We start from the raw sequence: 69,363 nt of genomic DNA on the forward strand, positions 1-69,363 counted from the left end.
CTACACACTGGACCTTTAAATCATAAAGTGTATTGTAGAAAAACTGGCCTGAATGCATGATAATGCAAAACATCAGCAGAAGTAAAGTAGAGGCAGTAGAACTGCACTGTCATGAAAAAAAAATATTTTTTAGTAATATTGGCCAATATATAATCATCCAAAGTTTTAAAACTTTAAAATATCAATATTGTCCACCATAAACTCAGCATCGTCACAGTAAAAGTCATCTTGAGGTCATATTTCACATTGTTATCCATTCTGTGTCTGACAGATTATCTAATGGTTTGGAATAAATAAATATACTTTCCCAGGGACAACTAATCCTGACTGGTAAATTCTGCCCTAATCCAGTTTTTATTTATTATATATTATTATTTTTTATTGTCATTTATGTTCCGTGTCATTTGTATTATTTGGTCCTAATTGGATAAATGTTTTATATACGTCACTACCCGAGTTTCAGAAATGATACCAAAATGCACTTTTTTTTCTGAATGATTAGCAAATCGTGCTGAGCTGTCGACTATTGAATTCAGCAATAACAAATGAAAAGTACCCAAAATAATGGTGAATAACCTTCTAGCTTTATTTGAGCAATGAGCATTAATCTAATGCATATAAATGTGAAGACAAACACAGTAAAACACACTCCCTGTTGCTACGTTGCAGAGAGAAATGCCGACTATGACACAAATGATATGTGTTGCTCCATGAAAACAGAACCCTCTCCCCTACGCGTTCGGGTTTCCATGCAGGTGTCAGGAGTTTGTAATGTGCAAAATATGGGGTTCATGCATCCTACGCAGCTGATTTCCTCCTGCCTTCTACTCGATCTCATTGGAGGTTTCCACGGTGGCCTTGATCTTCATTTCTGCAGGGGAATCACAAAGAAATCAGGAAGCTGGGCATTTCTTTTTCTTGGATGTTTAATCTCTTGGGGTTTGGGGGTCGTTTACCTGGGCAAGGTCCACCTTCCAGCATAATATCATCAATGGCGATGTCACTCCTTACAGATGAACCCCTGGTCGCTTTGAACACAATCTGTAAACATACTTTCTCAATCAGGGTAATCATGGGCAGGTTTGAGATGATTGGTGGGAAAGGAAACAAGAAAAAACAAAGTTCTTCTTCTATTTTGGACTTTTCTATAAACGTTTACTTTTGGGAAATGTGAAAAGTGGCCAAAACTAGACGCTTAGTTCTTTTAAATGGACGAAAAGGTCAACAATGCATTGTACTGTATTTTATAAGCCTTATCATTTAAAACCCTGATTATTGAAAGTCACGACTAGCTATCTCTGCCAGATAAATGCAATGATTTATAAAATACAATATTGGAGTAGAGGTAGTAAGTAGCATAAAATCAATTAATTAATTAAACAAAATGTGCAGTACAAGTACAGTACTTGAGAAAATATGACTTGACTACTGTCTATAAGGTCTGACATAACAGGTTATGGAATAGAAATACAGTTTATGTGTGAATTAATCAGCTACATTTTTGATAATTTATTATTCATCAAGTAATTAAAAAATATAGAACCATCTCTGTTTCCAGCTTCTTAAATGTAAGGATCTGCTTTTTTGTATTTCTACATAATATTAAATTGAATATATTTGTCCTTTTTGCTCTGGGAATACAATGGAATTTTCTTCACTATTTTCTAAATGCTGCTATTTTATAAACCAAATAAAATTTAAATAACGTTCATCGACCAATCATCAGTGAAAAGTTGCACCAGCCGAGAAGTTATTCTTTAAAATAGATCATCTTTCTGTCATCTCACTCACGTCCAGCACACAGGTTTTAAAGATACACCAGGCAGGAGAGGTTTTCGTTGAGCACTTGCCTGATGCTGGCTGTCACTCCGGTACTCCACTGTGGCCCTCAGCCAGGCGATGCTCTGCTCGCCGCTCAGTTGCCACAGCAACGTGTCCTCTCCGTTCTTGTGGAGGTGAATGCTCAGCTGACCCGTCCCGGAGCCGTACATGTGGTAGTAGAAGTGCAGACACTGTGGCCCTCTGGAGCCCCTCAGAGGTCGGGACAGCAACCGGACACTCTGCCCGGGCAACATGGGCGACGCCTCCATGTGCAGGTAGTATCCTGTTAACCAAAAGACAACGGGTTTGACTGATTGACAGCCTACAGTGGAAAAATCAGACCTTTTCTAACTCTTTTTCTGCATGCCAGTGTACTGCATGCATTATAAGCAGAGGATTCTGGACTTGGAAGCAGGGGACCCTCACCGAGTCCCGTGGTGTGGTCTCCTCTTGGGCCCGTGTACGAGGTCGGGGTGGGGCCTCTCCTCCACTCCCAGTCTCCACCATCGCTCTGCTTGTCCTGACTGTAACCGCACAGACCCGCCTCAAAGTCGCAGTGTCCCGGCAGAGACAACAAACCTGCAACCAGGGACACTTTGTGTCATGTAACACGTGAGTTCGACAGTCAACAGTTTGCTATTGCAAGGAACTTTTACTTTGGACCCCCACTGACCCAAAGACTACTAACTTTAAAGGTACAATTATCATGTCCAAAAGTATTATAAATCAAAATAGTTGTAGTTGATACTCTACTTTAGTGGCACAAATTCCCAAACAAATTAGCAGATGCTCAAATTGTTTCCCTTTGACTCTCAGACTGGATCTAATTTTCCTCCAGAAATCAAGGCTGCTGTCAGTTAAACAGCATGATTGTCTATTGTTGTTTGTGTGTGTGTGTGTGTGTGTGTGTGTGTGTGTGTGTGTGTGTGTGTGTGTGTGTGTGTGTGTGTGTGTGTGTGTGTGTGTGTGTGTGTGTGTTGTTGCAAATCAAACATTTGAAACAAATATCACATTAAGATGAGCGTTGAGATCCATGAGGTCTTCTTGTGCTGTAGATTTTACCTGCTGTCAGCTCACAGTCTCCGAGGCTCACGCTGATGTCGTCCAACGCCACGGAGCCACAGTCCCAGAAGCTCTTGCAGGTGCTGACAAAGACCATCTGAACAGCAAAGACAGTAAACAGTGATTTGAACAGGCTCAGAATGTAACAGGAGGAACAAAGGGCCAGTGTGTGGAAGGAAGGATGAATTAATTATCGTGCACATGAACACATGATGGGAATGCGAGTTTAAGGTGCTTCTGCATTTGCTTCACTTTTCAGTACTTGAGGTTGCTGCTTGGTCCAGACTGTAATATCTCAACAATTATTTGGATGGATTGCTATTTGTTTAGACATTCATGGTCCCCAGAGGATGAATCATTATGACTTTGTTGATCTCTGATTTCCCCTCTAGCACCAACATGAGGTCAATATTTTAGTTTGTTTTTGTTAAATGTAACTGGAGACCCCTTAGATTTCATCATCAGGTCACTCACTCCTCTTTCCTTCCCTCCTTCCTTCTTGTATTCATCGTTTACTGTTATCCTGACTGATATGAGATACGTCCACTTCCTGTCCTCTGACCTTGGCAGGCTGTGATGTCTGGAAGGTGACGTCCGTGGTGATCCAGAGTCCTCTGGACATCTCCCCCTGAGTCCAGATCTTCTCCTGGCTGCTGCTCTGCTGCTGCTGCAGATACACGGCCAGAGCCTGTTCCGGTTGGTTGAAACCTGCAGTTTCCAAAGTTATTCATGTTTGGTGAGTCACTCAAAAGAATCATCAGCACATGATTCACACATCGACTCCAACACCAATCACTAAATGAGTCTTGGCAAATACCCTTCCATCCAGAGAGTTTGCAGGTGCCACTCACCCCTCAGGGAGTAGTAGAATCTCAGGCAGTACTTCGTGTTCCCAGGCAGAGTCGGACCAATCAGGCGGCTAATGTAACCAGAGCTGGGGCTTAGCCGGGAGTGAGCCAACAGGAAATATCCTAGAAGGAGAAGACAGCCTTCATTTTCTTGCGAAACTGTCCCTTCCTGTAAATCTGCTTGCCATGAATGTTCCCATCACTACTCACACCCGTTATTGATCTCAATTTCAACAGTTTTCAACTGTTTTTCAGGCTTAAATCCAGCTTTGTTTTCCCACAGTATCATCCTGCTCCATCGCTGCTTTTCAATCTATGTAAATTGATTCATGGATACAAAGCCACCTCCAAATCTCTGGCTTATTCTGCTTATTCTTAGCAATATGAAATATAAAAGCACTAGTTTCTGGGGGAAACATTTACTGAACCAGAGAATAAATGTACAACAATAAGCTAAACGCTCTGTAGAGCTGTAGAATCAAATAATCTTCTGTGATTTGGGCTTTACAAGAATCCCCAGAGGCATTTGACCAGTGATGAGAGAAAGTGGTCAAAAGATTTGTTCACTTCTTCAGCTCCAACTGACGCTGACTCACTACCCCTTTCATGCAGGTTTAAATACTAGAGACTAGAATCCATTCTGATTTCTTTTAGCCCACCTGCCCCCGTGGTGTGGTCTCCGTTCCTAAATATGTTGGGCTTCACAGACACTCTCCTCCACGACGACAGCATTGCCTGGTCCTGGATGTAGTTGCAGAAACCCGACTCAAAGTCACAGCTGGCGATGGAGGGGTCAAAGGTCGGCTCTGTGGAACAGATGTATGAGGTCAGCGTGCTGATGTTGGATGTTGGTTGTGGTTATAGCCCAGAGGATGAATCCTACATGTAAGTCCTGACTTTTCCTTTTGTGCCACAAAATCAGATTTGAAATTTTCACTTTGAACAGCACAGAGAAAACTATACTCAATGACCACCTTTAGGGCTAACTAATGTGAACCTCCAACGTTTTATCTGTAAGATATTTGATCTTTTTGGTCCTAAAGTGTCATCTTTTCCACCCAGAAACCATCACAAATAGGATACAGTGCAAGGTGACATTGTTAAACCGGCTCATTTAATAATGAGGCAGTTTAAAACTGTGGCTGCAGCTCACCAGTGTCTGTGCTGCAAAACTCTGGAGAAAAGGAAATGTCATCAACTGCAACGCGTCCTCCTCTCGGGCTGTTAAAGGATACTTCAAAGACTACCTGGCGAGGCAGACAGTCACATGGAGACAGGCACTCATAAACACAGATACACGTCATCGTGTGCAGGCAGATGCTTACCCTCACACAGGAGGGAACAAACAACTGTGCAACAATTCTTCATTCATGCACCAGCTAAAGGTTCAAAAGCACAGCTTGGCCGCTCACAGTAGACCTGTGTTTCTGCCCGCAATGCCAGAAAGAAAATATACTCCATTCATATATTTTATTTATAGTTTAAACATTTCTGCAGTATATGAAATAGTGAGATGAAGTTATGTAAAAGTCATCATATAGAGGTTTAATATGTCTACAAAGCTCATACCGACCTGTACAGAGTACGGTGCCTTCAGGTCCACCTGCACAGGTATCCATTCTTCGAGCGTCCCGCTCCAGTTGCTCTGGTTGTCTGTCTCTGCCCTCCACAGCTCCTGGTACTGACCCAGCCGGTCTCTGGTGAACACAGAGAACAGATTCCCTCTCTCCTCGCTTCGCTGGTACTGAAAACTCAAGCAGCCGGACATCGGCACCGTTGTCATGGGAGACACTAGTTTGGCCACTTCTTTGAAAGTCTTTGCGTAGATGGAGTCCACGTACATCAGGTGACCTGAGTGGGAGTTTAAACATGAGCTATCTTGTTCTTATGTTTCTTCTTGACAATAATCCTGCTGTTTTAACAGATAATGTTGAGAAGTCAGAAAATATTGAGAGAAGAACTAATGGATTGTTAGTTTTGGTCTCTTCATGGGATTTGTTGATTATGAACAACATAGAGTAACGCCAGGCTTATCTTTTAAGGTGTGGGAGTACGTGTTATCATAACTGATATTATGGCCAAAGCAAAATGAATCTAATATTCCTTAAATATAATTTACTTGCTAATTTTTTACAAAATGAAAACTTGCAGGGATCCAAGCTATTATATGAAAATACCTTTGTATGAATAATGCTCACCTGTCCTGTTGTTGTATGTGTGGTCGTTTGGTATGTTGTTGTGAAGTAGCTGGCCCCCGCCTCCTCCCACATACCAGTTTACATTGGCGTTCCACTGGTTACTGTATCCACACAGGTGAGACTCCTCAAAATTACACTCTGGACGCAGAAAAATGCAAAACAGGCCCGCTTTTATGGGTGTGGGTGCAAAATACTTTTAATTTGTACCAAAATGTTGGCGTGTGTGAGTTGTGGGGAATGGAGCACAGCTGGTCTGCATCCGTAGTCACATGCATATGTGGATTATTGTGTGATTACTGTGTTTTAAGAACGACGTGTGAGTGATGTTTGTGTGAAGTCACCGACCCAGGCAGTATCCAGGGCTGATGTGGATCTCAAAGATGGCCACGCTGCTCCCAGCACTCCACCCAGGTTTACCTTCGATGACAACCTAATCGACAACACATGTTCAGTGATACCCTGCAATCACGATATGGAGTGACACGGGAATGACATCATAGAAGGCGAGTGGACGTATGGAAGGTCAGAGAGAGTGCACACATGAAACCCACAGGAAGTTAATTTACTTTTAAATCTCTGGTGAGCAGCAGGTTTCCTGTAAAATGACTTCCAGAGGGAGAAACGACTCTGAGGTCATGGGGTCCGGGCTTGTACATGTGAGTGTATGTAAGAGGTAATTTGTATTGAATACATATAGAATGAATAAATAGCATACACAGCACACACAGAACATCATTAGAATTTGTTTAAATTTGTGATTTTGTCCACCTTGATTGCTTTTGTCTTTCAGCTCTGTTTTGGTCTCCACCAACTCTGTTCGTTGCTTTGTAACTTTGTCACATTGTTTGGTGCTGGACAGGTAAAGTACAAAAAGTTTATCAGAGCTTGTTTGCTAAAAACAGCAGCTCCCTGTCGCTGCTGGAAACCAGCACTGAGACGAATCTATGCAGTAAATGTGTAGTAAAAAAAAAGGGACTATAAATGTGTTAATAATTTCCATCCAACTCTTGGAAAGGAAGCAAAAGCCTATTTCCGAAATGCTGACGTATTCCTTTGATGGGAAAAATGAAGCGATTAAAGCCGTTTCAAACTAGCAGCATAAGGTCATTTATCTGACAGTCATTTTTGAAAATAGAGCTGTCACTTTTGTTGGAAGTTAGAGCCATGAGAATACCTCGGTGGGTTTGTGTTCAGGGAAAAGTTAATTCTATCAGTCGGCATGAAGTTTAAACCTGACATTTTAATTTTTTCGCCTTGGTCTACTCCGGACTGAAATATGTTCATGCTTAGGGGCCTGCACATAGCACAGACCCCCCTCAGCATTGTGTAGGTCACGACCCTGTCAGAACCAGCTCTGCCTCTGCATATTATATAAACATGTGCTGCACTTCTCCCACACAGTGTTTGGACAATATGTGTGGGAGCAGAAGTGTGTGCACACTTCAAGTTGGCCTAAATTTGGGCTTGCATGTTTAATATCAACATGTTGATTTGTGCACCTCTGCAGTTTAACCAACGAGGAAATGATAGTCAGCAGTTAGTGTTTCTAAAAATGTACATAATTATGTTTTTAAGTACATGTTCATCATCATTGATTCATTAGGACTCCTTGTCAAATTATGACTTTGTGCTCAAATTTTTTTTTTATTATTACCTTTTATATATTTGCTTTATTCCAGACAATGTTGATTTTTTACTTAAATGTTTGCACCTTCTCAAAAATGTCTCTAAATCTCAATTTTATAATGCTAATACTCAGTCATGTAATAAACTGTATGTATTGTTGCATAACTGTTACTTTGATTTGTTTAAACTTTTACTTTTAAATTTTGATAATGTCTCGAAAACTCAAGGTTTAATTTACATGAAACTTGCAGTTGATATTTATGGTCCCCATATGAGGAGTAAGACATGACATTAAATGAGCACATTCATGCTCCTCAGAGGATGAACGCTGTACATTTGAGACACTGAATGACCTCAGAACAAACGTTACACTTTCATTGCCTCCATTAGAACAGTTAAATAGTCTGGTTTTGAATTTGACCTTGATTTTCATTTCATGAGTCTCCTTTTATGTAAGAGGTAAGTATCTCACCCTGTAAGGCTCGGTACTGTTCTGCAGGTCCATGCTTGCGATGGCCCAGCTATCGGAGGGCTTCTGGCTGCTCCACAGTGGTTTGTCAAAGCTCTTTCCTTCTGTGCGCTGCAGGACCTCCAGGTTTCCCGAGCCGATGATCTGGTACACGAGCCTCAGGCAGCTCCACTCGCCCTGCTCCAGAGCCGGACTCAGCAGGACCCCCGTGATCTCTCTCTGTGGTCCCGTTTCTGCACCTATCTCATCATCCTGCTCATCTCTCATGGCTGCGTCCACTGCAACAAAACGCCCTGAAATAAAACGGTACGTGGGATTTAGATTAAAATCATATGAGGAAAGACAATTTAGAGCACCTTCGCTTCATGTAATAAGTTTGTGTCCAGTAGGAGCACAGAGCACTCAGCTTCCTGTGAAGAACTACTGGCAGATATAGGCATGGACTAAACTCTTCGTTCCAAACAACAATGGCAGAAGACGTTAGTGTAGATGCTGCAATAACAACACTTATATTGGAACTGGAGATGATCTTTTCTTTAAACGAAGAGTAAACAACAGCACTGAAGGCTTTTCTTAATGGAAAAGACGTTTTGTCTTTTCTCCTGACTGTCTTCGTCAAACGGTTTCCAATGACGACTTCTCAGGTGCTTCTGTGTAAAGGACCATCTGGCGGGTCAGGGTACCAGGCTGCACCAACACCACAGAATAGCAGCCACATGCTGAGATAATCATCAAGGATATTAAAGGGAGTAAATGCTGCTCACTGGAATGCAGGACTAATGTGACCCACCATTGGGCCAATGTTTCTTTGTTTGTTTTCCATGAAGCATTTTCATTATTTTGTCTGACTTCTGTGAGGAAAGTCATCAGATGCTCGTATGACTGCTAACGAGAAATAGACAGAGGCAGGCTCTAACTAAGCTAAATGCTAACATGTTGCCATTTAGAAGGTAGTGGTTGCCATCATCACCATCAGAGTTTATCACGTTAGCATACTCATATTTGCTTATGAGCAATAAACACAAACGCAGGTGTTTAGTCATTAACCAAAGCGCTGGGCGGATGTAAAGTTTGACCTGATGATGGCGCTCGCTGAAAAGTCAATATCAGATGATCGGTCCAGTATCTTCTTTTTTGGGTAGAAGTCTGGATAGTATCTCCCCAAAATAAAATCTAACAAGCTAAAATTCAGGATATCAGGAAATATATACGAGGAATTCAGCTCCCATGACAACAGCGACTCTTAGCTTCTGTTCTGCTACAGGGCTCTCCTCACTCGTCTGCCATTTATTATTCGTCCCTGTGGAATGCCCTGTTGCCTCTGGGCTCCCACATCCTGACAAACACTCACACCAGGACTCTGCTCATTTCACCTTTAATGTGGTCACTTCAAGACGTCTTCCTTCTTTTTCGCTGCCATTGATCTGCAATTGTTTGCAAATGTTTGTATAGACACAAACGTACTTGAATTGCATTGAAACTGGTCACAACCACGGTGCACAGACAAGTTGTTCCTCTGCCTCGTTTGAAGTCAGAAAAGAGAAGAAAAAAGAACATGACGTACTTTATGTATTTGACATGATTTCATTTCTCTTGCAGCCTGGGCTGTGCAGCTGAGAGAGGAGAATAAATGAGCAAGAACTGAGAAAACCATTAAGCTTCACTGACCCTTTTTTTTTTTTTTACAAGTCGGCTGCAATAGCAACAAGGATGGAAACAGGAAAATAGAAAGTAGTTGACGTATCCCAGAGGGAAGACAGGCAGTGAGACAGGCTGCAACGGCAGAGCAGTTTTCAGACAAGTACAAGCAGGGATCGTTGTGGGGAAAAAATGTCTTAATAAGGAGTTTTTCCTACAGAATCTGGCTGCAGATGCAGTTGCTACTGTAGCAGTGATGGTGATGCTCGGAGGAAGTATTCCTTACCAATCTAATGGGTGTAGATGAGAAATGGGTAACAGGAACCATACACCTCTCAATAGAGAAGAAGCAATCAGTTATTCAATCAAGTGGTCCATAGTTATCAAATTGCCAACTCTGGTCTAATCAATTAAGTTTTTCAACAAGTAATAAATATTCATTTCTTCATTCCCTCTTTTCAAATAAGAGGATTTAACACTTTTCTGCATTACATTTTGCAATCAATTTAATACAATTTTATGATTGTTGTTGTCTAGGTATATAAATATATGTTTACATATGTGATACTTAATTCACTTTAATCACTTAAATCCCATTTTGTATAATTTATAATGGATTATTAAGGGGGAAACTGCTAGCCTGGCTGTCCAAAGTTTAAAAAGCAAAGCAAAGCTCACTACTTTGTGTTTTTAGAGGGAGTCGATTTATATGCTAGTATGATTCAGAGATGAATAGTTTATCCATCTGCCCTTCTGAGCAGTGTTTCTGCTATTTCTGCTGGCAGCCTCACTTTGACAACAAATCTCTGGGAAGTCACCGCACCCAACTGTTGTATGATAAGAAACATTTCTAGCATGCCTAAAAATAGTTGTTTTTACATTTTTTATTTGAACTTTGGTGAGAGCTGGGTCCCCATGCTTCCAGTCGTTTTGCTAAGCGATGGCCTCCTGACTCCAGCCAGTTAACACAAACACATGCTATATGGTAGCCTCTCCATCTTCTTAGCTCACTCTTGGGGGAAAAAATGCTGAGCTGTTCCCTTAACTCTAACTCTACACCACTGAATACCGAGGTTAAAATTAATTATGATTATGATTAGTTGAGAGATGTTTAAGTTCAAGTTGACGTACTCAGCTATGTTCTGACAAAATTCTGGCTCTTGCCTATGGTTGCCTGGTTTTCCTAGGATTTGGAAGTGTGGATTTGGACTGATTTATGTTGAGAATAAAGTCCAGTTAGTAGGACCCATTCCAGCTTCGGGCCAGTTCCTGCAGCTGGAAACAGACTATGTACTCAGACCAGTTCTGGTACATCATTCATCATCAAGTTTTGCATGATAGGCCAGATTGATTGTGTTGGGTGAAAAAAATGTGGTCAACGAGCTGAGCTGTTTTGTAACATAAACACAACCTCCACCTCTTAAAGCCGGCCCCTCTTCCTGTCACAATTAACCTGACAAGATCCAGCTGCAAGTGCAACATCCAGATCTGCAGCTCAACCCTTCTCACTATTTCGTGCAAGGACGTTTCTCTCCACACAAGACGCTTCACTTCTCTCATTTGCTGCATCTCTGCAGAGATTTCCTACATTAGAGGAGCTGACATCTCTACAACAGGCTAATCACATGATGATCTGTTTGCTTTGATCACATAAATAGAGACACATCTTAAATATGAGTGTTTAAAGAACTCATCTGCAGTACCAACCCAGCGAGAATGCCTAAATCTGTTATTTCACTGACTCCAGATGTTCAGAGATGCTGGAATCAATAAAGACCAGATGGGCTCTTTTTTACCAGTTTGCTTCGGAGCTATGACCAGAATCAGCACCAAAACAACTGGAACCACAATTGAGCCAACACTTAATACAAGCCTCTAAATTAAAAAAAGAAAAAAAAAAGGCTGAAGATGCTTAGTGGCAAGTGTCCCAGTAGCCTACCATCTTTGTGCAGGTTCCAGCTCGTGAAGTCTGCATCTGACGTGTATCCGCAGGTGCTGGACTCAAAGTTGCAGGAGCCTGGCAACAGTTGGTTGGAGGCTTGGACGGTGACTTTGAGCACAGAGAAAGAAACAGAGGCAAGGGAGAAAGTGGAGAGAGGGAATGGTAAGTATGAATCATAGCAACTGGCATTAACAGAAACATGCCCTCATGCACCAGCATTGGCACGACCGTTAAAAAAGTACTCACCAGCAAAAGTCAGGAAGTAGAATGGAAGCATTGCAGCTTTCTCTGGAAATAACTCGACCCTCAGAGGAAATAAGGAAAACAAAGGTATGTTTGTTTGCATCCACAGCTGGAGAAAAAAAAAAAAGCCGGAAGAAGTTGCAGGAAAAGTTTGTTTTTGAAGTTTCCTCCGCTGTGTGTGTTGTCTGAGTGTCTCTCCAGCTCACAGACTGGCAGCACACTGCAGACACTCCGCTGGGAAGTGTGTGGGTCGGGAGAACAGAACGGGGAGGAGGAGAAGGGGGAGAGGAGGAGGAGGGGCAGGAGGAGAAAGAAGGTGAGTGATGAGCTGGTGGGAAGCCAGTGAGGGAGCTGTGAAAAGGAGGAGGGGTGGCTGGTGGGAAAAAAGAAGTAGGAGATGTGAGGAACGGAGAGAGTGAATATAGAGAGTGGTTGTGGTTGGAAAGGAAGGAAGATTAAAAAAAAGTAATGGAATCTTGGAATTCCTGCAACCAGTGGACAGAAGTGAGACATTTGTAGTGCAGAGGTAGAGTGACCTGTCAATCGCAAGGGAGACTTCTTTTAAAACCAGAGGCAACACCCCCTGATGGCCAGTGGAGAGAATGCAAGTTTAAGGCAGTTCAGATTTGGCTTCACTTTTCAGGGCTAAAATGCTGAACTCTGGGCTTCAAAAGATCTTAACTGCGTCCTTTTATTATACAGTCTATGGTTAAAAGGCTGCGATAGACTGGCGGCCTGTCCAGGGTGTACAGTGCCTTCGCCCAATGACAGCTGGGATTGGCTCCAGCCCCCCCGCAACCCTAAATACAGGATAAGCGGTAGAAAATGGATGGATGGATGGATGGTTAAAAGGAGAGATTTGTTTTAAGATACTGGTTTGCAGGAGTCTAGCACTCTTTTTCAGTGAGAGTCTGATCTGTTGGCCACCAACCAGTTCCACTGCAGTGTTAGGCGTTGGATGCAAGTGCCTTGCTGAAGGGCATCTCAGGGATGGCAATGACAGAGTGTCAATGCTATTCATACACTTCCCCACCCAGGTGTATCCTGCTAGTCTGGAGACCGAACCCTTAACTTTCCAGTTGAGATTAGCCTCAATAGCCAATAATGAGATTGTCCTCACCAGAAAAACAACAGTGTCTGCACTGACATCGGTTTCTACCAATGTGAGCAATTTTTTTTTAACTGAGTAAAGAGGGAAGGTCTCTGAGTAGAGAGGAACACAGCTGTGCTGTGAGTACTTTTTTTTATATATAATTTTGGCCAGGCTTCACAGTTCCAATGAAGGGAAATATTATTGCTCCAGCATGACATTACATTATAGACAATATTGTGCTTTCAACTTGTGTTCAACTTGTGTTCAACAGTTTCAACATGACAACGCCCCCCAACACAAAGCCAGGTCCAAAAAGAAATACTTTCTCCAGATTTGTGTGGAAGACGTTAACTGGTATGCACTGAGCCCTGACCTATACCCCGTCACACAACTTTGGGATGAACCCGGAATGCAGACTGCAGACAGGTCGCAAATCTTCCCAAAAGCCTCCCTCAGAAGCGTGGACGTTGATGTTCAGTAGCAGTACGTATTTGGGATGACATGTTGAATATGTTAAACAAACTTTTTGTAAATAGTAAACATTGGCAGATTTCTACATCTCAATGGGATGGTCTCGGATAAATAAAGGTTAAATCAAAAAATAATAGGAAAGAAATGTGTGTTTGATGAAACATGCTTTACGACCCTGGTATCTGGATTGGGATGATAGTGCTGTTTAGGGAGAGGTCTGAGTACACAAATGATCCAAGCTGTGTTTTACAAACCTGCAGAGAGTCAAAACATTTTGCAACCATCTAAAATATTTCTCCTGGCTCCTGAAACGGCTTGAAGGCATTCTGTATTTGTGCAATTCTGCCTTAATCCTACATTTGCACCCATGGAGTTTGTCCATTTTGTTACGAACCCCATCACACCAAAGACAGGATCCTTTAAGACTGATAATTGTTATATTAGCCAACTGCAAAAGGCTTAACTTTTTGATTTTCAATTAATATTAAATACAATAGTAAAATGTTCAATTCAGTGTCATTGCAGAGTGGTATGGATTAGAAAGGTAGAAGAGAATGTTGTATGCTGATATGGGAGACCAGATTGTGTCATCATTTCTTTTAAGGGAAACACTCTCGTCCACATTTGTGATCCATCTGTCGGATCAGTTTTCTCTGCATCTGCGTTTCTTTTTCTTCCCTTTCTGCAGTCATCTTGTACACGGTCCATCCTCTACCTTCCTCTTACTTTTGGTTATCAGCGCTTTAATGAGGTGCCATGGGCACTTTCGGGCCAGATGGAGGGATGAATTCTCCCCCGGTTGTGTCCAGAAAGCCTCATGGCAGCTGTGTTCTTTCCTCAGGAAACACACAGGATCCCAGTAATCTCTATCAGATTTGTGAGAGAAAATGATTCATAAATCAATGATCATTTTCATGTGTAAATGCAAACAACATAAATTGTTTTGTCAAACAACAGTGTGCAAAGAGAAAATTGTAAATTGTCTTGTCCGCGTTCAAAGGATTGCGTCCTTGGCTTTCTGCATTTACCGGTATTCAATTTTAGTTTTCTACTGGTTTGAATTTCCATCACCCATCTGTTTGATTTCCTGGTTGTGTCTGTGTAAGCAACAAGATGGAGCTTCAATAAATAACTGAATGAACCAGAATGTGAAATTTGCAGTGCATGCAGAGGTCATTGTTTGCATGATGACATGCTATCTTCAGTATCTGATTGGCTACTAGGTTTCATCCCCTCTGGCCCTCCACCCTTCCTCATGGGAACACCGCCGGACCACCGCCTCATATTTGTAACCGAGATTTCTCTGTGAACTCCATCTGTTGGCAGCATTAGTAAGACACTTAATAGTATGCTATTACATGAATACCTTTAATAAAATATGTAATTTCACCATCACAATGTGTAATAAAGCCCCTTCATTATAAATACATGAAATGTAATACAACAAAAACATTTAGAACTATATTTGTAATATTCTGAATTACATTTGCAAAAACCTCAGGTAATCTTTTTGAACTACAAATTATCTTGAGACAATATAACAGGACTTAAGGCAAATGACAAACCGTGCATAACCACACATTTCAGAAATCATCTTGTCATTTTAAATGTTAACAAGAAGAGTGGAATTAAAAAAAAAAAAATGTATTCCAAGGCACACTCTTATGAAGATGAAATTTCCAAGGCACACTTTTTTTAACGTAAAATATTGATGCATCCTCATAAATATAAAATATATTGTATTAAAATGTATACAGAGGCTATATGGCATCTCAAATAGACTGAAATTACTCACAATCACATTTTACAAAAACGAAATATGTTTTTATTTACTTTTAAATAATTTATTGATTACAATAAAAACACTAAATGAAGTGCTACAAATCCTTTTTTTTAATAGATATAATTTGGAATAGAGGTCAAATCTGAATTATGCCAAAGACAGTAGGATTCTTCCTCTGGGGACCATGACTGATTGTACAGAAAATTATGGCAATTAATTCAAATGGTTGTAAAACTATTTCAGTCTGGACCCATAGAGCCATCATGCCATTAACATACATTATTGCTTTTAGATGACATACAAATGACTTTGTAATTCTTGGGAAAGAGGGAGGCAATTTTAAAATTGTAAAATCTGTTACCTGTTTTCAAGGATTCCATTAATGATAATTAAATTATTTATCTCATCATCATTTATCATTTATCATTAATAGTACTGCTAATGTTTTAATTTACAAGAGATTCTGTCAATATTAACTTTGAACAAATGTACATGGGGATTTGTGAATGATTAGACGATCATTAATTGATGATTATAAAAGTGGATTGATTGGTAAAAAATTCAGTGTCACCAGTTTGATGACTGGACCAAAAATCAGAGTCAATAAAGTCAAAGAGAAGCACGTTTTTTATTACTTATTACATGTGTAATAACAACGTCCAGCTGAAGAGCGCCACCTGCAGTCCAACTGAAAACAGACGCTGGGCAAGACAGTGTGCAGCCTGACCATCTCGTGAACACACTGAACCGTGCTTTGTGCGATTTGAGAGGCCATGGGTTTTCTGCATGATGAGAAACAACCAATGGGCCTCGATGAAACATTAATGTGCATTAATTCCAGTAATGGGTTCAGTCTGTGCTCACTGCGTGCTGTATCACTAATGACAAGACATGTACAGTATACCTTCATCCATGTATGCAGAGAGGGTGACAAATTATTGATGTCTTCTCTGGAAATAGAGCAGCAGTGAATTGGACTCAGAGCACGAAATATAGGCTTTGTGATATGACCTCAGATACATTCTGATGACCTGATTCTGCACGTTGCACTCTATATTTTTGGACCTTTTTGATTGGCTCCGTCAAAACTTTGCAGCCTGTATTTCACACAAGCGTGCAGGCTGTTTGATTGGGATCGAAGATGGCTGCAATCACAGATCATCACCATCTTCTGTCACATATTGTTGTCACAGTAACGGTTGCTACGGCTGAAGGTTTCACATGACTTAGGTGAGAATGTGTTACGGGGGCTCAACAATATGTAGACACAAGCCCGATTGATCTGTGAAACGTGCTCGGATTATCATGCCAGGAGCCCCACAAACACTGCCCCCTGCTTCACACACTCTACACACAAGCCATCAGTTAGTAACTGTATTTCCCATCAGATACAGTATGTCAGCTGAACAACAACACCAACAGGCCTAGAATAAAAAGGGAAAACCCTGCTGCATGCATTTGTATTTTTAACTTTAAACACTTTTAACACTTTAAAATTTGTGTTAGATATTAAACAAGCTCATGTAATGACATTTTCTTTTTTAAAGTGGGATTATTGCAAAAAGTGGTTTGACCTTTGGCATATGTTTGGTAGTCCATTTATGCCACTGTCAGAAAAAAAAGAAACTTTCTCAAAATATAGACTTAATATCTCAAATTATTGACATAGTATCTCAAAGTAGTGACTTAATTTCTGAAAATAATGAATAAATACCTAAAAAATAATGAGTTAGTATAGTATGTCATTATTCTGAGATGCCATTATATTGACAACATTTCTCTTTTTTTTCTGACAGTGGCAGAAATGGGCTTCCATACTAACTTGGAATTGAGCGCCAAGGAAAAATATTCCACCTACTAGGAAAGGCTTGTGTTGCAAATTATATAATATATTAATTATAAATTATATTCAAGTGTTCAGGCTAGAAGCATCTCTGTGGGGAAAAGGTCTGAATTCTAAATATTTTAGCAAATTAAGACCATGACAAGAAATTACCATTGTAACCTCAATCTCCTAATTCCTGAAGCGTATTATGGTAATTACATTCTTCTAATTGACAATCTGACACTAAATGTCATTGCAAAATTCAGTAACAAATGATTGAAAATGAATATGCTGCTTTTCCATGTAAAGAACAAGGGCGTCACTTCCGGCCGCCATCTTTGATTAGCAGTACCAACTGCAGGTGTTGCCCTTTCCACCGGTCACCTTGTTTTTTCATTTATTAATAGGTCAAATATTTTGACCTGGAGAGTGTTTGAGGATGTTGGCAATGTTCTCAACGTGTTTTGATATTCAGTTTAATCGTGTCTAACTTGAGCTAACATTAGCCTATCGGGGCTAACGTTAGTTTACCATTAAACTAGCTAAAAATAGTTAGCAGGTAAGCAAACGGTTCTAACAGCTGAAGATGATTGGACATAAACTACAACGAGCGGGACGCCACTTTTTTTCTACTCGTGCAGCTCACTCGGGCTGTTTCAGTGATTCAGGAGCATCTCGACAAGGACAAGAAGATCCTCAGGCAGATAACAGCGACGCCACCGACAAACCGTGGGAATATAACCGCTAACGGTGTTGCAGTCAGGCGGGCAGAGGCACCGGCAGCGTTGTGCGGGCTGCTGCTGTGCTAATGGAGTAGGCGGGGACGAGGCTACACTCACGGTCGTAAAGAGCCGTGTCTGCACCACCAGCAGCACCAGTCGTGTTTTTGTAAAGGCGCTTTGTGCATCGCTAATCCGTTTTGATGTCACGGTGCAGAAGGAGGGGCTGAGCTCTCCGCCTTAATCCGAGCAAGTTCTCTGGAGGGACAAACCAAGGCAAACCAAGCAGGCACGGGATGCAGGGGAGATGTGTACTGCAGCAGCCGGGACCCGGGCCTCTCCTCCTCCGCTGACATGCAGGTGAGTGTCTGGAAACCGGCTTTGCTGTGGGGCTGGAAGGCACAACGCGTTCGGGTCGTTTTCGTTGATGGCGGATGTGACACCTGCGGAGGTTTTAATCCGGACCGTCAGGAGGGAAAGAGGGAGGCATTTAGACAGGTGAGGTAACAGTTTGCTGCACTTTCTTTTTTGCTCAAATAGATGTCAGGCGTTGTAAGCATCGGAGATGCAGCGAGAGACGATGCTTACGCGATTCCCCGGATATACACGTATCCATACCCAGGATAACGCCATGATCATGTGTACATTTTACCCCTATATACCCATTTCAAAGAGGAACACTAATAGATCACGAGCACTGATTCGACAAAATAAGGGTTGTGTCTTTTTAACGTAATAAAATCGTTCAAACCCGGGGATTTAAGAGGCCAGTAAGCCTTCAAAATAAAAGCATTTGCCAATTTGGCACTTGTTCATGGATTAGCCTTCTCCCTCTGGAGCAATGACACAGTCTTCGTGTACACACAATGTAAGTAATACGACCATAGATGCATCCCAACATGGGCCGTATGCTTGCTGAGTGAGTGTGCTTGTCACTGTGTGGTGTGTGAGAGAGAGGGGGGGGGGCGATGAATCATGCTGACAGGAATAGAAAGATAAGGAGAGTCCTCCAAAGTGAGCACACTTGCAGCTAATGATGACTATTAATCTGCCAGTCATTTTATAGATCAGTCATTTGGTCAATTAAACAGGAAGTCAGAAAATAGAAAAATGCCCATGACAATATGCATAACCATGGGGATGTCTTTAAATTACCTCTTTTGTTTGACCCAAAGATCAGTTTATCCTCAATTCAGATCACAATCGAGACAAGAGAATGGGATAACGTTTACCCCCCCTTTTTTAATCAAAATTATTGTTTAAATATCGGCTGATTGGTTTCAGCACTTGTTAATATTTTTAGGACAGGGGAAACTAAATGTTAAGATAAGAGCAGTTTGATGCTTTTGATTGTTAATTCCATGAATGTAAGCGTTTGCAAAAGCAGCAATAACATCTGAAAAAAAGGTTTATGTCCATTTTAATCTGAATGCTCAAATTTTGATTTAAGAAAGCGTGTTGTCTTTTGCTCTTGTGTTTACAGGGACCACAGGTGCGGTTGCTTTTTAATTTGACATGGTCCTCAATAAACAAGCAATGAAACAGATTCATATTTTGTTATTTTCTGAACTTATTAGATTGTTGAGGGTGAAGGAAATGAGCAGTGAATACCTCTGACTTTTTGGTTATCATTATTTGCAGAAATGATTAGAATTCAATTGATGTGCCCCATATGGATATTTGCACCAATAGTCTAGTCATCCCCCAAATATGACTTAGCGTAGTATTATTGACATTGCCTACAGCTCTGGGAACTTGCGATGGTCATTTTCCACAATTTTATGACATAGTAATAGACTGATTATATAGGATCTGTTAAATATTACAATAATTTGTTACCGGTAAACCAATAATGAAAATAATAAATAATACTGTGATTTCCACTGTCATCAAGCCCTGATGTTAGGCATGTAATGAATAGATGTAATCGCTCCTTGTGTATCGATGTAAAGCACACGTGTGTCAGTGTTTGCTTGTGGGTCAGTATAAGATCAGCGAGTTAATGGGCTAGTAAATGCTCCACCCCACAGCTTTCACTGCAGCCTGACAGATGGAAGTGCAGTGCTCTGCTCACGGCTCTACAGGCCTGCACGTTTCACTGCTGTGCTGCCAGGGCCATCTGTGACCCCCCCACCCCCCTTCTCAGAGCCACCCAACCATTTGCCATCCCGTCCTAAACTCCAGGCAGAGAGGGACGTCAGCCTCCCAGGGAGTCCGCCCCTCACTCCTGCTGCACCCCTCATGTTCCCTCCCCAGCATTTGTGGTTTGTGCTCGGATTACAGGATCCACATTAACCTTTGCCCTCTGTGTCTTCTCTCAATCCACTTGTTTGATTTTTAAAAATCCTGAATTTATATATGCTATAAATTGAGAACCACATCAGTAAACCTTCTGCTGCCTCTTAATCCGATGTACAATATCTTGATTCAAGAATGTAGACGGTCACACACGTGTGGATTCTCCTACTCATTGAGGTCAGATGAATAACTTATGAAAGCAGTTTCAGTGAAACATGAGTATCAATAATGAGAATGCTTTGAAACATTCATATAGGCCTTCATGAACAAGCGTTAGTGTTTTTCATATATTTGTCTCCATCTGTGACTATTTTTCTGCAGCCATCTTATTACTCCTGAAGCCCTTAGTAGGATTGCATTCTGCTGTCCTTTCTCAGCATGTTGACCTCAGACAGAGAAGCCTGCGATAACTGATGGACTGTAATAGCCTCGTCATATTAAGTGCATATCAAAACTGGGCTTCTCACTCACAGAAAGCATTTATATTTCAGAGTGCTGGCTGCCTTATCCATCTCTCTTGATCAGGTCTGATCTGATACAAGAGAGATGTCCTTCGTCCTTCTGCCCCGCCGCCTCCTCTTTGTCCTTTTCTCTCCTGTGCCATCTGCCAGCTGCTGGTGGACGGGTTAATGTGGTACAGATTATAGTGCACTACACACCCAGATGAATCCCAGAGGACTTAGGGGAGTCCCCGGCTTGATACCAAATATTACCGTAATATTTCCTCTGTGTGTATTTCAGGGTAGAGATATGTTGAGGTGGAGGGTTAATAGCCTATAGTACAATTTCAACTTTCAACATAAAGGGCATGTTCCATAAAAAACAGTTAAAATCGGTGTCATTGTTAACAGACTAAATGTATGGGATTTATCACCACCAGTATAGTTAAGATATTGATCGCTGATGTTCTCTGATGATGAAGCTGGTCGGGAAGTTACATTGCTGATACATTTTTTTTTCTTACTTCATTCGATACATGTGAATGGAAGTATTCAGTTGCGCCAAATGACACCACCATTGCATTTATTATGTCAGATAGGACAGTATAGGAGAGTATAGTATAGACAGGCATAGTATAGCCATACACAGGCACTGTATAGTTGTAGTTTTAGTATAGAATGTCAAAAAATTGCGCAAACATAACAAGTTACGTCACAATATCCCAGATCAAAGGTGATTTTGTCCGACCTATAAATTTACAATTATATGAACCAAAGAAAATCAGCAAATACTCGCATTTAAGATGCTGAAACCAGAGAATGTTTAGCATTTTAGATTCACAAATGATTGATCAATTTCAAAATAGTTTTTAGTTTCCTCTCATTCTGCACTTGAATGATCAGCATATTAGTCATTCATCAAATTAATGAATAGTTTAATCCCTAGATGTTTTAGCACAAAGCAAATGCCCAAGAATGTTGCCAAAGTGAAATTAAATCAAAAATTGAAGAAGAAAAAACGTCAGTCTCCGAAGCAAGCATTCTGTGCCACTTTTCGATACTGATTGCTGGTCCCAATTCAAAAAGCATTAATGTTCAATATCAAGCCTTAATGAGGTTTCTGTTTCACATGTAAACTTGAACCTTACCTTGGACCTCTGTTTATATCCTGTCTCTGTCTCTCCCAGGCTGTAAGGTTTTCTTAAATACAAGAGGAGTATGTTCTGAAAATTGGAGTCAGCCATGAGCCACAAGTATCAGGGAGAGGCTTCCAGGGAAGCGGGCGAGGAGCACCAGAGGAGCAGGCAGCCCAACAGGACGTCACCTGGGGAACCTCCTGTACGCCGGTCCTGGAGGCCATGTCAAATGCTGAACCAGGATGGGGAACTGAATCCCCATCATCATCACCACCATCATCAGCCTCCTCATCAACACCATCCACCCACAGGTCGAGGACCCCCTCGGCATCGCCGGCGGCCTCAATCAGGGCAGGGCCAGAGCCAGGGCCAGAGCCAGGCTCAGAGTCCTGGTCTGGTCCCGACCGTGGCTCCTTCCAGGCCAGACAAGGACGAGAGTCAAGACACGGTCGAGTCTTGTCCCGTCCAGCAACCCCGCCCTGCTGTAACGCGTTACCGCCGTCATGGCGACCCTAACCCCAGGCTCAGAGGTCACAGACCGAGGCAACCAGTTAGAGAGATGCAGGACTCTTCACCTGGGGCTGATGAGATAGAGGGTCCAGCAGAGTTGCAGGTACAGCAAAGCTCATCAAATGATCCAGTAACCGAACAAATGCAGGACAGGGGATCTCCTAACCATACTCCTGTTGCTGTCGTCACCCCCACCCACCTCTGTTCCGGTCCTGCAACCCATAACGTGCAACCTCAGCCTGAACACGTTCCTCCTGCTGAGGCAGAAGAGGATCTCCAGGAGTGTGAAGTAGAATCGAAGGAAGTTGAGGAGAAGAACGAAGAACAAGAAGAGGCGGAGGATGATGGAGACCACCGCTCAACTACACTTCACCCCAGCTGCAGCCATAACAACGTACAGACAGTTTATGACGAGGCAGAGGAACGTGCAGAGAGGGTGGAGGAGGATCAGGAAGAAGTGATGGATGACGTAGTGGAGGAAATTGCAGCTCAGGGAAGTGAAATCACTGATCTCTGCTCTGATACGGAGAGTGCCGCTTCGCTCAGTATGGACGGACCTCTCCACAGCCCGCCGCCACTCCAGTCACCAACTCCTCCTTCTTCCCCAGATGTTCCACCTTTCCCTCAGCTGGACCAATTCAGTGAGGACACCAGTATGAGCCCTCTGCCCGACAATGACCTGCTACCTGAAGATGAAGATGAGGATTGCTCTGAATCGGGCTCGCTGTCGCACTTCAATTCCTGCTCTGACTCTTATCCTAAAACCTATGCAGACTTTTATACAGAGTCCCACCAAAAATCGTACCCAGAGCCTGTCTACGAGTCCTACTCAAAGCCAAAATCCCATCCTAACTCTTTTCCTGAGCCCCTTAAGAGCGCGTACCCCGAGTTACACAGAGAACCTCGCAGGCAATCTGGTTGGAGGACCGAGTCTAATGAGGCCCAGCAGGAGTCCCGCCAAGAGCCCTTCACCAGCCATAGACAGGAGAATGTACAAAAAGGGGCTCCATCCTCCCCCACCAAGGGCTCCCATTATGCCCCACGGCATGGCAGGGCCCGCGACTCACATCACTCCCCTCCGGACCGCTCTGTTGGCTGCCGGCTGCATCACTATGATGGCCAGTCTGATGGTGAGGGAGACAACGCCGATCAAAGTCCCGTTCCCAAAAGTCGCAGGCAGGCACCCAGACAAGCAGAAACCCAGGCCAAGGACCCCTCGTCTGGGAAGAGCAGCTCAGGAGAGGGCCAGGAGGAGCAGAATGCGGTAGGACTCCAAGGGGAAGAAGGTACGAGGGGCTCCGGAGACGCCATTAGCCTGGCGATTAAAGACATTAAGGAGGCGATTGAGGAGGTGAAGACTAAGACGATACGCTCCCCCTACACGCCTGACAAGCCAGTGGAGCCGATTTGGGTGATGAGGCAGGAGGTCAGCCCCACAGAGGAGGTGTACCCTCTACAGATGACAGCTGGCCATGTAAGTATGACTTCACCCATCCTTAAGGTGTTCACACCAAACGCAAAGCAGATTCTTACCCTTCGTCGAAACGTGTCTTTGCATTGACTTTGCATGCACATACCGTGTGAAAAACATTGATTCACGTTTGGTGTGAACGCTCCTTCTGACCTTTTCTTTTATTTGTTTCTAATTAAAAATTTTCATGTGTATTACATGTAACACTTTAAGCCTTAATTGGCTAATCAGAATAGTTTAAATCCCTTGTACCTGTTTCTTTAGTAACTAAAGAGGCATTGGTAGTAATAGTTAAACTTTTGAGGGAATACGCATTGTAGTAAGAAAGAAAACACCCTTTTTTTCTCTCTGTTTCCTTCTCTCAGTCTTCTCCTCACTCCCCCGCTCAGTCAGTGTCTGAGTCTCCATCCCGCTATGCCTCGGTTCCAGTTCGGGAGCCGGTCAGTCCGCTGAGAGCCGAGTCAGCCAGAGCACTCCATCCTCAGCATTATCACCAACAGCAGCCCCAACACAACCATCACCCCCACCACCAAGGCCACCATCCACAGCAGCGGGACACTGTGAGGCCTCCACAAACGTACACGCAGCCGCAACCCTTACCGCCGAATCAGCATCACCAACATCACAATCAACATCAACCACAGCATCAGCAGCTTCCAGCTCAGCGGCCGCGACCTCAAGTTCAGCCACAGTCTCCACAACAGCCGACTCTCCAGGAGGTGGGAGTTTGTGATTAAACATGCGTAAAATATAGAAAAACTTAACCCATAAATTATACCTTTAGAACTTGCACGAAATGTATCACATTTTTAGTTTTTCAGTATTAAAGTCATTCAGTGATATTTGTCTACACTGCTACGTTGCAAACAGGAGCCCTAATAGCTCATTTGGCATATCTTTATAACTGCCAATTTTCCTAAAAAAAACCTCTAGTTGTAGACCACTGTGTACTTCACTAAATCCATGGCAGAATGGATGATAAATCCTGCAAAGGCAGGCATTTTCTGCATGGTGTTTATCTGCCAGCAGCTGAATGGCTGTCAGCAGTAAAAGTCTTGCAGAATTTAAATGAGTTAGGAGAGACCTGCAGTGTGCAAGTAGAGATAATAAGGATGGTGAAAAAGTTTTTCCTTTTTGTTCCTTCTCAGCTTCGCAGATCTCTTCCTCCGTTTCCAACGTTCGTGGACGGTGAGTAGTCTCGCATATGAAAATCATAATATCATTCTCAGCTCTATCTCCATTCTTTTCATCTGTTGACATGATTTGTTCTTCTATTTTTAAAAAAGCACAGATATTATAGATGTAAGGTGTAGTTTTTGATCTATATGTATGTGCTAGCATGTACGCGTGTGTAAATGTGACCAACGAGTGCATTTGGTTCATGCAGTCCCAGGACCATGTGACCCTGAAGACCTCATTGACGGGATCATCTTTGCAGCAACCTACCTGGGCTGCACCCACCTTCTGTCAGAGAGGACGCCAACGAAGAGTGCCCGCATGCAGCAGGCCCAGGAGGCCATGAGCAGAGTCCGGGTGAGACCAAACAACCGCTTTTTTTTATTTCATCCTGCAGAGACACTCACCAATCATCTTTTTTCTGCATCATCACTGGCATGTGTAGTATCACCTGAGTGTAATGTTGTGCTTCTATAAAACATAGTGTACGTTGTGGGATTGTAAGCTGGAAGTAGAAACACATCTTTGTTCCGTTGTAAAAATAGGGCACGATATACATTAGTGTATAACATTCATAGTCAGAATTCAGGCACTCGAATAAAATGGTGGAGAATAAATAAGAGCTTAAGAGCTTAACTCATTAGGAAATACCCCAATTTTATTTTTTTAATTTTGCTTCTACAATCTCTGCCTCTGTTGACCAACCTCTCCACTCTGAATATTGATTCATTTGATGTAATGGCACAGCCATGTTTTGCCCTCCACAAGGGCATTTTACTGGCATTCAACCAAAGCATGCTCAAATGTAACAACTCTGACCACAAACAAAAACACACAACGCTTCCAAGCTTGTCCCGTTGCTCTAAACTAATGCTCCATATGTAGAGGAAGAAGCTCTAAACTAATGCTCTATGTGTAGAGGAAGAAGCTCTAAACTAATGCTCTATGTGTAGAGGAAGAAGAATGTGTTCATAGGAATCAATTTGGCACAAACGTCCATTTGGACTTCCAAGATGAACTGATTAGACTTTCGTGGCCAAAGGACAAAATGCACTTTTGGCCATGAGTCCAAACTTCATATGCTAATTATGACCATTTCAAACAAGTGTCTAAATGGATAAAGTGATGAGCTGATGACATTTTGGACGGACGTGGATGTAAATGCAACTTGACCGGCTGGCGGAGGCACACAAGCAAAATCCATGTGGATTAATGATAACAAACAGACATCAAGCAGCTCAAACATCAAATCCACAGTTCCTTGTTTTGGAGATACAGTTTCAAACACACTTCAGATCATCAGTGATGTAACTGAGGCTCACTTTATATTTGGTCTTTTAAAGTCAGAACCCCTCAGCAGGCACCGCAGCCAGCAGGCAAAAAGTCCCCGGGTTTGTGCATGATGTATTACCCACACATCACTGCTCCTGATCCACAGTCATACGGGATTTTCTCCTCAGCTCCACTGGATGTTATATAAACTGTTGAGCAAGGCTGTGAAACCCTGGAGACCGTAGAGCCCACAGCCCAAGTACATGATGTCACACACATCCCACTTTGATCACAGCAATTAAACGAAGTATATCAACAAATATAAACATGGCTTCTATCACATATGATTTCAAATAACAAGTGGTATTGAAACCTCTCCAGTCAAACGACACCCGGCATTTAAAAGAAGAAGAAGAAGAGGAGACTATTTGTATGGTTTCACGTTTCATTTTTTCATATTTAAAAGGATAAGTTGGCAGTTCAGCGTGCCAAGATTCCCTGGAATCATTCAAGAGTTTCTCTATCTGGCGTCAAATAAAAATAGATGTGTTGGCGGCGGCTTTTTACGCAACGGAATGCTTCCATTGACATGATGGGTGTCGAGTGAAGTAGGAAAAAAAGCTATCAACTGTACTCCATTGGTATCACTTTAACAGCACCCAGCGCTTCAGCATGACATTCAAATGTAGAACTGCGTTAGAAGGAGAATTGGGTGTTTTGGAGAGCCGATGTTAGAGAACGTTAGAGGCAGGAAGAGGACATGAGCTGATCCCAGATTTCTGCTTGCCGGACGGTTGACTGACAGATCCAGGACATCGCCTCCATTAAGGTCTGAGAAACCTACAGGGAGAGAGAAATTTAGAGACAATATAATGGTGGGGGGGGGAGGCATTTTACTCTATTAAAATGGAAAAGACAGAGGAGGATTGCTGTCTGACAGTGGGTGAGCTGCATCTCGCTTGTATAGATATAGAGTACCGATCTAATATTAATGCTCTGTTCTTCCCCTCTAAATGTTAAAGCTGTAAGCCTCTGTATGTGGAACTAAGGAAGGGGTAAAACAAAATATAGAAAACGTATGAATAAATTGATTTGAAGTGAAAATATATACTTTCTCATCTATTTATTGAATATTTCAAAAAAAGGAAACTAAAGAGTTTTCCCATGATGTCCAAATATTTGAGATGGAAGCTGATAATTCTAAGCACGCAAACGCAGACATAAAACAGTAATGTAATGGAAAATACATAAAGAATTAAAAAGCTCCGCAGGCAGCGTGGTCTGGGATGGCATAGAGGAAAGACTGACGATTATTCCAGATGTCTGCCAAATATAAAATGAAAATACATTACAGCCCTTAATATACGGTGATGTCCACCGTAGGTCAGGAGTCCACATAAACTGCAACTTCAAAATCTTCCAAAATTAGATTTTTATTTTAACAAGTCTAAATCGTTCAATTCTTAAATACAGCCTCCACATAACGTACAACATATTAGGGCAATATCTGCCTTCTGAAATGAAATAAATGGTTGTGTGGATCCAGGTAGAAGCTACCATCATGTTTTGATTCCACACATTAAATACAAGCAAATTCTAAAGGTGAGTTGACAGGATTGGATTTGAAACCTTGCAACAGCACAGACACAGTTTAGTGATTCGCTCTGGTGGCGCAACCCAACACAAACCCTGAGCTGTCGTGAGGAGAAACACATGAGGCCGCTTGTCAGTCTTCAGGGATGTTTGTGTCACATTGATGAAGAGGAAACTTTTGATTGTGTTTACTGCAAAGGCCTATGGCAGCCTGCTGTTGTCAGATGTGATAGACGGCAACATCAATGTCCTCCCACACATACATACACAACATACACCTTGAAGGTCCCTTTTTGTCCCTAATTTTGCATTTGGAATGGAGACAGTGGATGAGGCGATTGTGTTGCTATTGTCTTATCCTTTGTCGTCTCGATGTGTCTCTTTCTGAGTCTCCATTCTGCTTTCTGATCATCACAGGCAGCTCAGAAGCAGGCAAAGAACAGGAAGAAGGTAAGCTTGTTTCTTCTCTTTGTGATTACAATTACAGAAATTTGACATCATGCTGATGTTACACAAGGAGAACATCCGTGCAGGCGAATACAGTTGATTGTATTCTTGTTGGTCGCATGCAGATTGCACGAGATGATGAGACCATGTTTGTCTTATTCGTAGCCGTGACATTTGATGAATCTTGACAGCTGTGACGCCCGGGCTGCTCCCCTTCGCCACCCTCTCATAACCTGTTGCTTCTTTTGTTCACTTCCCTTCTCGCCGTTTCTCTCTGCTGCGCAGAGCCCCGACGGGGAGGCTCCGTCCACTGCCGAGGTCGATCTGTTCATGTCCACGCAGAGGATCAAAGTCCTCAATGCAGACACTCAGGTGAAAAGGGATCGCATGTATAGCGTAAATCCTTCTGGAGGGACGATGTCACTGTGCAAAGGCATTTTTCTTCATCGCCATCTTTTTTGGATCACCAGGAGTCTTTAATGGACCTACCGCTGAGGACGATCTCCTACATAGCCGACATCGGTAACATGGTGGTGTTGATGGCCCGGGGGAAGATGGTGCGCTCTCGCAGCGCGCAGGAAAACCTGGACCACGCAGCTGAGCAGACCACCATGACTCAAGATGACAGACGGCTGTACAGAATGATCTGCCATGTCTTTGAGTCCGAGGATGTGAGTTATTGATCCTCAGTCTGTTATTGTTGTGTCATCCCAATATATTAGCATATAAATCTGACTGTTCAGAAGCTTGCATGTGGGCCACAGGTGGGATGAGCAAACGGAAACCACCACGGCTGACTGGCGTTGTTTGAAGCCCACAATACGTCTGTTGTGTGTTGTCTGGCTGGTTGTTTGATAAGAAGCGTTTTAGGTCTTTACACAACACTTCAGTTCAGTGTTAGAGATCTACTTACCTGAAGTTTTTTTTTTTCTTTCCTCTATACAAATAGTTTTATTAATAAGCAGTTATCAAATATCCAAATTTAATTTCCTGGCTCAGAGGTGGAACAAGCTGTTCTCTAATCGGAACATCGGGGGGTCAATCCCCAGCTCCTCCAGTCCACGTGTCTGATGTGTCATTATGGAAGATACTGACCCCTGACATCAGCGTGTGAATGTGCATGAATGTGTAGAATAGACCTGAAGGCTGGGCGGCAGCTTGCATAGCAGACTCTAACATCCGCTGCAGCAGACAGTGCCAGAAACGTCATCCTCACAGTCATCGCGGTACTCCAAACAGCCCAACGCCCTCACTGTGATCAGAGGGGATGAGAATCATTCCCTCTCTCCTGTTCCGTCGGTTCAGAACTGAGCAACGAGGGAGAATATAATCCTGAACCCCATATACTGTATGTCTGCGTTATGGGCTTATACTGCTCTTCTACCTTTATATAACCACATACAGCAGCAGGTGGCCAGCACAAGCACTGTCAAGATGTGGTTGAAGGACACTGAATGAATCCTCCTCCTCATGTTTCCATGTTACTGACTGGGAAATGTTCCAGGACTCTCTGTCACTGTATGACATATTACATCTCTTTCTATAAGGACACCATTGTCCCCTCCAAAAAAAAAAGGGCCGCTACTTCCTGAACAATAAACTCTGGATTGACAAGGAAATTAAATCCCTCCTCAACAGGAATAAGAAGGCTTTCATGGCAAATAATTGTTACGAACTCTGGGCAGTCCAAAAAGTTAAAGGGGAAACTGACAGAGACCCAAAACAACCACAGGGAGATGATTGAGGCCACAATGGGCCAGAACATTGCACTGGTGTGGACTGGGATGAAGTGAATAACAGGCTGCAGCAAGCCTGCCACCAGACTTAAGGGAGACCTTAATTTCGCTGGTGAGGTTAATATTTTCCTCAGTGACGTGTAAGAGATTCTAATTTCCAAAACACTAATTATATCACAGTAATTAATCCAAGAAATGTGGCATTACTGCGTTACCAGGAGGCAATTTCTTTTTTTTTGTTGTGCCAGAAAAGCTTATGCTGCATGACGTGACTGTGTGGCAGGTCAGTGTGTATATTTGCATTGCGTCGAACTTTGAAGTTTAAGGCAGAGAGAGAGAAACAGGCCCAATTCTACGAGGATGCTAAAGCATGCCTTACACTCTTGGTTTGGTATTTGTCACCTTCAGTTGAGATTTAAATGATAAATATGTAGTGCGAGGTGGGAGGTGCCAGACTGTGGACAGACTCCATGCTCACTTTCTATATTGGTTCATTTATGCGCAGCAGCAACGTGCAAAACGGGTGGGTGAAGGTAAATATAAGTAATATTTCTTTGGTTTCATCATGGAAAAGAGGCTATGATGTTACCTGGTAACCAGACATCTCATTGGTAGACGAGCACATTGATGTTTATATGGTTAAACAACAGCAGCCTGATGTCCATATGAGGCGATTTAATGGATAAACGCGGTGAACGGCTCTGCACTTGATTGAAGCTTGATTTTCACGCTTCTCTGTAATGTTTTGCCAGAAAAGAGATTTTGCATTGTTTCCTTTTATGTTCTTTTCAGATGGCGTGCTTCCATCATGAGTGGAACTTCCATGTTTTAGTCATCTCAAAATATCTAGAAGTACAGATTTAAATATCTGTTCATATTAGGATAGTTTTTAGGCCTATCTAGAATGACTTAAGCTGTGCAATATCAGTGATATTTAAATATGGTATTAATTCTCTAAATCATAGATTCATCAGGTGAGGTCAAAGTTAGGGAGGAAAATGGTTCAAAGGTCAAATCATTTAAACACAGTCAAGTAGGCTTGGCTTTACACACCTGATATTATACTGTATATGAAATACATATATATGTGGTGCATAAGGCATATATTATGAGTATGAGTAAGAAATACATTATGTCAATAAGGGTCCTCACTAATATTGTAGTATAGTGCATGTGTGTGTGTTTCTTTAAGTGGGGTGTTAACAAGCCTTTTAAACATTACAAAGTTATCCATCATTCAGGAGCTCTGGTCCTCCTCTTCCTCTCTCTCAGGCTCAGCTGATCGCTCAGTCTATCGGCCAGTCCTTCAGCGTCGCCTACCAGGAGTTCCTCAGGGCCAACGGGATCGACCCCGAGGATCTGAGCCAGAGGGAGTACAGCGACCTGCTCAACACTCAGGACATGTACAATGACGACCTCATCCACTTTTCCAAGTCGGAGAACTGCAGAGATGTAAGTGAACCAGCGGGTGGCAGCATTGTCACAGGAGTTTTAATTCACTTATTGTGCTTAAATTGAGTAGATATTTCTTTTACTTCTGCTGGGAATTAATAGAATATTCCACTTAACATATTGATTGACCTTGTGTGTTCATCTTTAGTACATATTAAGCAGCCGTTAGACAGCGTTTTTTGGAGTCACAGCTGTGTGACAAACAGAAAAAAGAAGTTGAAGGTGAATTTTAGACACAACCTCGTCCGACCTCAGACCCCCTCCTCACAACCCTTGCCGCTCTAAACGCCTGCTGTCCTCTCATTCCACATCAGATTAAATCTGAAAAGTCAGCTTTAAAAAGTCAGTCTTTCGTGGTGTTTGGATGACTACTTTGTAAGGAGAGGGTTGACGATATGAAATTGAAAAGTGAACCTTGCGTTTCCAAATAGTTTATCCTGCATCAGGATGAATGTAAACATGAGCACGCTCTTCAGAGCTCCGTCTGTCTTTGAGAAGTTGCACAAATAAAGCTGGACGTTGTTCCTTGCAGGTTTACATTGAGAAGCAGAAAGGAGAGATCCTGGGTGTGGTGATAGTGGAGTCGGGCTGGGGGTCCATCCTCCCCACCGTCATCATCGCCAGCATGATGCATGCTGGGCCGGCTGAGAAGTCTGGTCGACTCAACATCGGAGACCAGATCATGACCGTCAACGGGACGAGTCTGGTGGGTTTACCGCTCAGCACCTGTCAGAGCATCATCAAGGTACGCAGCTGTCTAGTTGTTTCTATTCTTTGTTCATTTTGAAGAATGTGTTTCCTTACATTCCTTGATTTACATAGACATAAGTAGAATCTTCAGTTGCTTTTTACAGCAGCAAAGAATATTGTTGTCTCTGGAACCACACAACAAAATGTTTGAAAATGCACTGTACAACCTGAAGACAATGTTTTAAAAACTTAAGAAGAATATTTATCCACCAGGAAGTAGGACTCATATCAATCAAGCAGTTATTAATTCAGCAACAAGCAACAATTAGCAGACCTTCTGTAGATGTTCAATGATACATTTAAGGTCATGTTTTTAGGCCAGACCTCTGACCTCTGACCTTCTATCCATCCGTCTTCAACTTACTTGTTTTTTACAAATATATATATATACAGTATATAGTTGCTTGTGTGTCTGTAGTCTTAGTCTTGTTGTAACACAGGGAATCTGTGTCTGTATCTCCTGTCTCCTCGCAGGGTCTCAAGTCTCAGTCCAGGATCAAGATGAACATAGTCAGGTGTCCTCCTGTGACCATGGTGCTCATCCGTAGGCCGGACCTCAGATACCAGCTGGGCTTCAGCGTCCAGAATGGCATCGTGAGTATGGAGGCTGATGAGCTGTGGTCCTGCTGGTGTAATGCTGCTGCCCTCTTTCTAATGGTTAAAGAAGAGCTTTTATTTTGTTAACAGCGCTCTAAAACCAGAGCAGGGATTATAATAATGATGATGATGATGCTTAAGGACTTATTTACAGTTTTTACATGGTTAGTCTGAGTTACTGTCACTGGTAGCTTCAATAGTATCCTCTGCCACGGCTGTGTTTCCTAGAGGCTGCCAGTTTGAATCCACGCCCCCTGTGTGTTTAACTTTCAGATCTGCAGCCTAATGAGGGGAGGCATCGCTGAGAGAGGGGGCGTCCGCGTCGGTCACCGCATCATTGAGATCAACAGCCAGAGTGTCGTGGCGACGCCTCATGAGAAGATCGTTCAGATTCTGTCTAATGCCATGGGAGAGGTAGGAGGAGTGAGACTCAACGTTTCCTGCACAAACAAAAACACTGTACTGGTGTTATTGGTGCTGGATGTACATTATACTGAACTTACCATGTGAGATTTTATTTATGAGACTCCACCATAATTATGTATTAATATTATTAGCACCAAACTCAGGACAAACTTCTAGAAAGGCTTTAAAAATAATAATCACCAGTATGTCCAACACTTTCTTTTATTGTGGTGTGTAATTAGCATTACATCTAATAATGATTTTTGAAAGAATTAGTGTTAATATAAAAGACATTGTAGCAAAATAATTCATGCATGAAAATGATCAGATGCTCTTTAAAGAGACGTCTCTCTCGTGTTTTTAATTGTTGGCGTTGGGTTCATTTCTGCTCCAGATCCACATGAAGACGATGCCGGCAGCCATGTACCGTCTGCTGACAGCACAGGAGCAGCCGGTCTACATCTGAACGCACGCGTCTCACATCGCCTCGCCACTACCGTCATCCATCTCTCAGTTGTTTTAAATACCCTTCCCCTCTCTGTGTCCTGTTTGATATCACTTGACTTGCCTTAATCTGTACAGTACACTGTCATGTAAACATGTACATCTACAGTATGACAGCAGAGGGCAGATTATCTCACCAGGCCGAGTGTTCATGTGTCGTGTTACGTTTGACCAAAGAGAAATCGTGGATTTTATCGTGCATAATTTAGGTGACGAACAGAGTAAATAATATCTTTTGATTAAATAGCTGTAATATCTGAATGTACTCTAAATCATGTTGGACCTATAGATTTGTCAGGGCGACCCAGATGAAGAAGAACTTTGGAACAGAAGTGGTCAAATTAAAGGGGAATGCATGTACAATTCTGCTGAATAAACTCTAAAGAAAAGGCAGTGCCGGTGAGTTGTTTTGCTTTGATTGTTAATTCAGAAAAATGACAGAAGCTCCAGTTCAAGAGTGACAAGAAATGACTGCATTGAGGTAAGAAAGACACATTACAAACTCAGCCAGTAATGTCCTAAAATACATTCAAAATGTAAAAGCTGACTATTTTATTTACAGCCTACCCTGATTCATTCATTCACTATCTTAATGTTTGGCTGTAGCATTATATAAAAAAGGAATGACAAAAGACATAATTTCATATACAATTTCCACTATGGGTCCATGTTGTAAGTGTTGTCAGAAATGTAGACCGTGTCACCCTGTATAACTGCAACAACCGGATGTAGGTCCCGCTCCTGTATGCTTCAGTGGCCTCAATCAACGCTGGTAAAAGATTACAGCATTACATATTAATATCGAAGGAGTATTTTCAATCGTGTGCCGATGACCGCTTCTTTTTGTTCTCTCGTATTTATTTAGGGTTGGCAAACGAGCTAAAAAGATGTTACCGCCACCTACCGGATGAATGTGGAGCAGCAGATGAGCAGGAAAAAAACATGAAATTCTTTCCATTCCTGTTGCTCGTAATTAATTAGTATAATCTATTAATACATTTTTGAGACTTTCAGGTTATAAGTGTGTGTGCATAATTCAGTTGGGTGCATGCCTATTCCTATTTTTTTGGTTGAATCCTGCATGCCTTGCATTAATGTGTGCAATGTGTTTCATATCATATGGCAAGGTAAAAGTACATGTATTTTGTAAGAGTTTGTTTTATTATTAAATGTGTATGTGTCTGTTTAATTAGCTGGTAACTATAATCTGTGTCCTCAGTGGTTTGAGTCAGTCCACTTGCACGTGTTTTGTTCATTTATTTAGAGGAAAACTTTTTGTTTAAGGTTTGCAGCGGCGGCTCACACACGCGCCGCTAGGTGTCGCTGCAGGGTCGTGATCGCTGCGTCGTTCGCAGCAGTTTGGCCCTGAAGCCTGACAGCAGATGTCCAGTGATCAAGAGGTCGCAAGTCACATGCGCACAAAGCGCTGTCGCACTGAGGAAGAGGTCAGCCCTTAATCTCTGATTGCAGCTCGTGCCTCTTCTTTTTTTTGCACCAGCAACAAGCACAAACACGTGCAGCAAAAAATATAACGGATCCTCTACTCAGCTTTACTTTATTACGAATGACAGATATTATTATTATTAAAATAAACAAACAGAACAGGGTATTAAATCTTAATTCACTCTTGAACTCCTCTACATCCATCAGGGCAGGTTCAAATGTTCACTGGCACATGAATCTGTCACATAAAGGGACTTTTAAATCAACGTGAAGAGCAGATGGTCACATTACATAACATTATTGCTCCAAAGTAGAGCTGAAAGGGGGAGGGCCGGAATCTTTTCATACAATCAGTCGCTCCGTTCAAATGCTTTGCTCAAATTTGTTTCTGTTTACTCACACACACACAGACACGTTTATTCTATGGCAGGGTTTATTGATAAAGCAGCCCAGAAAACCAACCAGAAAAACAATATGAATATGATGTCTTTCATCCTATATATTAGTGTATATATACATGAATCATTGCTATCATTGATATCCACAAACACTTAAATGTTGCAGAATAAGAATCTTGTTTCACAACAAGAGGGCATGAACACTTATAATGTTTATATGTAAATATTGAAGCCTACTTTGACATCAATATATTTCACATTTGTACAGATTAAGTTTGTGTATACATAACAGATTATTCTTATCAAATATATTACACTCACAGATTCTACTCATGGCCGTTACTATCGGTGAAATGAGCTCCATGATACAAAATGTTATTTGTGCATTGCATCATTAACTTAGATACATTTTAAATGTGGGGCTTTTACTTGTAATGAAATTATTTTACATTGAGGTATATTTATTAAAATATCTAAAAACGTCCTGATTGATAGACCAATATAGTATTACACTGAATACCTGCAATCTGATGATTTCACCTTGCAAACAAAACATGCACTACTGTTCAGACACATAGCGGTGCATCCAGTCTGATCGGTGGGAACATCACGCTCAGGGACACATCCCGTTGTTAACGTTATCAAACATGGCCGTACAAGACTTGTGTTTCTCTCTGTACGTATGCTATCACATTAAAAACACAAACACAGTGCATTCATCCTCGTATTAAACAACGATAAACTCTCTCATACACACACATGAATAAGAGAGTGAGTCAGGGACAAAACATGGGTGGGCAGGGAAAGGGAGGGAGGGAGGGAGGGATGTCAAACACTGGGAGACCATGCTATGTTTACAGCTCCCAGTACGAGGAACCAGTCGTAATCCCACGTAGCGTAAAAGTCACACAGCAGCATGTGTTGTCCTCATGAGATAGGACATATAATGAAATACTGCAGAAAAGACATGGTGTATTGGTGCACAGTGTGTCCTTAGTAGTCTGTTGATGGCAGCCGCCCCCAAATTGTGGAATGAGCAATGAGCTATACCCCTCCATGTGAGAATGTCCCCCACCTTGATTATTTTTAAGTATTGTCTTTAAAATTTGTGAAACAGGCCTCTGTGTTTCTGTGTCTTTTATTTAGTTATTTTATACGTTTTTAATGTGATTTAATGTGTTTAATCTGGGTTAGGGTTAGGCTATTCTTTATTTTACAGCCTTCTTATGTGTTTTTATGTTTGATTGGTTTGACTTATTTTATCTCAATGTGCAGCATTGATGTGGATTGAATTCAATTATAATAATTAGGTGTGCTAAAGACTGCATTAGTAGCCTACAGCCTAATAAAGAACCTGTGTTTTAACACGTGTTTTATGCCAATAAAGTTATTTGGAATGTTTTTTTTATGTACAGAGGGGTTGTGGTATTGGAAATAGTATTACGTAATACAGAAACAAAACAAATCAATTGGATTGAATGGGGAGTTTTAAACTATTTTCCATCATGATGCCTTTGAGGAACTTCTGTCTCTCTCGGACTGTGGCAACCATGGCAACGCAAGCCGTGGGCGGGGCTTACACAGGGGGGCGTGTGCGTGTATGTGTGTCGGGATTATATAGAAACAGACGGTGGATGCAGCGATTTCCCCGCTGGCGGGACGGAGCTACCGTCTGCGTTCATCCCGGTGAACCAGTTACACAAGTCGGTCACGTCGCTCTGCTGTGAGCCGGCGAAGGGTCCCATCACGGCGAAGGCACCGAGGGAGAGACTGAAACCGGACCCGAGCTGCTGGTAAGACCTGGACCCACTCCTCAGTACGGACTGTATGAGCAGGACCAGAGGCAGGGAGCACGCTGAGTTCACTGCACTCCAGGCACGATAGGACAATTTATCATCACGGCTAAATTAACTGCGACATTATCGGCTAAATTAACTGCGACATTATCCCAAAATAATCATCAAAATGTGCTTAAAACTCTTTGGCAAGAGATCACAATGGAATCACTTTACATCTATAATTTCGAAACTTATACTTTTATTGTGTAATAGGTTAAACTTTTCTTAGTGAACATCTTTTTTTAGTGGCAAAACAATTGAACAATTATGTTAAATAAGATGATGATAATCAGGTTTCCCTGCTTTAAATGTTGAAATGTTCAATTTAAATTTGTATTCTTAATTGTTTTTAAATCAGGCTCTATTTTTGTATCTTGTGACATATTTCCGATTATCCCGACAACGGAAATTCACCACGATCGATTATTCTGTTTTTATTTTTATAACGATGCGCCGATACAATCCTGTATGTCCCATTCCTACTGCACTCATTGATGGGAGGCATGTTCAGTCCAGTTACAGACGCCGGTCCCCCATCCACAGGGTCATGTTTCTACCACATCACCCTTAAAACAGCACTTTAATGGACGTTATCTCCTTTCAACGTCGCAGAGGAAGTTATAAAGTAACTTAATCTGTTAATTATCGTTGTAAGCTGCTTAGGGTGCAGGCAAGGTAGTCTAATTTGTTGCCAGTTGCTTCCGTGCGCGCGCGTGTGTGTTTGAAGGGGGCGGGGACTATTGCACGTCCCCCATAACGTACATCTTTACATTTTGATGTGAAGACTTGTTTTAAGTTTAGGTTAAACCAGGGCAAGTGTGTGTTGACAAAATAATATTGACTCAGCAAAATTCCTCGTATCCAAGGCAGTCGTCTTTAAGAAGACTGAGATGAAGAAACATGGTTAGATGAAGTCTGTAATTAATAGTTTTCATGTGAGTCAGTCAAGTGATTTGAAGCCAAATTAAATCTATATGTCTCAGACACATTGTGATTCATCCAGTTAGAGGAAGATACAGATGAAGTCGGTCTCCTTACAGCAAGTTAACTCTGAATCAGCATGCACGTGTCTTTGTGGGTTGTGGGTTGAGGGTGATGGGAGACGGTTGCCCAGGTCCACAGCTGACTGATTGGCAGGTTACTTCCTTTGGCGTAGGAGGAGGACGATGCCGGGGTGTCAGCGGTGTAATGGGATTTCCAGGGTCATGATCTGGTCAAGAAGAAGTGAAAGAGGCCATTGGCCATTATAGCGCCAAGCTGATCAACTCAATATGGGATTACAATTTGAGGTGCCTGCAGCTTATTGACTCTTTCCGCTGTGAGTCCTGCTCCCGGGCCTTCATGTATCCAGTGTTGCATGTTCACTGCAGCTTAATGATCAGGTCACAGAGCCCCATTGAAGTATAAATCCATCTAGGGTTGGTTTTAAAGAAGTGCATTGCTTGTGCCTGTGTTTTCAGAATGCTTCCTCATCATTTATAATGAGTTGTTCACGTTTAAATGATGCAATTCTGAAAAGTCCATCCCATGTCACATGACCCATGTCCTACCTGTGAGCGGTCACAATGAGGCACATTGTAATTGAATGAGTGGTGACTCCCGATAAAATAAATTCACATCCTGTTGACTATGATGCTATTTTGTAAGGTAGTTACTTACGAAGGAAGTCTCCTTTTCTTTCTTTAAATTTAACAACAGAAGTATTCCTCCCTCTCATGTGTACGCTGTCTCACTTTATATATTTCCATTAAGGACAGACCAAATGCCTGTCGTTATGTCCTGGCAGAGCCGCCTGCCTGTCATATAACCACTATATATAGAGATGTGCTAGTTGTTCCCTTTATCTTTAATCTGTTTCCGAAACTTCGATATGGACCAGTTTTTCCTGCAGGTCTGGAAGGGTGTGTTGCCTTGAGGCCTTTTTCCCCCTCTGTGTGAATCGTCTTTCAATGGAATATTGTGATTAAATCAAATATCGAGAGATCTTGATAAGCAATTACATTGTCTTCTTGGTACTTTTCATTTCTTAGGTATTTAATTCACACAGGGATATACAAATACATTTCATTTGAATTACCAGAAAACATGCTCTATATCGGGACCTATATTGTTATAAAATATTTTGGCCCTAGTGAAAGGTGTCATGAATGTACTCTGGACTCGGCATGGGACCATATGAACATTTCATATCACGATAATCTTGGCCAAAGTAATTGCAATTCACGATATTATCCCCATAATAACCATCAAAATGTGCTTAAAACACTTAAAAAGGCATTACATTTTGTTAAGAAACAAATATTTGTATTGCGTCACAAATAAGACACTTATGAGCACATTTATGAGCAAACATCCTTTTTTAGGGAAAACAATCAAAGCAATCTTATGGTCTCCCTGCATAAACACAGGACGGATACAGTTTTAGAATCCGGCTCTTTTTTTCACTTCTCTACCGTTATAACGAGCTAGACATCGCTTTAAAGTCACTTGATTTTTGTGTTTTTTATCCCAATATGCATCAAATTCCACATTGTCCCGTCCCTGGTCTGGAAGAAAAAACCCCACATGTACATGTGGTGTTTTTTTATAGAGACACATTGTTGTACTATCTGTGTTGTTATCATATATCGGGTTCCTAACTCGTGTCAGACAGTACAGACAGTACAGTACTCGTGTCTACAATATCCACAGTGACAGCAGTTTAAAGCCACGTGATGTTTTCTGTTGCGCTCTGCCCTTTATTGCCCCCGTATGACAAAAAGTAGTTATTGGGATTGATAGTCAAAACTGTTTTTTGTTCCCGTCTGAGCAGGAGGACAGATTGAAAGCAGTGTTCCCTTCACTTCATGGCCGAGTTTACACATTGTAGCCTACAGTGCACTATCTGTGTTTTCTTTATAAGAAGACTAATGATCAACAACGAGCCACAAAATGATTTTATTTTCCTACTTTTCCTTTGAATTGGCGCCACAACGTGAACAGCACATCGATACGGAGCTGACACACGCGAGTGAGCAGAAAATCATTGAGGATCTATTGAGCACTTTAGAAACAGGACTTCTGCTGCTGTGCTGCTCGGATGTACCTTTCAGTGCAACAGGAAGCAGCATTCCTCATTAATCTGCTTTGCAAAGGAGGGCCGTCTCACAGCGGCTCACCTTACCTCATTTTACCTCACATTTATACCTCCACAACGCGTCCTCTCCTCCCTTTTGAAATGAAAGGCAGCCGACAAAAACACAAGTTGTGAGCGATTCATTTCCACGAGTGTGAATGTCCTGACTGACTGATTTCAAGACATGATGAATTTTAAATAATCACCTTGGTTCTTCTATGGAATGTACTCCAGTGTTTATCTGTAATTGAATCTGTGTGGTACATAAGGTTACCATGCTGGTCCTATAGGAGCAACTCATGGGTCAGCGGGCAAGCAGTTAAAAGTAGGTTGGCCTTTTATGATGAGCATACATGTGGAGGGATATACAGCACAATTAACACGTAAAACAAGGATCTCCTGAGGTAAAACTGCAAAGTCTGGGCCATTATTATCTGTGCGGGAGGAGCTTCTCACTGTTGGCCAGAGCGTTCCCAGCTTAGCAGCTTATTCAGTTTGGGCTACTGGTTACGTAAGAAGGCTATATGCAGCAGGAGGCTAATCCAATGCCTTGACCTTAATGCCAATTATCAGATCATGGTGACGTTATTGAAATTAAGGCACCATAAAGAACAGTTGGTAACACTTCACTTCTATCGTTTGCCGTGAGTCGTTATGACATTGTGGAAGTATAGCGGCCTTAAAACCGACTACCTGCGAAGGAGAAAACCTGAGCTGTCTCGCAGCCACATTCTCCTACACTTCTCTCATATTTTTCTTAATTCTTTGTTAAGAGAACACAAACGATATCTTTTTTAATAGTCGGAAGAGGAAACAAATGACCAATAGTATTTCCCATCATTATAATTACTCTAAATTTGATCATTATATTATATTTATTTGCTTTTTTTTTTTGTTCCTCAAACTTATCTTTCCTTACATTGAACAAACTATTTTTGGACTGTGAAAACTAGATGTTTTTTATTATCTTGCTCAGGGTTAATAGAGTTTCTCTTACCTCTTAAAACATCAGAAACTCCTAGAAATCGGTTGGTATGAGTCTGCTCAAATCAGGGTGTTGTGTTGACATTCTCCTTGTTGATCTTGGATCAGACATCAGAATAAAAGAGCCAGTGCAACGCTTTTTTTTTTTTTGTTGCTCCCCTACATTCTAAGAAATACCACATGTAAATACCACACTGTGTATTTTGTGTAACGGTCATTACCAGCAAGGATCATCTGGTGCCAAAGCACGCACCATGTGGGTCGCTTCAAATCAGCGATACTGAGGAACAATACAGTCTGACTTGACATCCGTTTGGAAATGCATTGTCTTCGTTCCAATGCCTGGTACCTTTTGCCATCACAGATTTTTTGCAGGATCTATTCTCCATGTCAATGGAGTGGTGATGTTAGTAATATCTATTTTGACTAAGATTTATGTTATTTAAGAACATTCTTGACCATCGTGAGATTAGATTAGATTATTGTTGTGGATGGATCTGTTCACAAAATCCATCCATATCAATGATGCAGATCAAACTGAAGCGAGCTCATCTCTGACCAGAGATGCTAGTGCTAGGGCCAGTGCTAGTGCTAGTGCTAGTGCTAGTGCTAGTGCTAGGTTCATGTACGTGTGATGTAAGAATGGGAACATGCATGCCCCTATAGCCTTGATGGAGTAGAGCAAGGCAATAAGTCGCCATTCAATATGACTGTACAGTAAAAGTGCTTTCTACCAACTTTCAGTTTTCACCAATGCCCCATCAGCCCTCCCATCTGTCTCCCTCCCTCCCTCCCTCCCTCCCTCGCCGCCCGTCCCACGGGTTCAATAATAACTCAAACATCTGCACGTGGCTCGGGAATCGCAGAAACCCGAGTCATGCGAGTGGGAGTCGGGCGAAACCCGCCTCCCGCTGTGTGTCTCTGTCGTTGAGGCAAAAAGCCTGAACTTATGCAATCAGTCATGCCGCATGTGCCAGCTGGTAGAGGTAGACAGAAACGGAGATGATGTTTTTTAATCCTTTGTGAAACCGCAGAAATTCTCTGTGGAAGATTTTCCTTCAGTTCATCACATTTAACCGTTTTATAGTCCGATCTGATGACATTTCATAGGATTTGTCGTGTCTGTTTAGCACATGGATGTTGTGTGAGTTACGTTGAATGACAGCATTCAGTGATGCTCTCAAACAAATCATATCCTGTATCACTGCTGTAATATTTTCTGAGAATAGGCTATCAGTACAGCATCATAAAAAAAGTATAATGCCTGCACACACTTTATTCATTTACAACATTTCAATCCTGCCTAGATCTTCATCAGGTCTGACTTTTTTTTAGCAAAACACCCTCATTTATACACAATAATATGTGTGGTTCATCAAAGCCACCAGCATGTTAACATCCACAAACGCTTCACGTCAACGCTTCATAAAGCACAAAGCTTTGTTGTGCACGTGTTGTGACTCGACACAAGATGTGCAGCGCTGCTGTTGTGATGGGCAGCGTTGAATGTGGGTCACAGTTTCCACCAATACTCACCTGTATTATGTTCTCCATCCAACAGCCAAGGCTTTGTGGTGCCACGATGAGGACCGTCATGCAAACCATCCCTCTGTTGTGGCTGCTGTTCTTCACCGTGTATGCAAAGGCAAAGCGTAAGTGTCTGGATGTACTCCCAGTTATCTCGCGAGGTGACACGTGAAGCCAGAGCTGCACAATATGTGTCGTTTATCACCAATCGTTCACGTTCCACGATTCATGCTCTCCTTTCTTCCCTGTGTGTCTTAAGTCTACAGCCCGCCAGGGAAGCCGGCGCTGACCAGATGTCGATCTCCTGAAAAGGAGACCTTCACCTGCTGGTGGGAGCCCGGCTCTGATGGGGGACTGCCCACTAGCCATGCCCTGTACTATCGCAAAGAAAGGCAAGTGGCTCCTAGATACATGCAGGGACTTCTTTGTGTTTAATTCTGAGAATCAGAAAAGTGATGAGGATGGATTGTTCATAAGTCCATTGTAAGATGCAGCAGCTGCTTTAGGGAGTAAGTCAGAGAAGAATAACCGGGCTTAACGTCGGTATAGAAGGCTCTTCTTCTTTGGTCTCTACATTCTCAGGGTTGGCACAGTTGTCAGTGAGCAGCCTACCTGGTGGTTAGGGGGGTTTAGACAAGTAGATACCATCCCCAGAGTAGTCAACATCTGCTTCCTTTCACCACCTTTACAACATCGACCCTCTCTACATAACAGTCACCGTTACAGCAGCAAAGACGCGTCCCCCGGCCTTCTAAGCGTAAACTGGGATTTGAAACCCGAGTGCTCATACAAAATGTATTTCTGATGTCCTCTCGTAAAGAAAACACCCTGGAGACGAGGCAAACCTGTAGTGGAGAGGAGAGATGGTGGGTGCACACGGTGTTGGCGTAGCATGAAAAGCACATGCACAGTTTCAGGGAATGTAGCATGAAGGCTGCGTGCTGTTCTTGGAAAATGTAGCAGTGCGTTACAGTAGAAACATGGGATCACACGCTGCTCCCCTGCCTCTCCTGCAGCTCTGAGACGGTGTACGAGTGTCCCGACTACCGCACAGCCGGGCAGAACTCCTGCTTCTTCAACAAGAACGACACGTCCATCTGGGTCAACTACAACATCACTGTGGTGGCCACCAACGCGCTGGGCAGCGCCTTCTCCGACCCCGTGGATATAGACGTGGTGTATATTGGTGAGGAAACGTGTGACTTCTTTTTTAAAGGGGAGGTTGTTTTTGTTCTTGGTTCCCCGTGAGGATTGAAAAAGTGCATTTTAACACGCACTCACGCTGCTGCTCCGTGGTACTCCGGGTTACACTGAGGCTAATGCTCACTAAGTATACCAAGCCTCCCTCCAGCTGTAACTACACTCTGAAGGTCACAGTTTTAAAGCAGTGAGATTAAAAAATAATAATTATCAGCCTGTTGAATAAATGTTGATTGTGAACCAAATGAGAAAGACAAATTCAGTGACTTAAAGGATAAATCTGTTGATATTCTAGATTTAAACCAAAAACAAGCCGGTCATAATGAGCAAATATTGCTTTCATAAACCTAATATAGTGTAGTCCTCTTTGCTACACACCTCCATTGTTGTTCAAAAACTGTTAAAAACACATAATAACTCATGTTGCTTGTAATGTAAATGTAAATGTAGTATATTTTGAGTCCCACGTACACCATGCTGCCGGAAATACTCAAGTATTAATCCATGGCTGAAAATAGTCCCCAAGGATTGAACCATTTTCTCCTCTTTGAGTGATGTTTTTCATAAATCACAGCCCTTTTAAGGATAAGGAAGTTTAAGTAGTAAAGTAAAAGAGGATAAGTAACGCACAGCTGGTTTGGTCTTTTCAATGGATTCTGGCCTTTTTCTTCCATCTGACATCTGATTAAATATGAATACAGGGCAGCTTTACTGCATATGATCTAACGATATATAAATCTTGTATGAGGTGTGTAAAGAATTAAAAAGTATTCTTGTTCTCATTGAGGTTGCTTATCTGAAAAAAGGGTCCTCTTCCTCTCTGAAAGTTGCACTGACCTGACATTGTCATCGTTAACTATGCGTCTCCAAGAAGATAATTCAAAGTCTAAACATAAACAGTTATCAACCACGTCACCACTCGCATACGCACAAAGATTTGGAAAGTCACTGTTGCCCTGACAATGCTGTATCACATAGAGGAAGAGATTTGGACATGCTCCTTTTTATTGGGAGCCCTGGAAACCCCCTACAAACTCATCCATACTCTCTCTCGCTCTCTCTCTCTCTCTCTCTCTCCAGTCAAGCCGAACTCTCCAGAGAAGGTAACAGTGACGGTATTGGAGGACAAAGGCTGGCCCTTCCTGCGGGTGTCCTGGGAGCCGCCACATAAGGCTGACACCCGCTCCGGTTGGATCACTCTCATCTACGAGCTCCGCGTCAAGCTGGAGGAGGAAAACGACTGGGAGGTACGTGACACGTTGTCATGCCTCATGTTAGCCGACTGGTCCTGAGGTCAACTTTAACAAGGACGATTCATGATATTATCCCGATAATCATCCAAAATGTGTTTGAAACTCTTTAAATGGCAGTTAAATATACTGGAATCAATTCACATTTTGATAAGAAACAAATATTTTTATTGTGTCACAGATGAGACACGTCAAAAACAATCACATGATCCTGATTAAGATGATCATAAATGAAAAGGTCTCCCTGCAAAGATAAAGGATAAATACATTTTTAAAAAAAATCTATATATTTATGATTATCCCGAAAATAGAAATTCACCACGATCAACTTATTTTTTAAGTGATTCATTATAAAATCCGATATCGTACCATCTCTACATGTGACCTCTTAGTGGACAATGAATAGAAAGCATTTCCTCATAAAATCAAATAAATTCAGATTTTGAACAACACTGCACCACATTTGTAATCGATATGTTGCCTAACTGCTGCCGTGTGTGTGTGTGTGTGTGTGTGTGTGTGTGTTGTATTTCAAGATGCATCTTGCAGGCCAGCAGAAGATGTTTAACATTTTCAGCCTGCGGTCAGGTGGCAAATACCTGGTTGAGGTGCGCTGTAAACCTGATCACGGCTTCTGGAGTGAATGGAGTTCAACTTCCTACATCAAAGTTCCTGACTGTAAGACATGTACCGATAATTATGTACATACGTTTTAATAAGACATAATGTACTGATTAAAGGAATAGTGATTGTGGGAAATACACATATTGACTGTTAGCGGTTAGCTTAGCATAAAGACTGGAAGCTGTGGGAAACAGCTAGCCTCGCTGTGTCCAAAGTTTAAAACCATTTGTCCCCCTTGTCTTTATGCTAAGCTAAGATAATTGACTTCAGCCCTGTATTGAACAGACAGCTGATCTGATGATCAATGTGAATTATTCCTTTGATTAAAAGATAATGGGATTAAAACCATGATGATTATGTGATTATGCGTTTAACTGCTGTAATATTAATCACCGTGGGAAGATATCAATGAGGCGCTTATGTTGTGTCCATGTTTTATTGTGTCTGACAGATTTCCATCGAGAGAAGTCGGCTTGGATCCTCATAACAGTCTTCACTGCCTTCATCTTCCTCATCCTCACATGGTTGCTGCACATGTACAGCCACAGGTAAGACCATGATCATGGATTCCTGCTGCAATGTGTTTGGGCAAATGTCTTTTTTTGCTGTAATATGAATATATGTGTAGATAATGTGAACTTGTTTATTAATCAAGCCCTGACATGAACATATTTTTTTTTCTATATGCGAAGCCTGAAGCATTGTATTCTGCCGCCGGTCCCTGGCCCTAAAATTAAAGGATTTGATAAGCAACTTCTCAAGGTAAAGCAGCAACATATGGAGCAATATTTGGATTTATATCATTTATATAATTCCTAAAAACAAAGAAAGAGGACTTCTGACTGATTGTATCACTACGTTTCTGTAACTGATTTGTCCTTTCCTTCGTGTGTAGAACGGCAAGTCTAACGAGGTCTTCAGTGCATTCGGGGTGCCGGATTTCCCTCCGACCACGTCGTCTAACTACGAAGACTTGCTGGTGGAGTACTTGGAGGTGTATGTGCCCGAGGAGCAGGAGCTGATGCTGGAGGAGGGCAAGGATCTACACGATGGCTGCCTCAAATCTGAGAGCTCCACATCGGACAGTGACTCGGGCCGAGGCAGCTGCGACAGCCACACTCTGCTGATGGAGAAGTGCGGGGAGGCGAAAGGAGGAGCGAGGCAAACGGATCAGGGAAGCAGTAGATCGCTGGCGGAGGCACAGAGGCGTCAGAAGGACTGGGAGGGGGGAGCGCTGACCTATGCCCACGGAGATGTGGTTAGCCCTGACATGTCCAGTGGGAGGGTGAAGACCTGGCCCTCCGTGTTTTCTCCTCTGCCCCACTACAGCTCGAGTCCACTGGACCACCAGAGCTCACTTGAGATGGCCAAACCGCATTCCTTCTCCGCCTCCTCCTACCTCACCCAGCCCGGCCACAGCACCAAGGAGGCTGTTGGACCGAGCTACTGGGACTTCTGCTTGAGTGACAAGCAACCTCGTCTGCTGCATCCCCAGGCGGCGGTCAGCCGGCAGCTCCAGGCCCTCAGCGACGTCAACATCTCCGGCATCGGCTGCAAACGGGCGCCCGCCGCTCTGCTTTCACCCGCTCCCCGGGCCACCGAGTACGTCGAGGTCCAGAGGGTCAACGAGGAGGACATGGTGCTTCTCCAGCCCGTGGCGTCAGGCTGCCCCCAGGGGGAGGACTACAGCAAGGTGAAGGGGGTGGACAGTGCTAACATGCTGCTGCTCCAGAGGGAGGTGATGGAGACCAACGGTGTGGCGGGGAACTGCGCTGCTCAGAAGCCCACAGCCTGCATTCACACGGCCATGAGGGTTCAGGACGAGATGGCCCCGGCAGTGAATGGTTACGTTGACACGGCCACCGTGTGCACTATGACCACATGCTAGGTACCTCATGAGCCCGACTGGCAGGTCTGGGACATTGCTGTAGGCCAGGACTGTGAAAAAGACTGTGAAGGGTTTATCTATTTTTTGTCTCATTTAAGAGGCAGCTTTTTATTTGAAAACTAAATTGAATGAACTTAACAATCACGATTGTATTAATGATGTGTTATATACGCTGTCATATGTCTTTATATAACATGAATCTTTTTCTCCTCGCAGTCATGTTTCATGAACTTTTTAATGTCTTTTATTACATTTATTGATCCATACTTGTTATATGAGTATCTCTTAAATTGGTTTGTGTTAAATCAAAACTGCAGAAAACACTAAATGTTTTTGTTTTCTTTTAATTATTGTTTGCATGTGTTTTCTCTGCTCGTTTATGTTAAAGACAATATGGGTATTACAGCGCCTCCTCCTGGTCAGACTGAAACTTATTTTACCTTTTTAAATTACTACAAAATAAGTTTCTGTTCAAGAATTGTTAGATGCATTATTCCATAGAGGATTCCATATGAGTATGAACATTATTTATTAAGGATAAGCATTTCCTTTCAGACTGCATGCCATCACACCAGCTAAAGTTTAGAGGAGCTGCTAAACATAACTGGCTCTAGCAAATTAATGGCACTGAACATCGAAAAACATGCTTAGTTTTTAAAAAGGGAAATAAGGTCAATATACTTGTTGACTACCATTTATCTCTTAAGTGACTCAATATCTGTTGTTTAACAGTAATAAATAACTGTGTTTTACTATATTCCCTCCTCTTTTGCATTCATAGCTTTACAAACAGTCAGCTGGCCATATACAATTTAATCACAAGCAATAAAATATCTCTGAAAAGTTTGCCATCATGCTTTTAATACATTTACAACATACAGGAATGGGATGTGGATTTTTGTTTTGTGTCTTCTAGTGCATTGATGATTCCATGCCTGTTGCTATTGCATGTATATAAATACCAACTGAGACAAGAAGAAACATGCTGATTGATCAACTACTATCCCTCTGTTTATTTAAAAGTAAATGGCAAAAGGCAAAACACTTCCCAGCCCTCTTGTTTCACTGCTGTGGCATGACTTAATGCTGAGTTGCAAATATTGTGCTTAAAACTCTTTCAAATGGCACTAAAACTTCTCTTCTCTACCATGATAACAAGCTAGAAAGCTTCGTCAAGTCACCATGACCGATTATTGTGAGGGTTTCCCCCCTGCTGCACAGTAAAATCCTCTATCATCCCATCCAGTAAGCAAAGCAAAAAACTGGCTCCATTCATTTATGAAGTGCTGAATGAAGTCAGTTTTTCTTTTCCTTTATTTTTTAATGCATTTATCCTTACATTGTTTGATTGTTTTTCCACTAAGAAAAGATGTTTAATCTGTGATGCAAAAAAAAAATAATCCTTAACTAGAAACTAGAACGGTTTTGTTTCCTATCAAAATCTTAAGTGATTTTAGTATGTCTTAGTGCCAATTTAATGAGTTTTGAGCACATGGTGAAGGTTATCATGGGGATAATATTATAGATCTGTGGCAGCCCATTTAAGACACTGTCAGGGGGGAAATGGGAAACTTTCTCAAAATAATTACTTACCTTAAAATAGTGACTTAGTATCTTTTTGAAAAATGACACACTACAGTAAGTTTATTATTTTCTGACAGTGGCATTAATGGACTTCCATAATCGTCCTTACGTTGAGCAGGTTAAACGTCTCCATCCGGGGCCTTCGTGTCTACGCGGAGAAGCGAGTGAACGCGGTGTTGTTCACCGCGATGTTGGTTGTTTGCTCAGAGCCGTCGTATCGTATGTGGGGCTCGATCCGCCCCTCGTTTACTCCGTAGTGTGACAGGGGCCAGGGGCCGCTCCGGGTCGTGGACTCGGTGACAGCACGTCTCGGAGCGCGTTTAGAGCCGAAGCCTCTGTGGACGTTGAAGCAGCAGGTCGACCTGACTCCTCTGAACCGGCTCAGCATGTTGAAAGCGGTGTCCTCTCTGAGCGGCCGCTGGCCCGTTTTAACGGGACACACCTGCTCCCGGTCCGGGTCGGTCCACATACACTTGGCGAGTGGTGGTGAGTTATCCTGCTTACTTTATACGAGCTGAAGCTGATGCTACTGTCATGTAGAAACCAGTGTATAAAGCAGCAACGTTGTCGAGCTAACGCTTGTTAACCTCGTTTCAGAGAGAAGTTTCTCGAGAAAACTTCTTCGACACAATATGATGTCCTGTTTTTCTGTGGTGGCTTCTTGTGAGACTTGTTGAGGGCCAGGTGACTTGTTCTTCTTATGCGCTTATGAGACAACTGGGTGTCATGGTGAAACATGGTGAAAAGAGTCCTGTCTCGCCCTCATAATCAGAGCTGCCATAACCTCAGTCACTCATCAGGCTGCTCAGGTCCCTTTATAATCGTATGACCCCTAACACCTCCTTGACCTCTGTTTTAATCTCAGTTAACTCGGAATTAATGGATTCTAATTGGGTAATTTTTAGATTATTTTGGTAAACTGCAGGTGCTTGTGCTTGCAGGTGCAGATCTCGTGTCTGTCAGGCCACCCTTTGACCTATGTATGCCTTCTGGTCCTTATGTGAACCATGTATGTTCACTCTTATAATTCAAAGATCAGCAGAAATGAAATACCACATGTATTTATATTAATAAGGGTAACTAGCAGAAGGTTTAATGCAATACAGTCGAGCAGCACCACAAACACATACCGCTCATTAAAAACGTATAATATGTTGTAACAGTCTGCTTCCTGCAGATACATTATTCAAACAAGGATAGGATGACCTAACGTGAGTATCTACATACAATTAAATGGCAATAGAAATCATGTCAGACCAGCACACTTTCTATTTTCTATCTCAGATTTGTACAACTTTACGAGACCAAACAGACAGACTGTGTTACACAATGTCTGGTGTACGGTAGACTCCATGATAGTGTGAGGCAGGTTTTGTACTGATTCAATTAGGAAAGTGTTAAAACAACAAACAACGGCATCGACACTGATTGAAATGGTGCATCTGGTAAAATGGCACTTTTCACAAATTACTCCCGAAATGTCGGCGTAAAGCTACGGTCCGGCTCAGTGCAGTTTCGAAGGATGTCTTTTACCTCGCTGTCTGAACTTCAATCACAATTATTTCACAGGTGCTTTATGTCAGAAATCAGCCTTCAAACACCCCCCCACAGATGTCCCAGATATGCCCCCGTGCGATTTCAAACCGGAGGAATACACGGTGAGAGAGAGCAATATCCTCCAGGAATACAGTGTTTCTGTTAGGTCTTGTGTTCTGTAACCACATACGTGACTGATATAAATTGTAGATATAAACATGCTGGTACGTACATTGACTGTAACCCTGTCTCTGTCCAGGGTATGTCCAAAGAGCGGATGATGGAGATCCGCAGACAGAATTGCAACCCCATGATCATGAAAGTTACCTCCTATAAGAAACCAGTGTTTGTCCACCAAGGACACATGCAGTGGCTTTGGGATGTGGACGGGAAACGATATCTGGATCTCTTTGCTGGTGTGGCTACTGTCAGTGTGGGCCACTGCCACCCGTAAGGTCCTTTTTCTTCACTACATCACTGAGGGAGTGAATGTGTAATTGTGTCTACACTTCCTAATAAAAAGAATGCATTCAATCATTCTTAAATCTGGACATCTGTGGGTACAGGAAAGTAACTGCAGCTGCAGAGCAGCAGCTGAAGAGACTGTGGCATACTACAAACATCTACGCCTATCCTCCTCTCCATGAATACTGTGAGAAACTAGCTTCCTACTTCCCAGATCCTCTTAAGGTACCGTGGTGGATTCCCCCCCCCCGATCAGCTAAGCCTGAATAAATATATAGGCAGTTATTAAAAAGTCTGCTGGTCTTTATTTCCTCATCCAGGTGATATATCTGACCAACAGCGGCTCAGAAGCCAACGACCTGGCCATGTTGATGGCTCGACTTCACACAACCAACTTTGACATCATCACTTTCAGGTACTTTTTTTATGAATTATGAGTAGAGGGAGACATCTGCCTTTTTACCCATTGATTGAAGACAAAATTCATTCAACAAAAACACATGGGAGAAGAAGACAATTTGAATAAACGACAGATTACAAAGTTGATCATTTTTGCTTCTACTCAGGAATATAAAAACGCAGTTCTTTGCAAATATGTGTATTTATTGTAGTTACTTGAGAAGTTAAAAGAAAGTCTCTGTAATCTAAATGACCAAAATGTTTCTGATTGATTTTTCTCTTCCAGAGGATCATACCACGGCGGCAGCCCACAGACCATGGGTCTGACTTCCAACACAGCATATAAATACCCCGTTGCCAATGGTTTGGGCTGCACAAATGTATGTATGCATTCATGTATCATAGTCTCATGTAAGAAACAAATATAACTGATGATATAAATGGACGGGGGAAGCGTTGTGCAAAACTTTAAATATGTTGGAGCTAAAAAAAAGTGTTGCAAAAAAAAAGTTTATCTTCTCACTGCCTCATTAAATTACACAATGTTTTGCATTAAACATTTGTATAGTTTCCATACTGTATCTGAAATACAGGTGACAAGTTTCATGATGATTTCTCTGTGCTGCGTTCAGTAGTCATGGTGCTCTAGCTGACTTGTGTTTCTGCCCAAACAAACAGACCATGTGTCCCGATGTGTTCAGAGGTCCGTGGGGAGGAAGCCACTGCAGGGACTCTCCTGTGCAGACCATCAGAGAATGTAGCTGCGCCCAAGGTACAAAAGCATGTGCATTAACACACTCACACTGCTCTCATAAACAGGAAAAAACACAAGGGTGAGAAGAATCATCATCACTCCTTTCGCTATATAAAACATTCAGAACAAAACATTATGCACAGTGACAGACGACGGTTCATGCTGGAGGTGTAATAGTGAATTTACATGCAGCTCAACATCCACACATGCTTGAGTGTTTATGAGTTTTGTCTTCATCAAAGGTGAAACAATCATTTGAAAGTATTTGCCCAAATTTATATTTCTGTACTGATCTCAGTGGTGGCTTAATGGGATGTGTTTTAATGAATTAATGTAGTATTTACGAGTTACCAAAATCTGCCTAAAGGCCATGAGGGTAAAACGGGTGCATTGCAACCCTGAAAGTCCAAAGTCTCCTACTGTTGATCATTTACTTCTTTTACCTCTATTAACCTTTTACCATGTTCAGGGAGTTTAGATCTATAGTATAGTTTGCCTGTGTGTCTGCTGGAGAGCCGACCTGGAAATGACTGTTATGTTGTGTATAAGTTTAAAATGAATGGCTTCCTTTTGTTGGATCCCACAGGTCACTGCATGGCAAATGAACAGTACATTGGACAGCTCAAAGAGACGTTCGCTACGAGTGTGCCGAGTCGAATCGCCGCTTTCTTTGCAGAGCCGATTCAGGTAGTGAATTATTTTTGTGGAGAATTACCAGAAATGTGGCCTTCTAGTCAACGTGTTGTGAATGTTTCTCTATGTGTGATCTGTTGCGTCGCCACATTGAATATCAACATTATGGGCTGTAGTTCCCCACGGGAATATTATCAAGTAAATAATTCATCAGGAAAGTGACAACAGAGCTTTGTTATCGTGCCACCACATGTTCTTTGTTTCCTCTTGTTCGGTATGCTGGTGTTACGATAATGGGACTGTGTTTGGTGTGTACAGGGAGTCGGAGGAGCCGTGCAGTACCCCAAAAACTACCTCAAAGAGGCTTACAAACTTGTAAGAGAGAGAGGAGGGATCTGCATTTCTGATGAGGTTAGATCAGCGTTTTATATGTTTTTGAATATTTTTTTAGATGGATTTTCTATTTACAATCTTAACAATATTGATTCATACGAAAATGACTTAATTATTGATTGGAGATTTGTTTCTGGTCACCTGGTGAATGTAAGTTCACTATGAAATAGAATGGACTGCCATGGTATTGATGATGTTGGTGTGCTTACAGCTCTTTAGCTCTTTTGAAAAAAACAACTTAAATAAATTCAATCATCTATTTCGCATCTGACAGGTCCAGACTGGATTTGGGCGAACAGGAAGCCACTTCTGGGGTTTCCAAGGTCATGATGTCCTTCCTGACATGGTTACCATGGCGAAGGGCATTGGTAATGGTTTCCCAATGGGAGCTGTAGTTACAACACCAGGTGAGATAATAAAAACCTTGTTTGAAAAGCTGCTTTTATGTTCATAAATAAGGTAGTGTGGCAATTGTAACATTCTTCATAATTTCCATTATTAAATTGGCAAGATGCATGGGAAGAGATGAGACCAATCAAGTTTCCCTGATAGGGAGGTTAATAGATTTATTTTGAGTTTGGACCCTTCCACTAAACAAGCTTTAAAAAGGGTCATCATTTGTAGCAGCAGTGAGTGGAGGTGTGAGCTTGTTCATTCATGTGTTTTCCAGAAATTGCCAGCTCATTTGCCAAGGCGGTTCACTTCAACACCTTTGGAGGAAATCCTGTGGCTTGTGCTGTAGCTTCATCGGTGCTTGATGTAAGAATGAATCTTCTCTTTGGAAATCAGTCTTTTTTTTCTGAGTGTTTTATGTGTTGTGTTAGTGTAGCTGCATCTCAAGGCTATATAGTTATAATAACAGAAGCACAGTGAATTACTGTAACTCAAATCTTTATCTTTTCAGACTATCGAAGAAGACGGCATACAGCAGAACAGTCTCAACGTGGGCACTTATCTGATGAGACAACTGGCCAAACTCAGAGACCAGCATGAGATAATCGGTGATGTCCGTGGAAAAGGCCTGATGATTGGTGTGGAAATGGTCAAAGACAAGGTATTTATTATGTGATCTCCTCACAAGCTTGAACAACATGTGTGTGCGTGCACGGGTGTGTGTGTGTGTGTGTATGTGTGTGTGTGTGTGTGCTGGGCCCCCCGAGGGCATGGTTCAGTGGTGCCCCAGTTAACCATTAGCTGGAGCAGCAGTGACCATCTGTAGTTGTGAAGAAGAAAACAATCTCAGCAGTGAACGTAATACTGACTGAAATTCTGACATAATTAAATTAAGTAGCTCAGTATGTGGGGACTTGGCTTGGGAACTAGAGGGTTTCTTGTTCAAGTCCCTGCATGTATCAAGTATGGAGTGTGGACTGGTTGCTGGAGAGCCGCCAGTTCACGTCCTGGTCACTGCTGTGAGTAGTGGTCGACCGATATGGGTTTTTCTATGGCCGATGCTGATATTTAGAGAGCAGGGCGGCTGATGGCCGATCTATAATGTCGATATCATGTATTTGATGTTATCATGTTTTACGTTGCATCTCTGTGCACGTGATAAATAAAGAACCCTGTTTTTGTTTTTTCCATCTGATGATAAAATACAACAATTTAATTAATAATAACAACAAATCAGACACAGAATTGCTACATGGGGCTCTTCATTTACTACCACAAGACTGCTCAAGGAGCAGGCAGCTCGCAGGGCAAGCAAAGTGTTGTGCAACAGCTCTGCAAGACTGCCTACAGATGTAGACTGATGAACTTTTCAACTTTTAACAACTTTTGTGAGAAGAACGACATTTCATCTACGTTCAAACAGATAGAGACAGAACTTTTTCATCTGGAACATGCTGATCTCCATGGCAACCATTGCTATGGTTACCGCTGTCACGTGCACCCGTTGTAACTGTTGCAATGGTAACCGTAGCCGTTGCCATGGTTATTGTTGCCATGGTTACAGTTACCATGGTAATTTTTGCCATGGTTAGCATTGCCATGTTTACCGTTGAAATGAATCCAGCCTCAATCATCCTTTATCATCCACAGGCCGGCAGAGACCCGCTGCCTCCCGAGGCGATGAGTGAGATCTTTGAGGACGTAAAGAACATGGGAGTCCTGATAGGGAAAGGAGGAATCTACGGACAGGTAATAGCACTTCTGTCCCTCTCTCTATTTATTTAGTGCTGAGTGTGGTATAAACAGAGCTGCCACTGACATCATCACCAAGCTAGATTTTAAAAGGCCGTTTTTCACCCTGCATCACCAAAGGCCCATGTTTCATTATGGATTAATATTATGAATATTGCTAACATACACTATATTGCCAAAAGTGTTCACAAACACAATCACAAACATGGATCAGTCTACGGCAGCGGAGCGGCATATTTCACGTACGAGGAGCAAACCATAATCTTACAGAAATAGGAAGAAGATAAACATATAATACAGGCAAAAAGCAACAGTTTCATCTGCCAAATGCAGGAAGGACAGCTGGCAAAAACTCACCGACTGTGTGAATGCGGAAGTCGTATTAATAGTATTAGTAGTCGTATAATATGACTGCCCCGTGATAAGGACACTAGTAGATCTGACTGATTAACTAAATGCATTAACTGAGCTGATAGCTCAGTGGTAGAGTTACCGTCCCATGTACCGAGGCTCTCTGCAGCGTTCCCATGTTGGAATCCCCCATGTGGTTCTCTTTTAAAGCATGTCATCCCTCTCTCGCCCCTTTAACTCACTCTGTCCCGCAATAAAAGGCCAAAAATATAACTTTAAAATAATGAATGTGTTGCTTAGATGTATTCTTATAAAGTGGGGTATGACAATATCAGCCTCATTATTTCAGCTACTTCTACTCCGGTAAGAAGTGAACCAGCGTCGTAGGACGGAAAACCCAGGGTTAACGCTGAAGTTATCACGCTAAGCCCAAATCCTGCTTCGTAGTACAGGCCGCTGGTTACCTGTTCCCCCAGTAGTCTTTGGCGCTCAATAATGTCCCCTGTTTTTTTCTGTTTTTCTCAACATTGAAGACCTTCCGTATCAAACCCCCGATGTGCATCACGATGGAAGACGCAGATTTCTTTCTGGCAGTTTTTAACAAGTCCCTCTCCAACTACGCGGAAAGAAGATGAAAGTCAGATCAAGGTTAGCTGGGATTGCTCAATGTCAAGGACCAAACCTACCTTCGGAGGAAGACCTCTGTTATTGCCTTTGCAAGTGTAAAAGGGAACTTTTTAACTGTGGTTAACCATGTTTTAATTAGAAGAATTAATTCAATTTAAGCAAGTATTTGGGTAAAGTAATTTAGAGGAAAAAATATTATATTTGTTGTCGTTTGTCTTGATATCCCAACAACAAGCGATACATCTAATCCTCTGACCCTTATGTTTACATTTATTATGATATGTTTACATTTGTTCTGATAATTTTGGAGAGTGGATTTGGAGGAGGGAGTGTTTGCCAACTCGGCAACTTTCCAGCTAGATTTAGCGACTTTTGGAGCTGGTATTACAAGGCTATATTCATTGGAAAGGAGGTGGCAACACGGAGCTGGGTTTTGATGACGATTTTTAAAATCTAGCTGCTTCTTGCTGGATTTTCCAATGCTACCGACCCAAGCTTTAACATACTTCACTCGTTAAAATCTTGTACTGTGCTTTCATGACAACTGACTTCACTTGGCTTGTCTTGGATCTGTTGAATCATGATTGGATTAAATGCTGTATGGTTGTAATTTCAGAACCCATGCTTTATTGCTGCCTATTGCTGTGAATGTAATAATAAATCGGTGAGCTATAGTAACACCCTTGTACTGTTACACATTGGTCATACCTCTCACTGCAGGTATTTAAAGGTTCTATGTTTGTCAGAAACCACACATTTGATCAATTGCTTAATCACTTCTGAAAAACAAATACTATCTTTACATGTATTCCTTGCTTACATACTGTATTTATTAAGAGGACCTATTTACTCCTTTTGTGGTGCATAGTTGTATTTTGCGTTATTACTAGAACATGTTTACATGCTTTTATTTTATTCCCCCCCACCCCAAAATCAGGCTGACTGTGTTGCAGCAGCTCTTCTCAGCCTCTCTCTGAAACACTTTGTTTGACCTACTGCCCCTCCCTTCCAAAAAGCCCAGTCTGCACTGTTGTGATTGGTCAACTGTAAAGTGTGTTTGTCAAAAATGTCAGACTCCATAACCACATAACAGGAGTTGTGCTGCTGAGGAAGAGTGATAAATATACATTTTAGCCACTTGTTATTCAACACTTCATATATAGGAAATTTCCATTTGCAGAGCAAGAACCACGTCAGCTCAACAAGGCGACTCCATGCCGATGGAGTTTGATGCTCCAGGGACTGCGGTAGGCGTGCTCAAGTCGTTGTATTGCACACCGTCCTCCGTGTTTTTGCTGGTCGTAGGTGGCCACATTTTTACCAACTGTTAAAACAAAAAATATTGTAGTTATTGCAATAACATGCAATGCTAACTAATGTGACTGTCTGTGAAGATTCGCAGTCATCCAGGTCAATCTGTGAAAGCTTTATCGTAGGCAACTGGACGTTGACCTCTCATCCCAGAGGCTCCTTCAGTTCTAACGGACTAGTGGCGAGTTCAGGCTTTCATCCTCTCATCCAAGGTGCTGAGTAGGTTGCACTCCCGCTGCACCTGCCGTTACTAAGCAACCAAGCCACTAAGCAACCAAATACCAAATTTATAGTCAACTCTTCAGTCTTTAAGGCCAGCGTGCTCGTCTTCTCAGCCACCAGTGAGATGACTTTCTTAGATTCTGTAGTCAGTTCATTCATTCATTCATTCAGAAATGTAATTGATAGGATATCAACAATCAACAATCTACAAACATACAGCAACAATGACAACAGACATCAACACAGACATAAAAGAAATGAGTACAAAAAAAAAAAAAAAAATGGACACAACCTCTCAATGGCCGCAAATGGCCATAGCAATAGCCTAAATAAACTAAGAGAAATGTAAAATAATATCATAATGTTCAAATTAAAAATTACAGTGGGGAGAAAGAAAAAAGAAAAAAAAAGAAAAAAAAAAAAGATATAATTCATCTGAAGCATGTGCAATTTAACTCAAAATAAGAAGACACAGAATATTTAAACCTATGAAAAGAGGTCAATGAGCGTAAATTTAAAGGAAGATTATTCCAGTCTGAGGGCGCTTTGTACATAAATGCTCTTTTACCAATTGTTTTGTTCACTGTGGGGGTAAGGAAGAAGTACTGGGATGAGTGCCGTAAATGGTATGTTGTAGAATATGGAATCAAAAATTATTGTAAATAAGCAGGATAATTGCAGTGTATACATTTAAAAATAAACTGTAACCAGTGATTATGTCTTCTTATGCTGAGGGTGGGCCAGTTGAGTACATTATACATGATACAGTGATGAGTGTAGAAAGAACAACCAAGAGCAAATCTACAAAGACGATTATATGCTGTGTTGAGGGGTAGAAGATTGGTTTTAGATGCGTTTAGATATACTACATCAGCATAATCAAAAAAAGGTAGAATAAGTTGTAGGGCAAGTTTCCTTCGAACATTAAGTGTAAAACAATTCTTGGATCGAAATAAAACACTGATACCAAAGTTGATTTTACGAAGAATGAAGTCAATATGAGGTTTGAAAGTAAGTTCTGAGTCAAGCCATAATCCTAAATATTTGAATTGCTCAACTCTATGCAGATTCATACCATCATTACATGTTATTATTAAGTTATTAGATTTCAATTTTAAGTTATGTTTCGTACCATAGACCATGGAATAAGATTTTGTTTTATTGAGCAGCAGTCTGTTAGATGAGAGCCAGGTTTGTACGGCATCAAAGTGTGATTGAAGGGCATTTTGTATCTGTAAAATATTAGATTTAGAGGTATAAATGACAGTATCATCTGCATATAGCTGAGCTGAAGTATTAGAACAAACTGAGGGAAGATCATTTATGAAAACGGAAAAAAGAAGAGGACCAAGTGTCGAACCTTGGGGTACACCTCTCTGTTGAACAAATAAATCAGACTTACATCCTTTAAAAACAACACATTGCTTTCTATTGTGCAAATAGGAATTAAACCAAAGAAGTACATTTTGCGAAAAACCAATTGCATGAAGCTTGTCTAAAAGTAAATAGTGGTCAACCAAATCAAAGGCCTTCTTCAAATCAATAAAAATAGCTCCTGTGAGATGACCAGAGTCCGATGCTGAAAATATATCATTAGTCAATTTTACAAGTGCAGTGGTTGTTGAGTGGTTAGGTCTAAATCCAGACTGAAAAGGTGACAGAATATAATTTACTTTGAGATAATCTGATATTTGATTAAAAATTAATTTTTCAAATACTTTTGCAATGGTACAAATTATTGATATTGGTCTATAATTATTTGGATCAAGGATGTCGCCACCTTTATGTATTGGCGTAATTCGTGAATATTTCCACATTGCTGGTATCTCACAGGTAGCAAAAGACAAATTGAACAAATCAGCAAGAGGAAACATAAGGATATGGGAGGCCAATTTAATATATCTTGATTCCATCCCGTCAAGGCCAGCGCCGCTACTCAGACTAAGTTGTTTAATAACATTCTGAACTTCTTGAGGTGTGATTTTAGTAAATGAAAAGGTACTATGACAGGCAGGGATATTATAAGAACAATAATTGTAAGAAAAATCAGAAATTAAATCAGAACAGACTGTGGAAAAATGCTGACTGAACACTTGCGCAATTAAAGAGGGGTCATGAATGATCGTATTACCATCACATATTTTATTAATAGGGCTTTTATCAGAGGTATTTATTATGGTTTTTATACTGTTCCAGAATTGTTTAGGATTTTTAAACTTATTGGATAGACATTCCTTATAATAATCAGATTTTGCATTACGGGTCATTGTTTTGGAGATATTTCTTAGTTTCCTGTATGTTTCCCAGTCAGCATTTTCCCTTGTCTGCCGAAATTTAGCCCAGGCCTTATCCCTCTGTCTGAAGAGACTTAAAAGATCGGCATTTATCCAGGGAAGATGTCGTCCCTTGACCTTAGAGATTTTCCAAGGTGCATGTTTGTCTACTACTTGTGTGAACTCAGAGTATAGAAAGTCCCAGGCATCCTGAGCAGTTGGTATTAACTGGTACCTGTCCCAATTGATAGAAATTAAATCATTAATAAACAAGTCAATATTCATTTTCTTATGTTGTCTGATTTTTATTAATTTTGGTGGTGTTTTTGGAATTTTAATTTTCCAAACACAATAGATAACTGAATGATCACTGAAGCAGTCTGACAAAATACCACTTTCAACAAATCTTTCAGGGTGAGTGACAAGTATCCAATCAAGCAGGGATTGAGACTTAGGAGTAATTCGAGTGGGTTCCTTTATGAGTTGTGTTAAATTACGATTTTCAAAGTTATTTTTGTCTTTAACAGATGACTTGTCTAACCAGTTTTTGTTAAAATCACCTAGAATAATCATTTCATTTTTAGAAGAGATAGAATCAAAGGTAGACATCAAACACTTGGAAGACTCTACAGGGGCAGAGGGTGGTCTGTACACATTACCAACAGTAATATATTTATTGTGATGAAATATGATTTTGACAAAAAGGCATTCAAAATGTATTGGTTTAACTGTAGGTATAATTAGCTCGGCAGCTAAATTAGAGGAAACATAAGTAGCCACACCACCTCCCCTGGAGCCTCTATCAGCTCTGTATAGTACATAGTTTTCAAGTTTTATTTCATTGTCAGAGATGTTGCTATTGAGCCATGTTTCAGACAAAGTAATAATATTGGGATTGTGTTGGACTACCCATGCACGAAGTAAATCAATTTTTGGCACAAGACTTCGGATATTCAGGTGAATGATTCTTAAACCTTTAATATTATTCAGTAAGAACGTTGAGGTTTATATGAATAATAGCACTGTTCAGGGCTAGGCAGATAAGGTGATCAAAAAAAGTTATAGAGGGTTGTGATAATATGACACAAAAACTGGTACACAAAACACAAAAACACAAAACAAACACAAACACAAAAAACATAGACGATGACCCAGTGGCCCCAGCCATCCTAGGCCAAGGCATCTCCGTGAGAGGGACAAAGACCAAGAATGGTCTGCAACACAGGTTAGTCTGCATCAAAAAGAAGGGGTGGAGAAAAAAAAAAGAAAAAAAGTGGTGACATAGCTCCGTGCCGTTCAGCTGTCAGTAGAACTGAAAACAACTGGCATTTTAGTACTACTGTTCGGCTTTAAAGTCAAACAGAAAATGCCTTTTTAAAATCACATCCCCGGTCATTTTGTGCACTGATTAAAAATCTGTCCACCCTGTTTCACTTACACACGTCACAGTAGTAGAAGATGGATACTGGTGAAATGCCGTTTCAGCTCTGCTTTAAGATTGTTGTTGAAGAGCCTTTTGTATAAGTTCTGAATATGTCTAGCAGATAGCAAACAAGATCGGCATCTTTCACATGTATGCTCTGTCCGTGCTGCATATGATGCCGTATGCAACTCACTCGCAAGCTGTTAAACAAAAAAAACACATTCTAATTAAATGAAGAGTGTGCCAGAGGTGACACCACTAGCCATCCATACAAACAGTAAATGCCTTCTGGGTTTCATGATGATTTCTTTGTGTTGCGTTCATCATGAGCGAGTGTTTCTGCCAGCGTGCTCTAGCTGACTTGTGTTTCTGCCCAAACAAGCAGACCATGTGTCCCGATGTGTTCAGGGCTCCGTGGGGAGGAAGCCACTGCAGGGACTCTCCTGTGCAGACCATCAGAGAATGTAGCTGCACCCACAAGCATGTGCACACATGGTTATCACTCTGGTTATCACTCTTGGTGCTCTCATAAATGGGCTAACTCATCACTATTAGCTGGGGGACCTGGTTCCACAACAATATAATGTATATAATCCAGTATGTTCAACTGCCTTAAACATGGCATTTTGTTTTTATGTGTCTCCTATAAAAGGTATAGGTGTGTCTTTAGTACAGACATATCCAGTCTTCTGGTAGACATGGTTACGAGAGGCATTAATGCAAATTATTCCAGAGTTGTTATAAATACCAACGTGCAGTATCACCTTTATTTTGATGGTGCAGTAATACTACTACAGAGCTCTTCATGACAAACCAAGAGACGCAATCCAAAAAGGCTAAAGGATCTGGCAACAGGGTGTATCCTATGTACATCTTGTATGTTTTCTCTCCACTGGTTTATCAGTACAGAGAAGTTTATAATTTACTGGGAAAGGTACTGGAAGTTTAAATCATTCCAATCTGGAAGACTTGTAATGTTAAGACTCTTTATCTCTCAACACATACGTAACAGGATGCAAACAGGATTATCATCGTGAAATTAAAAAAACCTATTCCCTCAGAGTCTGCCAGCCAGCCCATTAAAAGTCCACTTTCAAAGGCTTCTTAGTGTCTTCCTCTTGAGAGACGTCTCCTGAGTCAAACTCTTTCAGGTTCAGCCGCCCGGATGAAGATGTGTTATCTGTTCTTCTTCTTGTCTTTTTTGCTTTTGCTCACGGAGCTGTGAGGAGCGTTTGAGGAGGCGGCGCTGGCGTGGCCGCTGGTCTTCAGGTGGTCAAACAACTTGTTTCTTGTGGAGAACTCGGTGTTGCAGGTCACACAGCAGAGGTTTATTTCCTTCTGGAGGTGGGGAAAAAACGATGCTGTTAAACTGTTAAAAAGTGTGGACACGTATACTAAATCACTCTCTGGGTTTAACTGTACAAACCTCAGCGATCTGTTCTTCTCCGGTGTCTGACTTGACATTCTTCGGTTTGTCTTTTCCTCCTCCCTTCTTTCCTTTGGTTTTCCCAGAGCTGCTGAGGCAACATTAAGACGATATATAAGAATAAAACATGTTCTTAACAGCAAGGCATACATCATTACATTTAAAACTCTTGTTATCCAGCTTAATTAAATTCAGGAATTAACTGTGTTGCCATTTCACTCGAGGAGAGTCGGTTCTTTTTACCACCTGACTGCAGTTCAGCTCATCTCTACAGAGCATGTTCACATCTTTCAAATCACTGTTGTGCTTTTGCGACCAATAAACCAACTGTTGGCTACCTGCCCAGCCACTGAAGTGTGTTTTCCCTGAGGTCAGTGTGTTTTTGTATTCTTTGCAGTAGGAGTGCTGTGTATTTAGGCTATGCTACAAACGGCAGCTTGTGACAAGGTGCTGGGATCCTATTCTGTGGTGAAAACTGCCATTTTTCCTGGTTGCTGAGGATTGCAAAATGTTCAAGGGGGTGATCAGGGTGAACAAATGTGTTTTATTATGGGTATGATGTGGTCTTAATGGGTGTTATGCACCTGTTTTTATAGTTTTTACCGTGGACTTAATGGTGTCCTCCTGTCTGGAGCACTTGACCAAACAAATTTCCCTGTATGGGATAATAAAGTTGATCTGAATCCAAACAAAACAACAGATTTCCCAGAGACGTTTCCTTGCCAACAGAAAAACAATCGCCAAATAGGCTGGCTGGTCCGTCCTCCCTACGTGCTTCATCTAGAGCAAGTACTCTACATTGTGTTGACATTTTTTCTTCTGCATATTCCGTATCATAGCAACCTAAGGTCTCAGCTGGAAAAACCCCACTGTGCCTCCAAAGCGCTCTCAGGCGCTCCCTGCTGGCCGTTATCAGAGGAGAGCCTGGCGTTTTCAGCCGGGGAAAACCGCTTTGGTGGACAGATACGACTGGTGAACTGGACTGACCTCTTGGCTTCTGTGGGAGGGGGATCATCCTGTTTCTCAGGCTCTGTAGTGTTCTCGGACTTCTTGGGGGCATCCTCCTCACAGGTGGTCTGTGTTGGTTTCTCCTCCTCCTTTTCCTCCTCCTTTTCCTCCTCCTTTTCCTCCTCCTTTCCCTCCCCTTGAGCACTCTGCTATGGAGAAGGAGAGCATGAATACAGACGGCGTTTAAGAAAGATTTACTTCGCACTAAACCAGGTACAGCTTCTGAAGAAAAAAAACATTTTACTCACCTGCACTACTTTCTGCTGTTTCTTTTTCCTCTTTTGCTTTTTGGACAGCCTGTGTTATTGAAAAGAAAATGTGTGATGTGTTAACAGGTTCTTCTAAACACGCCGATAACCAGGTGAAAAGTAAGAAAGCTACACACTTTTGCCTTGGCTTATCTTCCTCCTCCTCTTCCTCCTCCTCTTCTTGCTCATTATCCTCCTCTCTTCCCGCCTTTCTGTCCAGGTTCAAACCAAGTGAATCCTCTTCTTGCTCCAGCTGTTGCCGTAGCAACGCCACCATCTCCCGATGCTTTTTGGATTTTTCATGGTTCTTCATACTGCACAGAGGACAGGAAAGAGAAATGTAAAAGGCGTTAATCACACAGACTTAACGGTGTGTTTACATTATGCCATAGATTCAGTCACATCACACATACTGTTTTATTAACACTAAAGCTTTGGTTTTTAATACCACGCTGAAACGGACGTTACTCACGCTTTATCTGATTTGAAGGATTTGTCGCAGGCTGGGCAGTACAGATCATCATAATAATCATCAATTGTTAGTTCGTCTCCATTAGGCTGATCTGTGAAAGAATATTGATCCATTTTAAAAATATATATATGTATACAAAAGGCACCACACACATGAAAGCAAAACAAGTACTTTCTACTTCACTGAGGAAGATCAGGCTCCCGAGTTGTAGGAGCTGATGCATCTTTAAGCAGATGTATAAATTAAGTTGAAATGTCTAACGCATATGTCTCGCTGACCTCCTCCCTCTTCACTGTTCTTCTCCAGCTCTTCTTCCTCACTCTCCGATGCATCTCCAAACTCCTCTCCATACTGAGCCTCTATCTGCTGCAGCTCCTTCTCAAGTTCAGACATGGCCGCCCAACTCTGCTCCTTGTACTCCTCAGCCAGTCTGGGATGGACATCCATCACATTATGAGTATGAGGAAGATATAGAGATAAATAAATGTACATTTACCCGTGCACTACTTACTTGGCCTGGTTAAGCCTCTGCTCCTTCCTCAGGGCCTCCACCTTCTTGATCTTCTCGGCATTCTGGTCCTCCACCAGCTTCCTATGGGCCTGCACACGGCGGTCACGCTTGCGAACAAAAGCCACAAGTTGTCGCACCAGCTCGTTGCGCTCCTTTCGAGCCTTGTCTCTGGTCTTTTTGTTGTCCTTCTCCATGGCCCTTTTCTCCCAGCGGTTGGAGGCCTGCCTCGTGTCGTACTCTTCCTTCCAGGCAAAGTTTTTACGAGTGCAGAAGCTCTGCCAGTAACCGTAAAATATGTGCACTACCTGTCATTTGGAAACAGAGACTCATTCAGTACATAAATTGACTAAAATCTTTGTGGTTTACAGTTAGGATTTCGGTCTTGTTATGCTTTAGTTTTACTCAAAAAGAAAGTAGCTCAGAAAACATACAATTTTATTTTTGTGAATTAAATTGTATGAAAAGCCTCGGGGGTTTTAATTGTGATGCGGACTTACCTCATCATAGTCACTCTGAGAGTCTCCAAAGGGAGGAAACTCCTCTTCTTCCTCATCATCCTCCACCTTGCCCTGCTCCTTCTCCTCCTTAACGATGGACTCAAAGAGATTCCGGTAAACTGTGTAAAAGCCCTAAATGACCAGAGTGAATCAAAACAATAGGAAATAATTAATGTTCTGAGGATGCAACAATCATTTCTGTCCCCACAGTCCATTAAGATGCAGGTGCAACCACCAAGCTCACCAGCAATTGGAAGTTAAACCAAAAACATTCCCTGTGCTGTTGGATTGTCTGTGTGTTTTTGAATAAGGAAAAAGAGATTGGATGGCGTTCTTTTAAAGCATGATTTCCAGCTTGCCCACAGCTGTATACTGTCGCCATTGTCTGTCATTTGCATTACTGCTTACTTGCACAATCACCCAACAAGGACAGACAGTCTGACATGTTAATAAGTTGTGTGGTTCCAGGCTCCTGGGTTTATTTTATGTATTAACGGGAGACATCCAATCAAATTGTGTGGTATGTGATTTGAGTTTAAGCTTCCTTCTCTAGGTCATTCATACTTATCTCTGTGCTTATTGTGGATAAACCTGCACAGCTTAGCATTTACAATAACAGCTTTTCTTTTGTCTGATGGATTAAACGCAATACACCCGGTTGAATGTTTGATGTGACCGTTAGTCAGCGATGAGGGGGCATGACGGTTGCAACACGTGACCGCAGACACTAACCTCCTCGTCATCGCCGAAGCCAGAGTAGCAGGTGACCGTGAAGTACTGCAGCAGGTCAATGCTGTCGTCTTCATAATCTCCAGTGACTCCTCCTTTCAGGAGAGCATCCCTGTGATTGTCGTACCTGCGACACAGAAGGAGACCGAGCCATCACACTAAGGCATAACATCAGAAGCAGCTTGACATCAGAGCCTTTGCATGTGATGAAAATAAATGGACTCACCAAGCTCTCTCCTGTGGGTCACTCAGGACGTCATAGGCTGCTTGAATCAGCTTAAAGTGCTCTGCCGCCTCCTCGGCACTGTCCAGGTTTTTATCTGGAAAGTGCAGAAGGAAAACACAGCTGTTGTAAAAGGGAAAACCTGAAATTAAGCCTCCATTGTTTTTGTAAGTGTTGAGACAACGCCAACAGCATCACATGTAGCTGCAACAATGTAAAACAGAGCAGAGGGAATGTTACAACAAGCATGGCATTTTTACAGTGTAATAAGACAACTTCTGAAGCATATTAACGTTAGTACATACACCCTATGAAATCAATGTTACGTCATTTGTAAATGCAACACATCCAATACATTTCAGAAGTGGCTAAATATTATAGTTGTCCCTATATCTTACTCCAGAAGATTAGTGCTACAACTTACCTGGGTGCCATTTCAATGCTAATTTACGATACGCTTTCTTCAAATCATCATCTCCTGCCTCTCGTTTTACACCGAGGATTTCATAGTGACACTTCATTGTGAGCTAACTGTAAAGAGCCACTCGGAATAGAGATACTCGGTACGTTCTTGACGTTGTTCAAGGCAGACGAAGCGGGCGTTAGCCTGTAACTATGCTATCAGCGGCATGCTAGCAACCGAGCAGCACCTCTACGATCTCTTAAACGATCCACATTTCTTGGGTGATAGCGAAAGTAGCGTAATGTTTGGTCTTACATGATAAAATACACAACGTATCCTTTATCACAGACAAATCGCTTCTATACACTAAGTTACTTTATGACCGGCTGCCGGGACCGTAGACATCTGTATGTATAGGATCTACTCTCGCGAGAATCGACGGGATTACGCTTTAACCACGTGTTGTGTTGCTGTCCTCTACAGTTGTAAATCGTATTTGATAGATATAATATTATTGAGGCCGACGCTCTCTGGAAACAGACTGCATATATATGATGTAATCCACTGACAATAAAAGCAAATCACATGGTAATTGTTTGGATTTGTTGACCTCCGTTATTTATTAAATCCATATTTAAATCAACTATTTAAGCACAAACTATGCACAGTGACAACCCACACCTCTGTTTATGTGTAGTATCTGCAGTGCGTCCTCCGCGCCACTAGAGCATGTCTTTCCCCTCCTCTGCTCTATGTGCACGTGTGTCGTTTGAGTTGCGTGCTTCGCGAGATCATGCGCGAGATTTGTGTCGTAGTACAAAAATGGCGGCGTTCAAGAGAAAACGTGGACTGACTCTTCTTGATAAAAACGCAAAAAAAGTTAAATTTGTATCAGACGGAGGTGAAGCGCCGATAGAAGTCGATCAGGATAAGAAAGATGAAGTCACAGTTCCAGCACCGGTGTCCCAGGTAAGTGCTGGTGCTTGTTATTAGCCACAGAATTTTGTAGCTAGGTAGCTAACTCAAAACACCGGGGTGTTTTTTCTGTACGTAGTTTAAAACAACATCCTGTAGATACAACACTCCATACTAATACGCTTGTTGATTTATTTATCATGGAATTAATCCTCTCCAACAGGGCAAATGGACCAATAAGGAAAGGGTTCTCATTTTCTCCTCAAGAGGCATCAACTTCAGAACAAGACACTTGATGCAAGACCTGAGGACCATGATGCCTCATTCAAAAGCAGGTTAGTCGCCTTGTGTCAATCATATACAGTATTATTTCACTGTACCACATTTGCTGACACCGTATTGTTGCTTAGGTGTATAGGAATACTGCCTTAATACATTATTTTTATTTTTCTGCTAGATACGAAAATGGACAGGAAGGACAAGTTGTTTGTTGTCAATGAGGTGAGTTTATTTTAAATATGAGCACACTATGTGCAATGTATAACAACCATAACTAACGTTCTGCATTCCTCCCAGGTGTGTGAAATCAAAAACTGCAACAAATGCCTCTTTTTTGAGGCCAAGAAGAAGCAAGACCTCTACATGTGGTGAGTGTTTGATCTTCATTACATTCTCTAAACATTAACCTGACTTTTGAAACCAGTGTTGTAGAACGATACAATTCTATTGTGTTCTTTCTTCCAGGATTTCAAACAGCCCCCATGGACCGTCTGCAAAGTTTCTGGTTCAAAACAGTGAGTAACTTCTGTCCTGCAACCTTGAAGTGTAATAGACAACATGTGTCGTGGGAAAAACTGGTTGATATGATTGTCTCCTCCACAGTTCACACCCTGGCTGAACTCAAGATGACAGGAAACTGCCTCAAAGGATCCAGACCGCTGCTCTCCTTCGATCCTGTGAGTATCACTGGCCACAAGGAGACATGCTGTCAGTTATTCTTCCATAATTATGTCAGGAGTATGT

At 41.9% G+C, this 69,363-nt stretch overlaps 6 protein-coding genes across 14 annotated transcripts in view; 4 read left to right on the forward strand and 2 right to left on the reverse strand.

Annotated features, from left to right (window-relative positions):
- Positions 1 to 562: 562 nt before the first annotated feature.
- LOC311030043 (MAM domain-containing protein 2-like) lies at positions 563 to 12,046 on the reverse strand. 2 transcript variants are annotated; one of them, XM_084035558.1, is made up of 15 exons: positions 11,851 to 12,046; positions 11,602 to 11,712; positions 8,028 to 8,317; positions 6,275 to 6,359; positions 5,930 to 6,067; positions 5,305 to 5,582; positions 4,885 to 4,978; positions 4,391 to 4,537; positions 3,735 to 3,854; positions 3,446 to 3,591; positions 2,884 to 2,980; positions 2,248 to 2,400; positions 1,851 to 2,104; positions 957 to 1,041; positions 563 to 871 (listed from the first exon to the last, which is right to left on the reverse strand). In XM_084035558.1, the coding sequence occupies exons 1-15, from the start codon at positions 11,948 to 11,950 to the stop codon at positions 825 to 827; spliced, it is 2,145 nt and encodes a 714-aa protein (XP_083891684.1). In that variant the 5' UTR covers positions 11,951 to 12,046; the 3' UTR covers positions 563 to 824. The 2 variants fall into 2 exon arrangements, with proteins under 2 accessions (XP_083891684.1, XP_083891683.1); XM_084035557.1 differs by having other exon boundaries at positions 4,885 to 4,974; positions 5,301 to 5,582; positions 11,851 to 12,044.
- A 5,769-nt stretch (positions 12,047 to 17,815) lies between these two features.
- On the forward strand, positions 17,816 to 33,918 carry LOC311030225 (amyloid-beta A4 precursor protein-binding family A member 1-like). Of its 3 annotated transcripts, none has more exons than XM_084035866.1 (13): positions 17,816 to 18,236; positions 21,664 to 23,596; positions 23,983 to 24,312; positions 24,742 to 24,781; positions 24,981 to 25,126; positions 28,052 to 28,084; positions 28,367 to 28,453; positions 28,552 to 28,752; positions 31,090 to 31,269; positions 31,802 to 32,014; positions 32,494 to 32,613; positions 32,890 to 33,030; positions 33,416 to 33,918. In XM_084035866.1, exons 2-13 carry the CDS (start codon positions 21,719 to 21,721, stop codon positions 33,485 to 33,487), a joined length of 3,441 nt encoding a protein of 1,146 aa, XP_083891992.1. In that variant the 5' UTR covers positions 17,816 to 18,236; positions 21,664 to 21,718; the 3' UTR covers positions 33,488 to 33,918. The 3 variants fall into 3 exon arrangements, with proteins under 3 accessions (XP_083891992.1, XP_083891990.1, XP_083891991.1); XM_084035864.1 differs by having other exon boundaries at positions 17,818 to 18,236; positions 23,959 to 24,312; XM_084035865.1 differs by having other exon boundaries at positions 17,818 to 18,098; positions 23,959 to 24,312.
- Positions 33,919 to 37,001: 3,083 nt separating this feature from the next.
- prlra (prolactin receptor a) lies at positions 37,002 to 48,801 on the forward strand. 2 transcript variants are annotated; one of them, XM_084035940.1, is made up of 9 exons: positions 37,002 to 37,159; positions 42,865 to 42,955; positions 43,090 to 43,222; positions 43,847 to 44,016; positions 45,111 to 45,277; positions 45,817 to 45,958; positions 46,356 to 46,452; positions 46,597 to 46,666; positions 46,800 to 48,801. In XM_084035940.1, exons 2-9 carry the CDS (start codon positions 42,886 to 42,888, stop codon positions 47,790 to 47,792), a joined length of 1,842 nt encoding a protein of 613 aa, XP_083892066.1. In that variant the 5' UTR covers positions 37,002 to 37,159; positions 42,865 to 42,885; the 3' UTR covers positions 47,793 to 48,801. The 2 variants fall into 2 exon arrangements, with proteins under 2 accessions (XP_083892066.1, XP_083892067.1); XM_084035941.1 differs by lacking the exons at positions 37,002 to 37,159; positions 42,865 to 42,955; positions 43,090 to 43,222 and adding an exon at positions 43,620 to 43,696.
- Positions 48,802 to 49,580: 779 nt separating this feature from the next.
- Positions 49,581 to 57,353, forward strand: agxt2 (alanine--glyoxylate aminotransferase 2). Its single transcript, XM_084035934.1, has 14 exons — positions 49,581 to 49,862; positions 50,946 to 51,034; positions 51,172 to 51,362; positions 51,479 to 51,602; positions 51,698 to 51,792; positions 52,063 to 52,156; positions 52,455 to 52,548; positions 53,117 to 53,217; positions 53,482 to 53,574; positions 53,831 to 53,963; positions 54,227 to 54,315; positions 54,461 to 54,610; positions 55,600 to 55,698; positions 56,586 to 57,353. The coding sequence occupies exons 1-14, from the start codon at positions 49,763 to 49,765 to the stop codon at positions 56,685 to 56,687; spliced, it is 1,554 nt and encodes a 517-aa protein (XP_083892060.1). The 5' UTR covers positions 49,581 to 49,762; the 3' UTR covers positions 56,688 to 57,353.
- Positions 57,354 to 62,645: 5,292 nt separating this feature from the next.
- Positions 62,646 to 67,848, reverse strand: dnajc21 (DnaJ heat shock protein family (Hsp40) member C21). 5 transcript variants are annotated; one of them, XM_084035360.1, is made up of 13 exons: positions 67,447 to 67,848; positions 67,026 to 67,119; positions 66,803 to 66,926; positions 66,071 to 66,202; positions 65,574 to 65,878; positions 65,341 to 65,492; positions 65,063 to 65,153; positions 64,728 to 64,904; positions 64,591 to 64,639; positions 64,473 to 64,488; positions 64,322 to 64,436; positions 63,335 to 63,425; positions 62,646 to 63,246 (listed from the first exon to the last, which is right to left on the reverse strand). In XM_084035360.1, exons 1-13 carry the CDS (start codon positions 67,541 to 67,543, stop codon positions 63,085 to 63,087), a joined length of 1,605 nt encoding a protein of 534 aa, XP_083891486.1. In that variant the 5' UTR covers positions 67,544 to 67,848; the 3' UTR covers positions 62,646 to 63,084. The 5 variants fall into 5 exon arrangements, with proteins under 5 accessions (XP_083891486.1, XP_083891487.1, XP_083891485.1 ...); XM_084035361.1 differs by having other exon boundaries at positions 63,335 to 63,422; positions 64,473 to 64,491; XM_084035359.1 differs by having other exon boundaries at positions 64,473 to 64,491.
- Positions 67,849 to 68,234: 386 nt separating this feature from the next.
- bxdc2 (brix domain containing 2) overlaps positions 68,235 to 69,363 on the forward strand; it is a 2,933-nt gene continuing 1,804 nt past the window's right edge. The window contains exons 1-6 of the mRNA XM_084034945.1: positions 68,235 to 68,394; positions 68,564 to 68,675; positions 68,798 to 68,841; positions 68,917 to 68,987; positions 69,085 to 69,134; positions 69,223 to 69,296. Of these exons, the coding sequence (XP_083891071.1) occupies positions 68,248 to 68,394; positions 68,564 to 68,675; positions 68,798 to 68,841; positions 68,917 to 68,987; positions 69,085 to 69,134; positions 69,223 to 69,296 (498 nt within the window). The 5' untranslated portion in view covers positions 68,235 to 68,247. The remainder of the gene's footprint in view (positions 68,395 to 68,563; positions 68,676 to 68,797; positions 68,842 to 68,916; positions 68,988 to 69,084; positions 69,135 to 69,222; positions 69,297 to 69,363) is intronic.

Source organism: Eutrigla gurnardus (assembly GCF_963514095.1).
Source record: "Eutrigla gurnardus genome assembly, chromosome: 19".
NCBI lineage: Eukaryota > Metazoa > Chordata > Actinopteri > Perciformes > Triglidae > Eutrigla > Eutrigla gurnardus.

Coding starts and splice junctions, on each gene's coding strand:
- LOC311030043 (XM_084035558.1), bottom strand. CDS start 11,950: ATGCAAACAAACATACCTTTGTTTTCCTTATTTCCTCTGAGGGTCGAG. Junction 8,318..11,601: donor CTGGAACCTGCACAAAGATG/GTAGGCTACTGG, acceptor GTTTTATTTCAG/GGCGTTTTGTTGCAGTGGAC. Junction 6,360..8,027: donor ACAGTACCGAGCCTTACAGG/GTGAGATACTTA, acceptor GTTGTCGATTAG/GTTGTCATCGAAGGTAAACC.
- LOC311030225 (XM_084035864.1), top strand. CDS start 21,719: ATGAGCCACAAGTATCAGGGAGAGGCTTCCAGGGAAGCGGGCGAGGAG. Junction 24,313..24,741: donor AACAGCCGACTCTCCAGGAG/GTGGGAGTTTGT, acceptor GTTCCTTCTCAG/CTTCGCAGATCTCTTCCTCC. Junction 28,454..28,551: donor TCCTCAATGCAGACACTCAG/GTGAAAAGGGAT, acceptor TTGGATCACCAG/GAGTCTTTAATGGACCTACC.
- prlra (XM_084035940.1), top strand. CDS start 42,886: ATGAGGACCGTCATGCAAACCATCCCTCTGTTGTGGCTGCTGTTCTTC. Junction 46,453..46,596: donor CTGCACATGTACAGCCACAG/GTAAGACCATGA, acceptor CTATATGCGAAG/CCTGAAGCATTGTATTCTGC. Junction 46,667..46,799: donor TTGATAAGCAACTTCTCAAG/GTAAAGCAGCAA, acceptor CTTCGTGTGTAG/AACGGCAAGTCTAACGAGGT.
- agxt2 (XM_084035934.1), top strand. CDS start 49,763: ATGTTGAAAGCGGTGTCCTCTCTGAGCGGCCGCTGGCCCGTTTTAACG. Junction 51,035..51,171: donor TCAAACCGGAGGAATACACG/GTGAGAGAGAGC, acceptor GTCTCTGTCCAG/GGTATGTCCAAAGAGCGGAT. Junction 52,549..53,116: donor AGAATGTAGCTGCGCCCAAG/GTACAAAAGCAT, acceptor TGGATCCCACAG/GTCACTGCATGGCAAATGAA.
- dnajc21 (XM_084035357.1), bottom strand. CDS start 67,543: ATGAAGTGTCACTATGAAATCCTCGGTGTAAAACGAGAGGCAGGAGAT. Junction 66,203..66,802: donor GCTTCGGCGATGACGAGGAG/GTTAGTGTCTGC, acceptor CTGGTCATTTAG/GGCTTTTACACAGTTTACCG. Junction 64,492..64,590: donor AACAGCAGAAAGTAGTGCAG/GTGAGTAAAATG, acceptor CCTTCTCCATAG/CAGAGTGCTCAAGGGGAGGG.